General features: G+C 37.7%; 3 protein-coding genes across 4 annotated transcripts; 1 reads left to right on the top strand and 2 right to left on the bottom strand.

Annotated features, from left to right (window-relative positions):
• The first annotated feature begins 32,173 nt into the window (after positions 1-32,173).
• LOC113297553 (LRR receptor-like serine/threonine-protein kinase FEI 1) lies at positions 32,174-38,602 on the top strand. Of its 2 annotated transcripts, none has more exons than XM_026546059.1 (14): positions 32,174-32,324; positions 32,753-32,926; positions 33,117-33,252; positions 33,970-34,041; positions 34,135-34,206; positions 34,523-34,594; positions 34,779-34,850; positions 34,937-34,999; positions 35,592-35,686; positions 36,299-36,469; positions 36,553-36,885; positions 37,190-37,435; positions 37,607-37,740; positions 37,958-38,602. In XM_026546059.1, exons 2-14 carry the CDS (start codon positions 32,845-32,847, stop codon positions 38,174-38,176), a joined length of 1,767 nt encoding a protein of 588 aa, XP_026401844.1. In that variant the 5' UTR covers positions 32,174-32,324; positions 32,753-32,844; the 3' UTR covers positions 38,177-38,602. The 2 variants fall into 2 exon arrangements, with proteins under 2 accessions (XP_026401844.1, XP_026401843.1); XM_026546058.1 differs by having other exon boundaries at positions 37,187-37,435.
• Positions 38,603-38,706: 104 nt separating this feature from the next.
• On the bottom strand, positions 38,707-42,134 carry LOC113297554 (spermidine-binding periplasmic protein SpuE-like). The gene is made up of 7 exons (XM_026546060.1): positions 41,667-42,134; positions 41,048-41,193; positions 40,653-40,901; positions 40,421-40,555; positions 39,943-40,125; positions 39,387-39,548; positions 38,707-39,281 (listed from the first exon to the last, which is right to left on the bottom strand). Exons 1-7 carry the CDS (start codon positions 42,046-42,048, stop codon positions 38,853-38,855), a joined length of 1,686 nt encoding a protein of 561 aa, XP_026401845.1. The 5' UTR covers positions 42,049-42,134; the 3' UTR covers positions 38,707-38,852.
• A 9,950-nt stretch (positions 42,135-52,084) lies between these two features.
• Positions 52,085-62,349, bottom strand: LOC113297552 (protein EXPORTIN 1A-like). The gene is made up of 32 exons (XM_026546057.1): positions 62,134-62,349; positions 61,823-61,925; positions 60,745-60,861; positions 60,478-60,570; positions 60,309-60,380; positions 59,699-59,806; positions 59,498-59,580; positions 59,125-59,263; positions 58,682-58,750; positions 58,517-58,594; positions 58,336-58,398; positions 58,192-58,236; positions 57,854-57,961; positions 57,680-57,778; positions 57,320-57,523; positions 57,003-57,062; positions 56,642-56,752; positions 55,915-56,012; positions 55,723-55,831; positions 55,495-55,560; positions 55,313-55,411; positions 55,144-55,224; positions 54,917-55,006; positions 54,709-54,794; positions 54,519-54,599; positions 54,220-54,402; positions 53,960-54,026; positions 53,763-53,873; positions 53,388-53,633; positions 53,170-53,301; positions 52,983-53,087; positions 52,085-52,807 (listed from the first exon to the last, which is right to left on the bottom strand). The coding sequence occupies exons 2-32, from the start codon at positions 61,919-61,921 to the stop codon at positions 52,685-52,687; spliced, it is 3,225 nt and encodes a 1,074-aa protein (XP_026401842.1). The 5' UTR covers positions 61,922-61,925; positions 62,134-62,349; the 3' UTR covers positions 52,085-52,684.
• Positions 62,350-72,089: the final 9,740 nt, after the last annotated feature.

The raw sequence follows: 72,089 nt of genomic DNA, 5'->3' as shown, positions 1-72,089 counted from the left end.
AGGCCGTGGATTCGACCATGGAATATGAGCAATAGTTATTGCCATTCCATGGGATTAGGTCGTGGATTCGACCATGGAAAAGGAGCAATAATAGATCATTCTGGGAATTCAGTGGTAAATGTCATGGCAGAATTAATCTATTACAGAAGGGATATTAGCCAGTTAAAGCGTCAAACCCATTCCGAAGGTGTATAGTCAGAAGAGTGTGAGTTTCTGAAGTCCTGAAGACGTTGTTGCTCTCAATCTAAGGAGAACCGCCTGGATCTATACACGGTCTCTCTACATAGTCAGGGAACAGTGAGTGTCACCGACGTCCTGAAGGCGTTGTTGCTCTCAATCTACGGAGAACCGCCCAATCGTTCTTCTATGTAGAGGCGGGTCTCTCTCATGTAGTCAGGGAACAGTGAGTGTCACCGACTTCCTGAAGGCGTTGTTGCTCTCAATCTTACGGAGAACCGCCCAATTACGTTATTCTACATAGAGGACATGATGAAATGCGTGGCACTGAACGCTCAGCTAGTGGAGGCCTTTCAGGAAACATATTCATCATGGCTTCGTAAAATATGAATCGTCACATGCCTGAAGCCAACTCAGAAACATGCAGTATCATGATTTTACGGTTTTGTCCTTTGTTGAAAATCCACCATCAACACCACTAAGACTGACTTCTAATGCTTCTTCTAGCATGTTTAGCAAGCTTATCAGCTGCCTGGTTGCAATCCCTTCTTTTAAAATACACCACACACTGACTCAAGACACTAAGAACTTGTTGACACTCTAGAATAAGACCAATATCTTCCCATGGAAGACCATTAATGTTACTATTACAATCATTAATAACAGACAAGTTATCACCTTCTACTATGACCCTTTGGATATTCTGATCTTTAATCCATTGCAGAGCTTTCAAATGGATCATAACTTCAGCTTGCATCACATCTCTGGCTATTGATGAGAAGGCCATTGCCCCCACAAATCCTCATGTACAGTTTTTTGTGGGTGAAAATCGTTTCTGCTAATTTTGGTAATTTTGGGTGTGTGCATGAGAAACGAATCTAAACCTTAAACAATGTACTGCACGGGAGTACTTTTGATTCGAGAGATCAATCTGTACAATCCTGGCCTAAACCAAGAAATGGTCGTTCAGGCTTGCTTCGGTCACAAAGTGAAGGAGAAGGGTTGATCTTAGGGAGGAAAGCGAAGAGAGTGTTGAGACCAGAATATTTGATTCTGAAGGTGTGGTTGTTTATGACTTGTATCTGAAAGTAGAACTGGCTAGCAGAATGGAATGCTACCAGGTGATTTCTAGATACTGTGTTGTTGCCGACCAAAACTTGTTTTTTGGTGAAAATAGGTGAAGCCTATTTATACAAGTCATATTGAAACGTACCCTGGTCTCGTATGAAGTGGAAAAGATTGAGTTGTGGAAGAATATATTAACGTGTAACCGTCAGTCATTATGCTTCCATGATGAAGGAAATGAATTCGTTTACACCGTTACTTTTTACCACCACTAATTGTCCTGCTTCATAACACTTTCTTCTAACGGGCGCATTGCACGTCTCACGCTGTAAACCACCAGACCAATACCCTGATGAGCATCCCCCAGTTTGTGGCATGTTTGATGCCTCGAGTGTTTGCGTGGAAAACATGTAGCACTTTGCTACGTATGGCAAGTCAAAGTCGAGGGACTTACCGCAAGAAAATAACATGTAATGCTATTAGGATCATTTTGGCTGGCCGCCTAAAACTTGCCACAGGTTTGTCAGTTCAGTGGTGAACTTCGATGGCTGAGATCGCATCTCATGAAGGAGGGTAGCCGTTGATTATGGCTACCTTGTGTTGGCGCCTGATAATGGCGCGGTGGTGTTTTGGTGTACGCCAGTGGAAATGTGGCATGGCTGGCATGGCTCGTGCATGCCAGCGGCATAGTGATGCAAGTGGCGCCTGGCGTAACTATGGCCACTAGATTTAGGGAGCTGGTCGTCTGAAACTTGCCATAAGTTTGTCAGTTCGGTGGCGAACTTGGATGGCCGAGATTGCATCTCATGAGGAAGGATAGCCATTGATTATGGACGCATCTTGTTGTATAGCGAAGTGGCGCCATTGGCATAGTGGCGCCTGGCGGAGCCATGGTATAGCGGCATGCCAGTGGCAATGTCGTGGCAACTGTTTTTGGCATACTGGTGTTAGGGTTTCTATTTTGGTAGATCGATTTGAGGTGTGTTTGTTTAATTGCACTCCAAATATACTGTTTTTCTTTTCTTTTTTTGAACTTTTATTCAAGATCATAAAAATGCTGATAATTTTGATCAATTTCATATGAATCTTGTAGTTTTTGGTTGGATTTTAAGAATCTGTAGTGTTTTTAGTTTTTTAAAAGTGATATGATACCTGAAGTATCTTTGGCATGATTTAGAAATTTTGGTAATTTTGTTTTTGATTTTGTATTCTTGAGCTATTTTAGGGTTATAGTGCATTTTGGGGTAAATATAGGAATGATATTTTCTTGAGACAACTTCGCACAGGTAGTAATTGTAATGGACATATTCAAGTTAAGGGAGGCCACACATATACAGTACTATTGAATATGAGCATCCAACTGTTTGTGTTAGTTATAAATTGATTATGTTCATTCCTCTCGTGCAGGACATTATTTTATTTATGGTCAAGAAAAGGGGACGGACAAACATAAGGCGCGACCACACCTCTAGTGCTCGTGGCGCATTTTAAAGTGACCTGATTGGTCGGTCGGAAGGAGAGGGGCCGGACAAGCATGGGCGTGGCTACATTTCTGGTGTGAGTGTGGCGGCTTTAGAGCGACCTGATTTGTCGATGGAAAGTAAGGCCGGTTTAGGATGGGGCGTGGCCAATGGCAAGTGGCGCCAGCTGGACTAAGGCATGGCCACGCATCCCTTTGCTGCTGCGGCTCCCTGTTTTGTGATTCTGGGCAAGGTTTTGCACCTATTAATCCATGGCGGATTAATTACCTAGTTTCCCTAGGCTTACTTTCGACAAGCAAGGTCTGGTATAATGCACAAGGCGCAAAAGTAATTGATTGAATTCTATGTGTTGACACAGAGTTCTTTAAGCTCATATCCAGAGAACAACATGCTTTCTGATTGAATACCTTATGCAAAGACCTTATCCTTGATATTTGGAAATTCGTGCTACTCTGCTGCAAGTGAACGCAAATTTTCATGCCATATCAACATTAAGGGTTCAGCCAGGGAACATAGCATAGAAAGCAGTCAAAGAAACTTATATTAAGTGAATATAGGCAAGGTGCCGAAATTTACAGAAAATGGGATGGTTGCTACATGCGCCAGTCTGGATAAATTTCATGTAAATATATTGAATTGCTCAATAAATATGTCAGCGGAGAGGTTAACACTCATGGCTTCGTTTCCTTACAGAGTGACGTCACATCAGATGTAAGGTTTTACAATTTTAACCCTAAGCTAAAAACCACCATCAACAACAGTTACAAATGATTAGAGCAAATCCTGCTTTAGAAAAATCAGAATTCATGGAAGCATCAATGTTAATTTTAAGCCAGTCTCTAGGGGGTTTCTGCCAATTTTCTTTTTCCCTAACATTTCTATGGTTTGAACTAATGTTTATGCACATGGTAGTGTTAATGTAAGACCTAATTTTCAGTATTACTTCCCTAGGATGACAGTTTTTGTTTTGAAAGAGTTTATCACATCTAAATTTCCACATATTCCAAAGGATGCAAGCAGCTATATTGGCTAGGTTAGGGTTATTTGCTTCTAAAGAATTTTTATCAGAGAACCAAGACTTAATCCATCGCTGAAGAAAGCTTCTTCTGTTTTTATAGTTATGGAGAGTTGTAGACATTCCGAACCAAACCACATCTGCATAATTACAGTTCAGAAGGAGAAGAGAACTTGTTTCTTCTTCTTTGTTGTACATTAGGCAGACAATGTTGATATTTTTGATGCAAGAGAAAATTTTCTTGTTAACTGGAAGAACATCAAGGCTGCATTTCCACAAGAACTGCTGTAATTTTTAAGGAATGCTCATGTGCCAAAGTTTCAGCCAATCTTGTTCCTTCATGATGCTTGGAGAAAGCAACTGATTTTTACTCTTGCTCAATTCCTTATAGACAGAGTTAGCTGTGAATTTTCCACATTTAGTAAGATAGCATCTCATCTTGTCTTGACTGTTTCCAGGGATTCTAATAGACCTTATCTTCTGAATCAAATTTTGATCAAAATATATTTTGAGATTATTGATATTCAAGCTCCTTGAGTTTTCCTCCAGTAGATCAGCTACTTTAAGATCTCCATTTCCCTGAGAGTGAACACCACTGAGTTTAGAAGCATTCTCAGTTTTACTTATCCAATTATACTAAGACTCTAACAGATTTGTCATCACCAATTTCCCATATATAGTGCTCTTTGACCACCTTAAGTCCTTGCTGAATGCTATTCCAAACCCAAGAATTTGAGCTTTTTGTAATTTCATCCACTAGAGGATCTTTCTTTGCTTTTGGTTTCTTGTCTTAATAAGAAGTATAATAACTTCAAAAAAACAAAATTTAAAATGAAAGGAAACGAACGACTGAGATGCTTAAATAGACGAAGGACGGTGGATGTGGAAAAATTATATCGGTATAATAGATAGCCGAGTGAGTGAGGGAGGGGATCAGAACATGAGAGAGGAGGACTAATGTCGTCCGCGCGTGTGTAAATCCAGCCTTTCTTTAATATATCTAGCGTCGGTTACATGTGCGAAATGTCAACTCACTCACGTGTGAAAGTAGGGCCGGTTTAGGATGGGGCTTGGCTACACTTCTGGTGTGAGTGTGGCGGCTTTAGAGAGACCTGATTGGTCGATGGAAAGTAGGGCAGGTTTAGGATGGGGCGTGGCCAATGGCAAGTGGCGATAGCTGTCCTAAGGCATGGCCACACCTCCCTTTGCTGTTGTGGCTCCCTGTTTTGTGATTCCGGGCAAGGTTTTGCACCTAATAATCCATGTAGGATTAATTACCTAGTTTGCCTAGGCTTACTTTCGACAAGCAAGGTCTGGTATAATGCATAAGGCACAAAAGTAATTGATTGAATTCTATGTGTTGACACAGAATTCTTTAAGTTCATATCCAGAGAGCAACATGCTTTCTGATTGAATACCTTATGCAAAGACCTTATCCTTGATATTTGGAAATTCGTGCTACTCTGCTGCAAGTGAACGCAAATTTTCATGCCATATCAACATTAATGGTTCAGCCGGGGAACATAGCATAGAAAGCATTCAAAGAAACTTATATTAAGTGAATATAGGCAAGGTGCCGAAATTTACAGAAAATGGGATGGTTGCTACATGCGCCCGTCTGGATAAATTTCATGTAAATATATTGAATGGCTCAATAAATATGTCAGCAGAGAGGTTAACACTCATGGCTTCGTTTCCTTACAGAATGACGTCACATCAGATGTAAGGTTTTACAATTTTAACCCTAAGCTAAAAACCACCATCAACATTAAGTCCCCTGCTTAGCGCGTAACAGTGGCATTGTTGCGGGGTAAGCATGAGATGGTGACAGACAAGAGTAAAATCGAAAGAAAAAGATGTGAAGAGATTGCCAAGGAAGTTCGACTAACCTTTGGGGGAAGGCATGAGGAATCCGTGATCCTTGATTTGGCGGCTTTGCATAAATTCTGCCTGGCCGTGGGGTGGTGGCATCAGCGCTGCAACTTTGGCTACTGACCGACAGAGATGGCACTGCAACTTGGTATGCGGAATGGGCGCTGGCCGGTTAGGAAAGGTAGATGGCGTTGTTGGCTTTGAATGATGGATGGCGCTGCTTGCTCGGCTACATCCATGGAATGGTGCTGCTGGCTAGGTCCACGGAGAAGCAGAGATGGCACGGCTGGCTCCTGATTTGTGGAACGGTGGATGGCGCTGCTTTGAACGGCTAAGATGGCGCCGCTTCGGCTAGCTAGGTCAGTGGCGCTGCTGGCTATGGAAAGGTGAATGGCGCCTGGTTTCAGTCCATGGAGCGATGGAAAATGGCTTCAGTCCGCGGAATGGTGGGAACATCACTTGGAACTTTGGCTACCAAACAGTGAGGATGAAGCCGGCTAGGTCACAGGATGAACAGAGATAACACGGCTTTGATCACGGAGTGCTGGAGTCATGGCGCTGCTTGCTAGGCTGTGGAGTGAGTGGAAATAGCGCTGCTTGTCTGGTGGAGCGCGCGGAGATTACGCTGCTTTGAGCGGTGAAGAAGGCGCTCCTTTGGATAGGTCACGGAATGGCAGGGAGAGCGCCTGGCTGGCATTGCGGGTCTGGTTGCCTTTTGTGCACGACCCGAAAGAAGAAACCTTCTTCTACTCAAACTTCAAAATAAAAAGGCGTTGTCCACCCTTTTATTTTCGTATCTTTTGGCTTTATCTCTGTAGTGGCAAGCCTCTTTCCATCAGCAGTCCAGGTGAGCCAATTATCCTTTCTTTCATATAGATCATCATAGAATTGCATCCGTCCTCTTCACATGTATCGTCTCGCGTCTTTTCTCATAGTTCTCCATTTTGTGTTCTTCATCATGTAGATTGTCGATGCAGACATAATGTAATTTTTTTTAGTGCACAATAAGATCTTCCGGTGATGATCATACCTCTGACTCTTCGGAGAAATTTTTTGAAGTCGACGAACCCAAGTTTTCTTCACTTGAGGAGATATTAAACCAAATCAACCCTTTGTTCCATGCACCCGGCCAGATTATACAAGGCATGTCCTTCACCCATCTACGCATCGTGCGGGTGCGTGCTCAGGCTTTCATGGCTTTGATGGACATGGAGGATAAATGGAGACATGATAAGGCATCCCAGCAAGTCAGGAAATATCAACGTGACGAAGCTTCTCCACATCCCAATATCAGAGCTGGGCGATTCGCTTCTCGTTTGAACTGCGAAGGACTGAGCCTGAGAAACTTCTGGGCGAGAGCCAGTTTGATTACCTTGTCTATAATGGTATCGTAATCCTTGATTTTGACGTGAATGAACTGGAGCATCCTCAAGAGGTTGTTGGAAAAGTTCCGGAGGAAGATGCTGCCACGGCTTGTGAGACTGAGGAAGCTTCCGGAGTGGGCGTCGTAACTGCTGCTGGTGAAGTTGAAGCAATAACTGAGGATATTGTCAAGGCAGATGGGGAGGCGGTGGAAGCATATATTGGTGTCGTTGGAGAAGCTGTGGGGACATATGATGAAACTGCTGTCGAAACGGATTCCGGATGGGATGTTGAAGCTGCTGCTGAAACGACTTCTGGATGGAATGTTGAAGCTGAAACAGCTTCTGGCTCGGATGTTGAAGTTGCTGCTGAGATAGCTTTTGGATAGAATGTTTGCTGTCGGAGAAGGTGCTGGGGAAAGTGCTTAAAAAAGCTCTGATGGAGGCGTCATTGACCAAGGTGTTTGTCATTGACAACTGGTTTTCGATTTTGCGATTTCCTTCCGTAGAGAAAAATAATCTTTTCGTAGCTTGTAGATGTTTTTGATACTTCAGTTTTTTCTTTTGTTCATGCGACTGAAGCCATGTTTCACCAAGTAATATTCTTTCATTTATGCTGCTTTGATAATTTCACATCTTTGATTGAATGAACAAAATCTCCCGGAAGAGACCTAAAAACCACTTTTGCGAAAACAAGTTCTTCCACCCTTCCAAAGCGATTCGACGGATGGGAATTCAAATCGCATAAATGACGCAGCAATAATGCTACTAGGCATGTCACATTCTCTCCATTTAGCTACTTCCATGGGAACGCCTCGCATGACGTTGGAAACAGTAACTCAAAACAGGGAAAAATAGTAGCAACAATTAAGGATTTTGACCAACCTTTATTGGATTTTCCCTCGCAAATTACACAGGACGTCTGTGACATGCCGTCTGGGTATGTAGAAGCGTGAGCCATCACAAGCTAGGAAGTACATCGTGAGAAGTAGAGAATCCTCGTCGGGCAAAAGTTGAAGCCAAATGTTCTTGAAGAAAGGTATATGTGCCGCCACTCGATGATCTTCTTCCTTGTACATTCCCTTTGTTTATGGGTGAAAACTATTTTTGCCGGTTTTAGTAATTTGGGGTGTGTGGATGAGAAATGAATCTAAACCCTAAACAAATGCACTGCACGGGAGTGCTTGTGATTCGAGAAATCAATCTGTACAACTCTGGCCTAAACCAAGAAATGGTCGTTCCAGACTTGCTTCGGTCACAAAGTGAAGGAGATGGGGTTGATCTTAGGGAGGGAAGTGAAGAAGGTGTTGAGATTGTGAAGGTGTTGGATGTGTATGACTTTTATCAGAAAGCTGAACTGGCTTACAGAATGTAAGCTATCAGTTCTGGTGTTTGAATACGATTCTATCAACACTCGGTTTCTGTTGTCTTGTGTTGTTTTGAAATAGGGAGGAGAACCTATTTATACAAGTCATTGAGCCTTACCCACGTCTCTCATGGGAAGTGGAGAAAGTGGAGTGATGGAGTAGTGGAGTTGCGTGTGTTAGTGTCACACGATTAGTCTTGCCCACTTCTCCCATCATCACTAACCGTCCATATCTTCCTGACACATTCTTGTGATGGCGCGTTGTGCGTTGCACGATGTAAACTGACAGACCAATACCCCAGTATGTATCCCCCAGTTTGTGACATGATTAATGTCTCGAGCGTGTGGATCGTGGGACCCACAAAAGGTAGCATGTGATGCTAGATTAAATAACTAAGTTATTTAGGAAGTCGATATTTGTGAAATATCGTGTGTATTCTATGCAGGTAATGCATCGAATATAATCAGCATGTGTGAATCATCGTTGTTTTAAGGCTTAACGGAGTAAGTCACGACTAAGCGTCTTAAAATAAATGCATGTATAGCCATCTTAGAGTGATCGTTTGGAGGCTGTACAGGTAAGTCCTGACTTGGCCGATCACTTTGTGCGGAAGAGTAGTGGACGGTGATTGTGGTGATGCCTCACTGGTCGCCTAATTCCTGTCTTAGGTTTTCCGTCCAAGATGGTGAAGTTGGAAGAACAAGATGGATTGCGACCCACATCTGCGACCGTTGGATTAGGGTTTAGGAGGTGTTCAAACACCAACCTTTAGCTTGGTCGAATCCAAGCGTGGGAGACATATTTGGCAGGGCCGATAGGGCATGTGTGTAGACAGCATGCTGGCGTAGGCGCATATACCTCACTGTCTCATGAAGGTGCAATCTAGACCACTGAATTTGTCAGGCAAAGAGGAATGGCTGAGATTTATTTGCGACAGAAATCTCATGCCGCAAAGGCCGCGCGTCATGCCTACTTCGTGCGCTTGTTTCGTGACGACCAAGCTTGGTCGGTCTTGGCCAATCAGTCAGGCGTGCAGACGGCGGGCTGGTGTACACGTCTATACCTTATTGTCCCACATAAACATGATCTAATCCACTCAATTTGTTCGGCGAAGTTGAGTGGTCGAGATTGGTTTGCAATTGGGAAGTGTGACCACGCCTAGTTTGGGCGTGCGAATCGAGGCAACCAGTCATGGTATGCCTTGGTCGATCGGGTGTGGAGATATATGGGCCCACAGTGATCGTGTTGATACTCACCGGACCTGCTTAGTCTATTCCTGGACCCTTCATTCGAGCAGGAGAAAATGGACGCTCGTGATCGATTTAAGACACAAACCCAAATTAAGGTTTTTGGCCGACCGCGTGTTAGCTAGTTTGGCTAACCGAAAATCCGTGTTATATACTTCATCTGGAGAGGTCGATTGTGTGGGGCTCTTATTAGGCCGGTGCTGAGTGCGGTGGTATGTGTCTGACCATCTCAGGGTTAATCTAAGCCATCCAACCATGCTGGTGAAGTTGGATGGTCGTGATCAATTTTAGGTTTTTATTGAACTTTTCTTCGACCCTCAATTCTCCACGCTGACCCAACTTCGGACAATCGTATATTGCAATCTGGTCAGGTTAGGGAAGATTCGGTCATGCAGGTGGGAAGAAGGTCCTCCGGTGTACAGGACAAGCTTTTCCTAACCGGTCATGGGATAATCTACACCATCCAACCATGCTGGTGAAGTTGGACGGTCGTGATGAATTCGAGACTTCCGTGGGCGGTCTTGTGCGCACAAACTTTTCCAAGCTGCTCCACACCAGTCTGGATATCCATTCTGGACTGGCGTTTGGTGATTATTTTGTCAGGCGTGACTTTGCACCTATGTGTCCGACTTGCGTGGTCGTGATTATTTCCAAGACTGACGTAGACAGTCCAGATGCTCGATCGGGTTAGTATAACACTCCGAGAATTGCAGCCTGTACGGGTATTTCGTATATGCTTCATTATTAACGCTTGGAGATTCGTGTTGCTCTGCTGAGAGCAACACTCAGTCGTCATGCCGCACCAATAATGAGAGTGGAGCAGTACAGAAAATACAAGGTTGTTCATGCATTAATTGATAATGCTATAAGTTTATAGTGAGGAAGTATTCAACATTTTATCAGTGGCTTTATCCTTTGCAGGATGTTAGCGCATAATTTCGGCCTTTACAATTTTAGCCTTTAATGAAAATCCACCATCAACACTAGGTAAATTAGCGAAGTGAAGAAGTATTCATCAATTATCAGTGGATTTATCCTTTACAGGATGTCAGTGCATAAATTTGGTTTTACAATTTTAGCCCTGAACTAAAATCCACCATCAACACCCTTCTTCAATATTTTTTTTCCGAATAAGATACTTCTTGTAGGGTTTGATTTTTTCTTGTTTTTAATTAATGGGTAATGACTTTGTGGGTTTGCTAGATACTTTTCCCTTGAGATGATTTTGGAAAACCTATTTTGAAATAAAGATGCTTTTAATTAAAATCGAAATCCTAATTATGAATGCAAGCAGTGCAACCATTTTGGAGGGATTACAAATATTGCAGGGAAAAGGGAAATTACTGAAGGAAATACTTAAAAGGAAAACGTTGGAGGAAAAGCTAGCACAACGTTTTAGGTATTGAAGGGCTTGAGCCATCGTGAATGAATTGTCACTCCTTCCAGTTTGTAGGCATTGATGAGTTTGCAGTAACCACCCAAGATAACATCTGCCACCAGGTATGGCTCGTCTTCCCTTTCTTTAGGCGAATCAGGTTGAGCATCTAGCTTCACTGTTACATCTCCAACTTGAAACGCGGTCTCCTTGATTACCATATCTCCAATTTGAAACGAGTTTGGGTGTTGTGCAACCACTTGATTTTTGATCTCGTTATCTTTGACTGAGGAGGCTTCTAAATTTTTGACAAAGCATTTGAAAGGCCCAGCATCCCATACACATCTCTTAATGACGCCCGAGTTGATAACTGGACCGAGTCCCCATGCATGGCCGAGAGGAGAAGTGACTGGGTGCAGAAAGGGTTGTTCAATAAGACTTACTTGTGTTCGGAATCTTCGGATGAACGTCGACGGGGATTCTCCAGGTAATTTAGTTACTTTGGTAAGTCGTTGACACGGCAACATGTGATCTTCAGGGTTGGATGGCTTGTTGGAAATTCTTTCGGGTATCGACACCGGTAGAGGGGATACTCTTAATTTTTCTTTATCGCCATGTACCCATGAACGCCCCCGAATCATGTCGTAAATTGAGAGTTCTTTGACAATGTGGAATTTGCCATGTGTTAGAGCGTCTCCCACCTTAATTTCAAGGTTGATGTAGCCATATGCGTCTATTGCTTCTCCTTCCAAGTTTTTGACCACAATTGGGGAAAGAGTAGCCTCCTGCTTCGAAATTTTCGCAGCTCACAGAGTCTTGATGGTAACGATGTTGAAGTCAGAGGCCGCGTCGATCAATGTGCTATCAAGCTCGGCGCCCCTCAGATAAACCGTGGTCAGCAGTCCCCAGTCGGATCTTCCAATACTGCTTCCTGAGAGAGCTTGGGATTCTGGCGCGGTTTCTTCAATAGGAAAAAGTCGCTTGCCCGACACAACGCAATTAAGGGCTGCAAATATATCTTGACGCTGTGCCTTGGAGAAATAGAGAATTTCGCATACATGCCGCATCATGGATTGCACGGTTTTGTGAACAGAGTCCCTAGAGAGCATGCAACTCCTGACTGGAAGAGGATCTCTGTGAACTCCCTCATTGCCAGTTGAAGTTTTCCTGCCTCCACCTTTTCTTTGAAGATACGCTTTAATCTATTGTAGTCACTGGTCGGGTGATGGAAAAATCTGTGGTAACGACAATACTTAGGATTTTCCATTTCCTCTCCAGTTGGTGGGCGCCTGATAGGAGGCAGCTTGATGGCATCGTCCTGGATCCATGCTTCCAAGAGTTCAATTACTTCTTCGATTGGGAACGGGAAATCTAAGGCCTTTTCTCCGGCTTCTGGATGCTGCGCAAGAGCCTTAACTGCGGTCTTTCGTGGTGGAGCCGCCTGATGTGCTGGAAATGTGCGCTTGGATTGTTGTTCCGTCGCTGGATCCTACCTTTTTCCTCTTTCACTTACCACGCTCACAGAGGGGCCAGTGTTATATTGCTTTTTAATGAGGCGTTTTTTTCCTTGAGTTTCGCGTGCGTCTTCAACCTTAGCTGGCCTGGTTCTTTCCAGCAATGCTGGTGCTGTTGTGGCCGACCATTTAGCAGCCTCATGAAGTTCAGAGAATGTCTGGAATCGCAGATTCTCCAGTAAGGCACGGTATATGGTAACCATGCCATTGATGCAAGAATCTACTAATTGTTGTTCGGTCACATTTGGGTCGTGACAATCCAACGTTTGAATTCTGAATCTTTTGACATGATCATTTGGATGCTCATTGTTTTGTTGAAACATCCTTCCTAAATCCGAGAAAGTAATTTGCTCAGACACAAAAAAGTACTTCTTAAAGAAAGGCGTTGAAAAAGCGGGGGTCTAACAACACCACCCAATATTTCGATTAGCAATCTGTATGGACTGACTCTGAAATACTTTACTAGAGAATCAACTAGACAGTCAGACAAAATCTAGATAAAAGTATCTCAAGGAGTTAATATCTCTCTCTTGATTTGATCTTTACTCAAGCTAAAAACAATAGGGAGTCTTTATCAAATACAAGGAATAACTTGGACGGTACCAAAGACCAATGTCCAAGGATCAATCAATGTCAATCAACAACCAAAGGTTGGATTTCCAATTGATGATCACGAACGCACAACCTGTATTATTTCAATTATATAAAATATAATGCGAAAAAGAAATAACACAGACACCAGAAATTTTGTTAACGAGGAAATCGCAAATGCAGAAAAACCCCGGGACCTAGTCCAGATTGAATACACATTGTATTAAGCCGCTATAGACACTAGCCTACTCCAAGCTAACTTCGGACTGGACTATAGTTGAACCCCAATCAGTCTCCCACCGATCCAAGGTACAATTGTACTCCTACGCCTCTGATCCCAGCAGGATACTGCGCACTTGATTCCCTTAGATGATCTCACCCACAACCAAGAGTTGCTGCAACCCAAAATCACAGACTTGATAATTAACAGATCTGTCTCACACAGAAAAGTCTATCAAAGGATAAATCTGTCTCCCACAGATAAACCCTAGGTTTTGTTACGTATTTTGATATAAAATCAAGGTGAACAGGAACCAATTGATAATTCGGTCTTATATCCCCGAAGAACAGCCTAGATTAATCAATCACCTCTTTACAATTCTTCCTGACTACACAAGCGGATTTTCGAGGAATCACAAACAGTGAGACAAAGATGTTTGTGACTTATTTATCTTGCCTATCGGAGAACTCTCACGATCTCAAGTCAATCAATCGATTGTACTTGTACGATAAAAGATGCAAGATCAGATCACACAACTACGATAAAGTAGTATCGGTCTGGCTTCACAATTCTAATGAAGTATTTAAGTCGTTAACCTGATTTTAGAGAAGAAAATCAAAGTTTAATGGAGATCTAATCTAGCGGGGGCACTAGTAGCACACAGACGTGTGGGGATTAGTTTTGCACAATGCTAGATGTCTCCTTTATATAGCCTTCAAATCAGGGTTTTGCCTTAGGTACAAAGCAATCCTTATTCACCGTTAGATGAAAACCTGATTTAGATTCAAGCTAATATTTCTCAACCGTTAGATCGAAAACTTAGCTTGTCACACACACTTTGGTAAACTTTTACTGGGTTCGTGAAAACCATGCCCAAACGTGGACGTGTATGTTGGTTCAACATAGTAAACCAAAAAGGTTAACCATATGAGCATTTTATATTAACCTTGTTCTTCTTCACCATAACTAGTTCAATTGACTCAAATAAACTAGTTAAAGAGTTGTTCAATTGCTATGAGATCTTATGTAACTACACAAGACACAATTGAAACAAAGATGATCTGATTCGATTGAATCGTCTCATGAACATTATATCCATGGTTTACATAAAGCATTCCTTAGTAATTTAATGTTTCATGTTCAGAGCACATCTTTAGATCATAACCTCTTAAGTTCACAAACAAGTTCGCAGACTTAAGTTAATCGGTTGAGTTTTCCAAACTCAGCAGAAATTCTCGGAAAGAGAACTCCGCCAGTTTGCGGACTGGGTTCCCGGACTGAGTTCGCGGACTTAGCACACAAACGAGTTTTGGAAAATCCAGCAGAAATTCTCGGTCGAAAACTTCCGACAGTTCGCGGACTGAGTCTGCGGACTGGGTTCGCGGACTTGGAGAGCCAATTCCACAATCCTCCTGATTTCTCTTGATCAACAAAGTTCGAAAACTTCGGTTCAAGGAATACATGGTTATGTAATCTAAACTCTCATTTCAATCATTGAGACATTCTCAGAGGACGCTATGTAGTCGTTATTCACATACTGATTCACGTCAGAGCAATTCTCAAAGTGATTGAAACTTTTCATGACTTTCGTCACTAGGTGAAGATAAACTTGATCAAAGCGAAACGCTTTACCAGCACACGATTTCGAGATAAAAGATAAGCAATGAATGCTCAACTCGAAATGTCAAATGTGTATGATCTAGTCTATATAGCATACGACTTTTGTCTCATAAAAAGTAGGAGATAGAATATATAGACTTTTGAGTGATAGATAAGTTCAAGTCTCCACATACCTTTTTGTTGATGAAGTTCCACGGTTCCTTGTATAGATATTCGTCGTTGTATGATGAATCACCATGAAGTCCTTGAGCTCAACTACACTTTTCTATTCTAGTCCGAGACTTAGCTATGTAGTCTAGAAATCAAGACTCATAGTTTTGATCACTAACATTGACAAACATGCTTGAGATAGCAACGCATGCGAGGTTGACCGATCTATGCTCTAACAATCTCCCCCTTTGTCAATTTTAGTGACAAACTATTAATACATATGGAATACAAAAAAGATAAACTTTTGTGGCTCCTATTCCATAGTGTAATCTTCAACGTTTCCTGAAATCTTCGTCCTTCCAAGTACTCCAATGATCCCAAAGGTCGTAAGTTTAGCATCACCGTTGTTGAAGATCCGTAGCTATAACAATGAGAGAAATCGAGATTCTCGATCATTATTATACAGTGTCATAGTATTATTATGTAATATTAAAGTCCAATTGTATCACGACTTTAACAATAATACTACGGTGATATGTATCACTCCCCCTTAGTCAATACTCCATCTCCATCATGGAAACCACTCCCCCTTACACAATGATCCGAAAACCATAAGTATTTGTAGTGTGAACTACATTATTTCTCCCCCTTTTTGTCAATAAAATTGGCAAAGGTACAAGAACGGGATCATAATGAAATTTCCACAAGAGACATTTCATAGACTAAAAGAAAAATACATACCAACTTAATTTAGATGCAATCATGAATCCGAAGCTAAATGCATTCATCAAGGAGTTTTAAGACACAAGATAACCCCTATAAAATTCCACAGCCACACACCCCGCAAGATATTACCATTAAGCACAAGTTCGAAAGAACTCTCCCCCATTTGATGTCATTCCCGAAAGAACAACAAGAGCGACCTTAATTTCGAAAGAAAAGAAGGATTTTTTAATTGGACACCAAAAACCATAGGAATGATTTCCTATATCCAAAGCTCAACCAAATTAATCACAAGTAAACCCATGATTAATTCAATTGAAAATGCAACTAAATCAAACCACAAAAGTGATCAATTTAATTGAAAGTGCTCAACATAAGTAAACTTACGGAGTTACGACTAAGGTAATCATACGGAGATGACTAACTTAATCGTTCACATACTCAACATAAGGAAAACCTTACGGAATATACGACTACATTAACCAATAGAACATGATTAGTATAGCCATTCATATACTCAACACAAGAATTTGTGGAATATATGAAAACTCAACTAGATTAATTGCAAGAGAACCTATAATTAATCTAATTGGAATACAAACAACCAAACTAATCACCGAAGTAATCAATTTAATTATTTTGGGCTCAACATAAGAGAACTTATGGAACCCCGACCAAGTTCATCATAGAATATGACAACCTTAACCGTACATGTACTCGATATAAGAAAGAAAACTTATGGAGTACAAACTAAATAACCAAACTGGTTGATTAATTTAGTTCCTAATGCTCGACATATAGCATCTTATGGAACAACCAACAAAGCCAAGGTAAATCGACTAAGTTGTAAGGTGCTCAACATAAGACACACAATGGAGCCTTCACGGTAAAACATAATAAAATGGATCAATGAATATCAATACCGTGGATAACATACAGGGATCTATTTTATTTTCCATCATAACGATATAATAGACTTTATCCTTATCAAACAAAAGATTTTATCCTATTTTCCATCAAATACATGATTGCATAGGCATAACTTTTGTAATTGTCAAAAGTCCATTCGTCCTTTCATCAATACGAATACCGATTCATAAACGACTTTACTTTTGACCGCAATATGGGATCTTCAAGTTCACGGACGTAAACAATACATATCCCATAAAAATATTGCGATATCACAAACCATTAAAATACTGCAATAAACATCATCCTCCAAATATTTTTAGAATTTAATAACCAATAAACCTAAAAAATAACATAAGAAGATGAAAACAAAAATAGCTATGTGTAGTCACAATCATCGCTATTCAAATCACTAGTTATTCTTCCAACTAATCCAAAAAGAAGACATCCTAGGCGACAATGCCTTTGAGAAATTCAGCATCATTCCCGAACTCCTTATTGTCAACGGCCATTGGAACATACGATTCACGAAGATAGGAGTTTATATCAACGAACTGTCTTGGCTGATTATGTCGCACCAGGGCTCTCTGAATTTCTAAGGACTTTGACACAAAAGCCTTTATTTCACGAATCTCCTTTCTTACTTCCTTCAACTCATCAAGAACATCGGAAAACTTCTGAGAGTTAGAAGGCACAACCCTGGATTTCTTGTATTCCTTCTTTTTCTTTTCAGGGACTTAGAAACAGGAGATTTTCTTTTCCCTTGATTGAAGATTTAACAATCATGTTGACATCCTTTCCATCTGACATGGTGCTTTGAGAACAATTATAAACATTTGGATTTGTGTGATTGAATCACTTAACTCAACAAGCAATCTTATATAGGATGTCAAAAAGGAAAAAGGAATGTAGGGTTCGAAACCTATTGACAGGTTCGTATACGCCCAAATCTAAAACCCTATAAAGAGTAGAATTGTCGATATTAACCCTTTATTTTATTTGATAGACAGAAAATAAAAAATCTAAGAAAAGAAGGGAAAACTTTACTGAAGCCTGAATCATCACTCAATCTTGTCTCTTTTCGATCAGGCACATGAGACAAGATTTTCCCAAAAACACAATCAAGTTGTGCTGCGATGAACAACGATTTGTCCATCTTTTTCCTCAAGGGAGGAATCTTCAGACTTCTGTCTATCAAAACGATTCGACCATACTTTCTTTTCAAATGGTCTTACTCTATCCCTGGAAACCAACTTCTTAGACGAAGATAAGATCCTACTGATAGACACATTTTTGTGTCTAAATTGTCCTCAATTTTCTCTATGTTGATACTCCATTTTGTACTTATTTTGGTGTTTTGTGTGTTTGTAGGTATTTTTGGAAAATAAACGTTTTTGGAAGAATCGGCTCGAAAAACTTCTAAAGGCACCCCCGGAGGACATTTGCTAAGCGGACCTCATATTTGGCTAAGAGGAACCCGCGGTTATGTGCAGCCCAAATTTGTTCTCAGCACCCAAATTACGATCGGCACCCCAACAAAAGGATAAGAGGCACCCTTCATCCTCAACATTCAAAAAGAATATTTGCGGGAAATTTGGTTCCACCAGTAAAGGATTTATTATCTTTAAGATAAGAAAATCTTCTTGCCTTATAAACAGGAAGAATTTGAAGAAAAAGGAAGTTATCTTGTATTAAACAAGAGAGATATTCTTGGAAGATTTTATCTTGGATTTTATTCTGCGAATTAAAGAAGATATGAGTTTAGTAAAGAAATATGGAGAATAAAGAGAAGGAAAAATTCCTGAAGATATTTTTAATTAAAAAGAAGAAGATTTTGGAGTTATGGAAGAATATATTTGAGTAATGTGTATTTGTGTGTATAAATAGAGAGCTAGAGAGCACATTTAAGGATGGAGAGTTTGGGGATCGTTTAGAGCAAACCCGGTTTAATCATTATTTTCTCTCATTTCATCACTTGTAAACACTTTTGAGCAATGAAAAATTATTCTGAGTGTGTTTCCAATATGCGGAGCTAGACCCCAATCCTTGGAGCTATGGAGGAAGCCGTTATTTCGGTAAAAGTGATACATTTCTATTTTTAATTAATTATAACAACTCTATTATGATTTTTGCTTTGAATTAAAACTTGATTATATGATTTTAATTAGTTAGGTGTATTTTCTCTTGATAGAATATGCTTGCTTTAGGGTTTTGATATTCTATGCTTGGATTAACATCTATTCTTTTAAAAATCTATATGTCTACGCAATACTATTAGAATCAATTTGAATGTTGAGTTGCATAATTATTGTTTTATTAAATCATTAATATCGACCAATGGTGGAATCCTAGCCCCGGTCTCTCCATAATTTTTACAACACTTTTTAATTGAGTTTGTTATTTTTATTTATAAAAATTAAGTCTAAAAAAGTCTTCCTTCACAAGTCTCAACGAACCTTTTACTACAACATCATTGAAAATAACCATCACCTACATACCTCGGAGGTCTTCTGAGCAAGTTTCAGCTTCCTTGCTAATCGATCTGCTCTTCGTTGAAGTTTGCTGGCGTGCCTTATTTGGTGCTTGTACTTGTAACACCTTGATAGTTTGTGTCCCTTCATCGAACAAAACGAGCACGTCAAACTTGGATAGTATTCAGGCATCTGAGATGTGCAAGTAGCTAGACATACAGTAGATCCTGAAACATTACTGATAGGGTTTACAGATAGAGAATATTCCAGCTTGATTGGGTTTCCTTCTTCTCTGAACCCATTGAGGTTGATATATGTATTGCTACAAGTATCAAAATCGATGTTTTCACCAAAGAACCCTACACTTGATTTCCTATCTTCATCAGAATCATAGGTTTCAGACATTTCATCAAGTGTTACAGCTAGACCTTTGTTCCCAGTGTATTTTCTACGATTTGGGCATTCATTAGCAAAATGGCCAAAACCCTTACACTTAAAGCACTGAGGCATGTCCTCGTCATCAGCCTCGTCAGCATCCCTGTTTTTAGGAGGTACGCGACCGTGAGGTTTGTCTGATGACCTAGGTTTGTCTCTTGAAAACCGTTTACTTCTCTTCAACAGAAGATCCCTAAACTGTCTTGTGATCAAGGAGACCGACTTGTCAAGGTCTTCATCTGAAAAATCATTCTCAGACTGATCATCCTCAGAGGCATGAACTCTTTTACCTTTGGAAAGTAATTTAGCGCTCTTCCGTACTTTAAAGGCAACATCCTTAACGACTTTGGATGTATGCTCATGGTCAAAGATATTTAGATTCCCAACCAAGGTGTTTCTGGAAAGATTATTGAGGTTATTCCCCTCAACGATGGCATGCTTCTTAGACTCGTATCTAGATGGCAGCAATCTGAGAATTTTCATCACATTGTCCTTTTCAGGAATAGTCTTACCCAATGCAAAATATGCATTAACAATTTCAGACACTTTGTGATTAAATTCATCAAATGTTTCTTCATCTGCCATACGAAGGTTCTCCCAATCGGAATTAAGGTTTTGAAGCCTAGCTTCCTTTTCACTTGAGTTTCCTTCAAATACGGTTTCTAAGATATCCCAAGCATCTTTAGACCTAGTGCAATTAGACACATGGTGTTGAATACTTGGGGCAATGGCATGTATGATAGCATTTAACCCTTCAGAATTCTTCTTTGCAGCAAGAATCTCGGCAGCATTATATTCACCAATATTCTTGGGAACAGTTTCGTCTTCAGCTGCAACGACGGGCGCATCATAACCATTCACCACATATACCCATGATTGAAAATCACGCGATTGAAGAAAAGCTCGCATAGCAATTTTCTACCATAAGTAATTGGAGCCATCGAAGACTGGTGGTCTGTTAATAGAGATAGAACTTCTGTCCATAGAGTCAGATCGCTACAAACACGGAATTGTTAGGTCTTAAACGTGTTTGCCTGATCTGATACCAATTGAAAAAGCGGGGGTCTAACAACACCACCCAATATTTCGATTAGAAATATGTATGGACTGACTCCGAAATACTTTACTAGAGAATCAACTAGACAGTCAGAATCAATCTAGATAAAAGTATCTCAAGGAGTTAATATCTCTCTCTTGATTTTATTTTTACTCAAGCTAAAAACAATAGCGAGTCTTTATCAAATACAAGGAATAACTAGGACAGTACCAAATACCAATGTCCAAGGATCAATCAATATCAATCAACAACCAAAGGTTGGATTTCAAATTGATGATCACGAATGCACAACCTGTATTATTTCAATTATATAAAATATAATGCGGAAAAGAAATAACAAAGACACCAGAAATTTTGTTAACGAGGAAACCGCAAATGCAGAAAAACCCCGAGACCTAGTCCAGATTGAATACACACTGTATTAAGCCGCTACAGATACTAGCCTACTCCAAGCTAACTTTGGACTGGACTATAGTTGAACCCCAATCAGTCTCCCACCGATCCAAGGTACAGTTGTACTCCTACGCCTCTGATCCCAGCAGGATACTGCGCACTTGATTCCCTTAGCTGATCTCACCCACAACCAAGAGTTGCTGCAACCCAAAATCACAGACTTGATAATTAACAGATCTGTCTCACACAGAAAAGTCTATCAAAGGATAAATCTGTCTCCCACAGATAAACCCTAGGTTTTGTTCCGTCTTTTGATATAAAATCAAGGTGAACATGAACCAATTGATAATTCGGTCTTATATTCCCGAAGAATAGCCTAGATTAATCAATCACCTCTTTACAATTCTTCTTGACTACACAAGCGGATTTTCGAGGAATCACAAACAGTGAGACAAAGATGTTTGTGACTTATTTATCTTGCCTATCGGAGAACTCTCACGATCTCAAGTCAATCAATCGATTGTACTTGTACGATAAAAGATGCAAGATCAGATCACACAACTACGATAAAGTAGTATCGGTCTGGCTTCACAATCCTAATGAAGTCTTTAAGTCGTTAACCTGATTTTAGAGAAGAAAATCAAAGGTTAATGGAGATCGAATCTATCGGGGGCACTAGTAGCACACAGACGTGTGGGGATTAGTTTTGCACAATGCTAGATGCCTCCTTTATATATCCTTCAAATCAGGGTTTTGACTTAGGTACAAAGCAATCCTTATTCACCGTTAGATGAAAACCTGATTTATATTCAACCTAATATTTCTCAACCGTTAGATTGAAAACTTAGCTTGTCACACACACTTTGGTAAAAGTTTACTGGGTTCGTGAAAACCATGCCCAAACGTGTACGTGTATGTTGGTTCAACATAGTAACCCAAAAAGGTTAACCATATGAGCATTTCATATTAACCTTGTTCTTCTTCACCATAACTAGTTCAATTGACTCAAATAAACTAGTTAAAGAGTTGTTCAATTGCTATGAGATCTTATGTAACTACACAAGACACAATTGAAACAAAAATGATTCGATTCGATTGAATCGGCTCATGAACATTATAGCCACGGTTTACATAAAGCATTCCTTAGTAATTTAATGTTTCATGTTCAGAGCACATTTTTAGATCATAACCTCTTAAGTTCACAAACAAGTTCGCGGACTTAAGTTAATCGGTTGAATTTTCCAAACTCAGCAGAAATTCTCGGAAAGAGAACTTCCTCCAGTTCGCGGACTGGGTTCCCGGACTGAGTTCGCGGACTTAGCACATAAACGAGTTTTGGAAAATCCAGCAGAAATTCTCGGCCGAGAACTTCCGACAGTTCGCGGACTGAGTCTGCGTACTGGGTTCGCGGACTTGGCAAGCCAATTCCACAATCATTGATCAACAAAGTTTGAAAACTTCGGTTCAAGGAATACATGGTTATGTAATCTAAACTCTCATTTCAATCATTGAGACATTCTCAGAGGATGCCATGTATCCGTTATTCACAGACTGATTCACGTCAGAGCAATTCTCAAAGTGATTGAAACTTTTCATGACTTTCGTCACTAGGTGAAGATAAACTTGATCAAAGCGAAACGATTTACCAACACACGATTTCGAGATAAAATATATGCAATGAATGCTCAACTCGAAATGTCAGATGTGTACGATCTAGTCTATATAGCATACGACTTTTGTCTCATAAGAAGTAGGAGATAGAATAGATAGACTTTTGAGTGATAGATATGTTCAAGTCTCCACATACCTTTTTGTTGATGAAGTTCCACGGTTCCTTGTATAGATCTTCGTTGTTGTATGATGAATCACCGTGAATTTCTTGAGCTCAACTACACTTTTCTATCCTAGTCCGAGACTTAGCTATGTAGGCTAGAAATCAAGACTCATAGTTTTGATCACTAACATTGACAAACATGCTTGAGATAGCAACGCATTTGAGGTCGACGAAGCTATGCTCTAACCGCCATAACCATGTCACCCCAGTTGGATATGATATTTGGTGCAATGTTGTTGTACCATGTGTATGCTCTTCTGGTAAGAGACTTCGAAAACTCCTTCAAATGGAGAACATGATTGTATTCATGCTCGCCCAAGGATTCCAAAAATCGAGAGACATGTTCACGTGCATTACCGGTGCCGTCATACAAGGAGAATTGAGGATAAGAGTACCCTCTCGGAAGAGTAATTCTTTGTACTTCAGGAGGATATGGGGGTTGATGTTGATGTATGTCAGCGGAATCACTTTTGTCTCGGTTTAGAAGAAGTCGTTCCAAATCTTCTCGTGTGACAAAATTGGATGTTTGATTTCTCTCCGCCGGAGCTCCTGAACGAGTCTCTTCATCTACAAAGGTGCGCCCCGTTGAGTTATCGACGCCAGGAGTATTGAAGGTGTTCCTTGTTGGCTCTGGTTGGCGTGATGCCTGTGGTAGCCGCTTTGTCAGTGTCTTGAGGAAAATAAGCACTTCTTTCTGAGTCGAAGCCATGTCTGTCTGAGCTCTAGCGAGAACCTCCTGTCTTTCCATCAAATCAGCAATGGTAATATGGGATCGGCTTCCTCTGGCTCCCCTAGTTTCTCGTCCTGATGGTGGAGCAGCAACGGCTCTGGTGACGGTTGGAGGTGTCACACTTGAAGAAACGTTGGGGGTGGCGGCAGCGGCCTTGGCTCTAGTGACCGGAGGTGCAGCGCCTGAAGGAACGCTTTCCGCGCCGCTGGTGTTGATAGGTGGCGTATTAATTCCACTGGAAGGAATGTTAATACCGATTGTATTTTCAGTGCTCGTGTTTTCAGGGTTTGTTGCTGATCCGGACCTGAGTTCTACCATCTTGAGATCGGAATTGAAAAATGAAATTGGATATGAGAAGTTGATAGTACAACCGAGAGATTAATCTCCCACTGTGGTCGCCAATTGTTTGTGGGTAAAAACCGTTTCTGCTGATTTGGGTAATTTTGGGTGTGTGGATGAGAAACGAATCTAAACCCTAAACAATGTACTGCACGGGAGTACTTTTGATTCGAGAGATCAATCTGTACAATCCTGGCCTAAACCAAGAAATGGTTGTTCCAGGCTTGCTTCAGTCACAAAGTGAAGGAGAAGGATTAGTCTTAGGGAGGGAAGCGAAGAGAGTGTTGAGACCAGAATAGTTGATTCTGAAGGTGTGGTTGTTTATGACTTGTATTTGAAAGTAGAACTGGCTAGCAGAATGGAAAGATACCAGGTGATTTCTAGATACTGTGTTGTTGCGGACCAAAACTTGTTTTTTGGTGAAAATGGGTGAAGCCTATTTGTACAAGTCATATTGAAATGTCCCCTGGTCTCGTAGGAAGTGGAAACGATTGAGTGGTGGAAGAATAGAGTAACGTGTAATCGTCATTCATTATGCTTCCATGATGAAGGAAATGAATTTGTTTACACCGTTACTTTTTACCACCATAATTGTCCTTATATGACACTTTCTTGTAACGGGCGCATTGTACGTCGCACGCTGTAAACCACCAGACCAATACCTTGATGAGCATCCCCCAGTTTGTGACATGTTTGATGTCTCGAGTGTTTTCGTGGAAAACACGTAACACTTTGCTACGTATGGCAAGTCAAAGTCGAGGGACTTACGGCAGGAAAATAGCATGCAATGTTATTAGGCTCGTTTTGGCTGGCCGCCTAAAACTTGCCACAAGTTTGTCAGTTCGGTGGTGAACTTCGATGGATGAGATCGCATCTCATGAAGGAGGGTAGTCGTTGATTGTGGCTACCTTGTGTTGGCGCCTGATAATGGCGCGGTGGTGTTTTGGTGTACGCCAGTGGAAATGTGGCATGGCTCGTGCATGCCAGTGGCACAGTGATGCAAGTGGCGCCTGGCGTAGCCATGACCACTAGATTTAGGCAGCTGGTCGTCTGAAACTTGCCACAAGTTTGTTAGTTCGGTGGCGAACTTGGATGGCTGAGATTGCATCTCATGAGGAAGGATGGGCATTGATTATGGCCGCATCTTGTTGTATAGCGAAGTGGCGCCATTGGCATAGTGGCGCCTGGCGGAGCCATGGCAGCTGTTTTGGCATACTGATGTTAGACCCAAATATGGCTTCTGGCAACATTGGCCTTGTTGTTAAGTTAATCTTGAGGCCTTAGGAGAGTCATTGGACTCATTTAGCATGGCAACTTTTAGCCAAATTGGGGTTTAGCGCATCGCAACTCTATTTAGCACGTGCGGCATGGAGGCGTGGCCGGCATAGTTAGCACTTGTCAGTGGCACGAAATAGCGTCTGGCATAGCCATGGCCGCTAGACTTTGGTACCTCGGTGTCGGACCCACATATGGCGTGGGAACATTGGCCATGTTGCCACATCAATCCCAACGCTTTGGGAAACGTTACTTGGCTTGGTTGGCGTAGCAACTTTTCCTAAATTAGGGTTTGGCATGTCGAAAGCCTAATTGGTGCGTGTGGCATGCGGCCGCGGCATGGCGACACTTTTTTTGTGCAAACGGTGCCATAGCTATGCCAAAGGAACTATGGCAAGGCCGTAGTGTGGAAACGGCCACAGGAGTAAGGATTGTCGTGGGTGGCTATGATATGATGCCATTCCTAGGGCTTCCTGGGCCCTACACGGCTCGTGGCATGTTATGGGGCCGAAGTGGCATAATTTGTGTTGCGAAAATGAGGGTTTTGGTTAATGTAGGGTCGTGCTTCTGACTAGAAAACCCTAATTTGAGCTTATCATGGTGTTGGCCCCGAACATGAGGTAGGTTATCACGTAGGGTGCTATTTATGGCATGTTGTCACGAAGTGGCATGTTGGTGCGGCGGTGTGGCATGTTGGCGTGCCGCTCAACTTATTGGCGCAACATGGCACGTTCGGAATGTTGGTGTGGCTTTTGGAAAGCCAATTAATATGTTGTTGTGGCATGGCGCGTTTGGCTTGCCAATTAGTATGGTGGCGCGGCAGGGTGTGTTTGGCCTTTAATGTATGGTGACGAGTTTAGAGCGACTTGATTGGTCAAGAAAAAGGGTCGGCCAAACATAAGGCGCGGCCACACCTCTAGTGCTCGTGGCGTATTTTAAAGTGACCTGATTGGTCAGTAGGAAGGAGAGGGGTCGGCCAAGTATGGGAGTGGCTACACTTCTGGTGTGAGTGTGGCGGCTTTAGAGCGACCTGATTGGTCGATGGAAAGTAAGATGGGGCGTGGCCAATGGCAAGTGGCGCCAGCTTGCCCAAGGCATGGCCACGCCTCCCTTTGCTATTGCGGCTCCCTTTTTTGTGATTCCGGGCAAGGTTTTGCACCTACTAATCCATGGCGGATTAATTACCTAGTTTGCCTAGGCTTACTTTCGACAAGTAAGGTCTGGTATACTGCGCAAGGTGCAAAAGTAATTGATTGAATTCTATGTATTGATACAGAGTTCTTTAAGTTCATAGCCAGAGAGCAACATGCTTTTTGATTGAATACCTTATGCAACGACCTTATCCTTGATATTTGGAAATTCGTGCTACTCTGCTGCGAGTGAACGCAAATTGTCGTGCCATATCAACATTAAGGGTTCAGCCGGGGAATATAGCATAGAAAACATTCAAAGAAACTTATATTAATTGAATATAGGCAAGGTGCCGAAATTTACAGAAAATGAGATGGTTGTTATATGCGCCAGTTTGGATAAATTTCATGTAAATATATTGAATGGCTCAATAAATATGTCAGCGGAGAGGTTAACACTCATGGCTCTGTTTCCTTACAGAGTGACGTCACATCAGATGTAAGGTTTTACAATTTTAACCCTAAGCTAAAAACCTGTAGCGCCCCCTAAGCTGACAGCTGACTAATCCAAGAGATTAACTAAAGAAAGGGTACTAAGGATTTAAATCATAAACTTACACATTCAATTAAGAAATCTGCTATAAAACTTATCCCAAAGCTAACCCCGCTCAGAAATATAAATATACAAAAACTTCTCTCAAATGATACATATACAATAGTTATTTTGTTTGCGAATAGAATAAACAAACATAATAGACATAGCTGAAGTTAACAAATTAACGGAGTCAACTCCTCGAGCTTTCGCTGCGCAATTCTGATCTGTCTCTGAAACTGAAAGTGGGAATGGGTGAGCACATCATCCCTAAAAGGGGTGCCCAACAGGAATAACATTTAACTTTAAAGAAATCATGAGCAAGATTTGGAAAACAATTCATGTTTTCCCAAACATCAAAGTGACCAAGTCACTGGAAATGCACAAACAATGTATATGGACAAACTCCTTCTTCAAACAATATATATTTAGTGATGTCGGGTTTTTCCACGCCTACATAGCTATATTGATGTCGGGTTGTTCCACACCTAATAAGCATAAAAGCTGAATTCATGTAGATATAAATGAAGGAGCGTATCCTATATACCACACGTGGAAATTCTCATTTCCCATAACAATTCATATTGACAACCAAACATTACAGGTCCTTTCCAATTCATGGAAAGATTCAAATAATCAACATAACAATCATAACACAAACTAAACAATGCATGAAATGCACGAACAGACAATGCATGAGTTTGTTAAACATAAACTTTTGTAAAAGAAACAACAATGGTTTCAAGAGTTAAAAGTATTCCCACCTCTTTTGATGACAAGCCACGCCTACCTCGAGATCCACGATCCACTGGTTCGTCCTTTGAATCGATCGTTGTTAATACATACTAACTGTTCATCACACAAGAAGTCTAAGAAACTAGCCAAAATGGCTCATACAAGAATCATATAGTTCTATCTAATGGTTCTAGGCCCATATATGGTTCTATATCTTTTATTATCCATCCTTAACATATTTAAGAGTTATTAATTCAATTGCGGTGATTCTATAGTCCACTAAATAAGTCTCATGAACATATACACTTTGTAAAAGAACCCAAATGCTAATTCGGACCATAAGGGTCCACCCCAAATTCTATAGGAGAACTAGGGATGAGCATAAAAATCGGAACCGCGGATTTAACCCGTATCCGTCCGCAAAATTGCGGATTTCACCCAAACCGCAAGACGTATGGGCCGGACACGGGTGGGATTCTCAAATCCGCATGCGGTGCGGATGCGGTTGCGGTTGTCATTTGAAAATCGCGGATTACCGCAACCGTAGAAAAAAACAAAGTTTTCTTACCTGAGTATGAACCTAGGCCCAAAGAGAAAGAAGTGAAGTTCTTTGATCACTTAGTTAACTAAATGAATTTAGGCCCAAAAAGAAAGAAGTAAAGTCCTTAAAACAGTAACTGAATTTAGGCCCAACAAATAGAATCAAAACTAAGTTAACTAACTGAATACAATCAAAACTAAGTTAAGACACTAACTGAATTTAGGCCCAACAAGTACAATCAAAACTAGGTCAAATCCGCGGTTAATCCGCAACCGGCCCGTACAATCCGCGGATCCGCAAAGGTTAAATCCGCGGGTGATTGGGCCGGTCACGGTTCAATTTTGCAAATCCGCAACTTTGACGGTTTGGTCAAGCGTCACCCCTAATCAGCAACCGTCCGTTACACACCCCTAAGGAGAACTAATTCTAACTCAAGTCCATTAAACAGGCCCATTAAAATAAAGCCTGATCCTCATGAGTCAATTAACAGTCACTAATGGTCATGGTCAGTGGAATCACCTAACGGTCAACATCCAAAGTCAGGTCAAAGTCAAAGGATTTAAGGTCAACGAGTCAGTTCAATGAGTTGAATCAACGTTTACTGAGTTAACTCAAATCAGTCAGACAACCTGAGTCAGGTAAGTCAGCTAGACCGACTGGGATGATTAACAAGCCTAAAACTCAAGAACGGAAGTCTAAACAATCACTAAACATTCATTCATACAAATAGAAATTAATAATCCAATACAACTGTAATTTAAGCCTACCTGCAATTGCAGTTCCAAGCTTCCACAACAATCTAATTGTTCTTTAACCTACCAACTCACTCTCAGTTCATCTTGACACACAAACGTTCATCTCAAGTAACATTGTACCTCATTTCAACACACCACCACTAGTTCAACTCTTCCATATAACTTAATAACTTTGTACTAACTCAACAACATCACTTCTCCATCAGATTAATACCACCACCATTTCAGTTTATCACTACCAACTGTGGTTCAACTCCAAGCTTTCCCAGTTCCAGCACACATACATTCAATTCAAGAAGAACTTCACATTTCAGTCACATATAAAAACCTATTCTACAACAACAGTTTCATTTCAACCACACCAACTATCCAGTAAACACATTAAAACCCTATACTCATCTCAAACAATAATCCAAACTCAATAACTCCAACAATGTCAATCTTTAACTCAGTAATACCACTCTTTACAATCAATTTGTAATCACACAACCAGATATAACCCATCTTTACTTGCAATACAACACAAAATCAGCAAGAGAAACTCACACTTCATCTCAAACTACTACATCAAATTACTAATCCCATAACCTTCATTCTCTGTGTAATATCCTAATACACATCTAATCCAACAACACACCACCAGAACCTCCATTAGATCAATTGAGCTCATCCAATATCAATTCTTATTCAATAACAACTCATCAACTCAATAACTAAATCAGTTCAGATCAAAATACTAAAATTAAGATTATGTAGAAGCTTACCCAAAAACAGCATCCTCAGAACTGCTATAACACTAACCACTTCCACTGAAACATTAGAATAATCAATCACCACCATCAATTCCTTCATCTGAAACTTGACGTCACTTGTAATTCTATTATAACCCATCAAATCACTGAAAACCCACCTCAATCCTTCTCATAGAATAATCAATTCCGTCTTCTAATTCTTCCCTGAGCTTTCTCGTGAAACCCCAACTATTCATTTCCTCATGAACAACTCTATAACATCTAATTAACCCCATATCGATCCTCAATCAATTAAACCCACTCACTAATTCTTATTATTCATCACAAATCGACTTCCAGTTCATCTTGAGAAACCCTAATTCTTCGATTCACCACCGAATCAACTTCAAAAACTCAATTAAACGGTTATCCACGCTTCCGTATCTAGCAGCAGCTCTATACATGATCTTCAAAACCTCCAGAACATCATTCATAATTCAAAACCCTAAATTGGACTCTCTGAGATTCCCTTTTCTGACGAGCCTGAATCACATCTACGACTCAACACCACCACCGCTATATTCTTTGATGTTTCCTTACCCTTTTCGATCTCAAAACCTCAAAACTTCTCACAGAAACACCAGCGGAGAAAAGAACAGGAGAAGAAACAGGGAAAGAAGAAAGATGAAGAAGAAAGAAGAAAGAAAGAGAAAGAAAGAAAAGAAATGAATCCCTCTTCTCGATAAGGTGTAGATAAGGCCGACAAGGTTGTTAAATGCACCAAGAATCTGATAAAGGAAATCCCCAACGTGTTCTTGTTGCGTCAAAAGTGTTTTTCCGGAAATGACGATTTTACCCTTTATAATAATTTAATGATATCTTCTTTGTCCGGTGTCCGAATGACACGTTCGAGTAGTTCATTTCGCAAAATTTTTCGAGACCTATTCGATGATACTAGTTTCGTTACTATATCGTTGTTAGATTAATCCCTATTAATTAACGTTCGTGTTAAACTAATCGAGTAATTAGCGGCTAAGACATCTCTTGACTAGTCTAATAGCGTTGACGACCTTGAGGGTCCTTACAAAACCACCATCAACAACAATTACGAATGATTAGAGCAAATCCTGCTTTAGAAAAATCAGAATTCATGGAAGCATCAATGTTAATTTTAAGCCAATCTCTAGGGGGTTTCTGCCAATTTTCTTTTTCTCTAACATTTATATGGTTTGAACTAGTGTTTATGCACATGTTAGTGTTAATGTAAGACCTAATTTTCAGTATTACTTCCCTTGGATGACAGTTTTTGTTTTGAAAGACTTTATCACATCTAACTTTCCACATATGCCAAAGGATGCAAGCAGCTATATTGGCTAGGTTAGGGTTATTTGCTTCTAAAGAATTTTTATCAGAGAACCAAGACTTAATCCATTGCTGAAGAGAGCTGCTTCTGTTTTTAGAGTTATGGAGAGTTGTAGACATTCCAAACCAAACCACATCTGCATAATTACAGTTCAGAAGGAGATGATAACTTGTTTCTTCTTCTTTGTTGCACATTAGGCAGACACTGTTGATATTTTTGATGCATGAGCAAATTTTCTTGTTAACTGGCAGAAAATCAAGGCTGCATTTCCACAAGAACTGATGTAATTTGTAAGGAATGCTCATGTGCCAAAGTTTCAACCAATCTTGTTCCTTCATGATGTTTGGAGAAGGCAACTGATTTTTACTCTTGCTCAATTCCTTGTAGACAGAGTTAACTGTGAATTTTCCACATTTAGTAAGATAGCATCTCAGCTTGTCTTGACTGTTTCCAGGGATTCTAATAGACCTTATCTTCTGAATCAAATTCTGATCAAAATATATTTTGAGATTATTGATACTCCAGTTATCTTCTGAATCAAATTTTGATCAAAATATATTTTGAGATTATTGATACTCCAGCTCCTTGAGTTTTCCTCCAGTAGATCAGCTACTTTAAGATCTTCATTGCCCTGATAGTGAACACCACTGAGTTTAGAAGCATTCTCAGTTTTACTTATTCAATTATGCTAAGACTCTAACAGATTTGGCATCACAAATTTCCCATATATAGTGCTCTTTGACCACCTTAAGTCCTTGCTAATGCTATTCCAAACCCAAGAATTTGAGCTTTTTGTAATTTCATCCATCAGAGGATCTTTTTTTGCTTTTGGTTTCTTGTGTTCATAAGAAGTATAACAACTTCAAAAAAAAAACAAAATTTAAAATGAAAGGAAACGAACGACTGAGATGCTTAAATAGACGAAGGACGGTGGATGTGGCAAAATTATATCGGTATAATAGATAGCCGAGTGAGGGAGGGAGGGGATCAGAACATGAGAGAGGAGGACTAATGTCGTCCGCGCGTGTGTAAATCCAGCCTTTCTTTAATATATTTAGCGTCGGTTACATGTGCGAAATGTCAACTCACTCACGTGCGAAAACTGTAAACCCCTTTCTCTTTGATTGGTTGGATGAAGTTCTCACTTCCACACTCAGTCACTCTCTCTCTTACACTAAGTAAGATCATTCAATCACTTTTGGTGTACTGAGAAAGTTTCCGAAATTAGGGTTTCTATTTTGGTAGATCGATTTGAGGTGCGTTTGTTTAATTGCACTCCAAATCTACTGTTTTTCTTTTCTTTTTTTGAACTTTAATTCAAGATCATAAAAATGCTGATAATTTTGATCAATTTCATATGAATCTTGTAGTTTTTGGTTGGATTTGAAGAATCTGTAGTGTTTTTAGTTTTGTAAAAGTGACATGATACCTGAAGTATCTTTGGCATGATTTAGAAATTTTGGTAATTTTGTTTTTGTTTTTGTATTCTTGAGCTATTTTAGGGTTATAGTGCATTTTGGGGTAAATATAGGAATGATATTTTCTTGAGACAACTTCACACAGGTAGTAATTGTAATGGACATATTCAAGTTAAGGGAGGCCACACATATACAGTACTATTGAATATGAGCATCCAACTGTTTGTGTTAGTTATAAATTGATTATGTTCATTCCTCTCCTGCAGGACATTATTTTATTTCTGGTGCACTGTTTGCTAACTGTCTGATTATGCCATATCATTTATCGCCGGCTTAAACATCAGCAGGCATTCCTCTGATGGAACATCTAAGGCCAATTCTACTTTCCATTCTGCTGTTTCATATATTACTGGGAGAAAACAATGCTCTCAGTCCAGATGGTATGATTTTATGATTCCTTTTCTTTTGCTTCATTTTTTCTTGTATGGTGGAAGAAGAAAATGGCTGCCTAACTTGGGCACCAACTATTGGTCTGCCATGGGAGTGAAGTGTTAGAGACCTACCATGTGACAAACCTCATACTTCTAAACCATCCATCTTCTGATAAATATTGTTGATGTCTTGTTGTAGGTGAGGCATTGTTAATTTTTAAGACAGCAATTCTTGGTTCAGATGGTATCCTTCTTCAATGGAAACAAGAGGATGCAGATCCTTGTGGTTGGAAAGGAGTGAAATGTGATGCTCATACCAAGCGGGTGATTTACTTGTGAGTTCCTGGAATCACCGTTAAGAGGTTTTGAATCCTTATAGATGGAACTGCTTGTTTTGATGAAAGTTTACTCAGCAGCATAAGTTGAATCAGAGTTCTTTTTGCATGGAAAGAAAAAAAAAATCCTTTTGGTTGTTAGGTTTCACCCCTGATAGAGTTACAATTATTGATGATCATGTGCATTTATTTGGAGATGGAAAACGGGTTTTAGGCGATTAGTTGTTCTATCTGATTTTACGAGTGTCCAAATGTAAAGCAGTGTGCCATAGTCTTGGTAAAAAAATAAGATAAATGCAAAAACTCTACAAATTTGTCACTGCATTCTCAAGTTTTTGCTGTAAAAAGATTGCAATATGGGTTATGATATTTTGGACAACTTCCAGTCACTTTGTTATTGCTGCATATCTGGAAAATAATGCTTCTTACTTGAGCCATCCCATTATTATAAACAGGATATGGCCATTTGTATCAATTACTTGTCTAATGTTCGATTTCCTGGAAGTTTCATCCCCAGTCTTTTTTTCTCATATATGTTGATATCATCACAGCTGCTATCTGTGTTAGATATGTCTTGTTTCTGCTATCTTCCGAGTTTCTTAACCATAGTACTCAGGAGAAGCTACCCTATGGCTATATGCATCGGCACATATACATGCATTATAGAAAATATTCATGCCTTTTATGATTCTAATTTTCTATATTCTTGTCTATTAGGAGTCTTCCGCAACACAAACTGAGTGGATCCATATCACCTGAGATCGGAAAGCTTAATCACTTGAAAGTTCTGTATGTAATTCCCGTGAATGTTCTTTAAAATTGGTTCTTCTAATTGTGTTATAAGTGTTGTTTGTGCCATTTCTATATTGTCACATGTTTCAGAGCGCTTCATAACAACAACTTATTTGGAACAATCCCTTCGGAGTTGGCCAATTGCACAGAATTGCGAGCAATGTGAGTTCACTAGAATCACTACTACTTTTTACTGAAACTGGTATGTCTTGTTCAGTGCGTTTTTCAAACCTTAGAATAATGAAAGGTGTGAGTGTAGAAGAAGGCAATAGAAGTCCTAAGCCTATGACAAGCTTTAACTGTAAATGTTGTCTATCTAGAGAATACAGAACCGTATTGGCTAAGTCGATTGTGATCCCTGTTTTATTAAGCACTTACAGGAATTGCCTCGAGTTTTGACAGTATTAAATGTTATCTATCGTGTGCTGGAGACTGTTCTAATGTTCAAAGTATTGTTTGCTTATATGTATCTTCACAGATATTTGCAGGGTAACTACTTGAGTGGGTCAATTCCTTCCGACTTTGGGGACCTTCCAGATCTTGAGTTCTTGTTAGTTGCACTTCTCACTTTAGATTCTTTAATTAACTGAACCATTCATAAAGTCTTTTGAGTTATATTGCTAGGTTCTCTGCTTATTCAATGGTTCTTGATAGATACATCAACTTGTTTTTAATGGTTTTGCTGTTCTTCATGGATTACTCATTTTTCCAACATCTTCTTGTTGCTTTCTTAGGGATGTCTCCAGTAACTCTTTAAGTGGTTCAATCCCTTCATCACTTGGGAAGTTGAGCAAGCTTTCAATATTGTGAGTATACCCACTGCACATGCTAAGTTTATCCAATTACCTTGACCGTGCTTCTGATTGGCTAATTCCTCCTCGTTGTTTTGAAGAAATGTCTCAACAAACTTTCTGTCTGGGCAAATACCACCCAACATCAAATTTACTGAAAATTCGTAAGTACTACATACTCTTTAACAATTATATATATGTCTGCATGATATGTTTATTCATCTGGATTGCTTAGCTGAAAACTTGTGAGCACAATTTTTTTTTTAACGGTGATGTACAAAAAGTGAGATTTTTCTTTAAACAAAATAAAAATTATTAGATGTTTATGACGTTGTATAGTAAGTTCTAAGATACTCAATTGGTCCAACTAACTATATGTTTTCATTTGGATAACTTCTAAAGCATTGACAAGTGTAATGAGCTATTATAAATTTGATAAAGAAATGTCCCACTTGAAAGTAATGCACAGTGATTATAACTAGGGCAGATCTGAGGATACTCCTTTTGTTGAACACATATCTTCAAAATGGTTTTGTGAAATGTTGATCTTTGAGTAAGCTAAGTTATTTGCAAAGTAGATTATATAATCATATCATTCATAGCGTCGTTAGTTGATAGCAATGCATATGTGCTGATCTTCATTGGGATGGCCAGAAACTATGAAATTTTAATGCGAACATTCATTGGTAGAACATATTCTTTAGGATATTAATTTAACTTTCACTTTATAAATATGGTAATTTAATTTATATGCAGCTTTGTTGGAAATCGTGGCTTGTGTGGGACACCGATCACTGTAACATGCAAAGATGAGCATGGAGGAGCTTCTTTGGGGTCTCAGCCTAATATAGGTAAATATCATGTCCTCCTTGCTGCATTTTGATGTTAAATTTTCCATGTTTGTAATATCATTTAGGAAGCACGTGTTTGCTATTCTCTCAAGATGACAGGTTTCTCAGCAGTTCTTAGATTCTGAAGTTGCTTCTTTGTTATAACAATTTTTCGGTTAATTGTAATAAGCATATGATCACTCGGTTTCTTTCTATTATTGCATTCTCTAAAGTTGTACTCTATACAGAGTTATCGCTTCATCTATATCAATCTAGAATATGAAATATTATATATGTGATGTACATCCTGCATCCATGTTATTTGTTTGAAAGGTTTGTTTTCAAAAAATCCTCCAGTAGAATCTTGAAAGGAAGATTTTGTATTTAAAATCCCTTTGCAGAACGATTTAGAGAAAAATTGCTACAAATCAATTTTTTCGTGCTTTAAGAAGAGTCCACTTCTTCCCCATACTACTACACATGAAAGGGAAAATGTAAAGACGTCCATTAAAGCAACCCAAGCAAGACTAACTATATCTGTGTGAATTTATCCCCTATCTGTATGAATAAGAAGGGATTCGTCCAATAAGAAGGTACAGTTTGTGTTTCTTATAAGTTACTTATGAAATGCAGATGCAGATACTATAAATGGGAAAAAAAGATCAGGGACGAGACTCCTTATAAGCGCTTTGGCAACTGTTGGTGCTTTACTCTTGGTAGCATTGATGTGCTTCTGGGGCTGTTTTCTGTATAAGAAATTTGGCAAAAATGATACCAGAAGCCTTGCCATGGATGTTATTGGAGGTATAGGTCCCAGTTAAACAACATCAACAGTTGCTTTTTGTGTTTTATATACTTCACTTCGATCTCACCAGGTAGTCTTTCAGGTGCATCAATTGTAATGTTCCACGGAGATTTGCCCTACTCTTCAAAAGACATCATCAAGAAGTTAGAGAATTTGGGTGAGGAACATATTATCGGTTCGGGTGGATTTGGGAAAGTATACAAGCTTGCCATGGATGATGGGAGTGTATTTGCTTTGAAAAGAATAATGAAAACAAATGAAGGCTTAGATCGGTTTTTTGAAAGGGAACTTGAAATACTTGGTAGCATAAAGCACCGATATCTGGTGAACTTGCGAGGATATTGCAACTCCCCTTCTTCGAAGTTGTTAATATATGATTATCTACCAGGTGGAAGCCTAGATGAGGCGCTTCATGGTGAGCTTCCCTCACTCTAATGGTCTGTTTTACTATTACTTCTAGACGAAAATAATCAGACGATTAATCCTCCAGTGAAGGAGACAAAACTTTCTAAATTACATTTTCTAGAACACTTTCATCCATGTCCTGCAGCCCTGTAAATTTACAAATCCTTAAGCTTAAAATCCTCTCATGAATGATTTAGAATTTGATTACCTGTATAGTCTTTCTAACTACTTACGTTTGAAGGAACATATAATTTGTTACTCATGTTAAATTTTTGTAATTGTGTGACTGATGGAGAATGCTATGCACGTAGCAGAACGATCCGAGCTACTAGATTGGGATGCACGTCTTAATATAATTATGGGAGCTGCGAAAGGTTTGGCATACTTGCATCATGATTGCTCCCCTCGTATCATACATCGAGATATAAAGTCGAGCAACATTTTACTTGATGGTAATATGGAGGCTCGTGTATCTGACTTTGGACTTGCCAAACTACTTGAGGATGAGGAATCCCACATAACTACCATCGTTGCTGGAACATTTGGTTATCTTGCTCCAGGTGTGCACAAAACAGACTTTTGGTTGTATGTTTGGAGGCTAAGCGTGCAGTTGTAGAAATTCTATGTGATCACAAGCTTTATATTGATTCTTACACATTTGTCGATTTTTCTTAGATTTTGTTTGTTTGTTTGTGTTTTGAAGAACTAACACGTCTGCATTGTTTGTGCAGAGTACATGCTAAGTGGTAGAGCAACAGAAAAAAGTGATGTTTACAGCTTCGGGGTTCTAGTCCTTGAAATATTGAGTGGGAAGCGACCCACGGACGCATCTTTCATCGAAAAAGGGCTAAATATTGTTGGTTGGGTACATTTTTAACTTTCCATGCCTATTAATGTTGTTTTAGCATTTGATGTTCTAATTGTCTTCATAGGATGGTACTTGGTGACTCTCTTCAACACCGATATCTAAATCGTCGTTGCTCCCTAAACCCTGAATCGCTGAATATTTACCCTTTTTCCGTTGAATAAAACCATTTTTTTGCTCAGTGGTTTATTCGTTGAATATTTACCTTTCTGTGCAGTTGAACTTTCTAGTTGCTGAAAATAGGCCGAGGGAGATTGTGGACCAACACTGTGAGGGTATTCAGACCGAGAGTCTTGACACCCTGCTCTTGATATCTATCCAGTGTGTATCGTCCAGTCCAGAGGACAGGCCTACCATGCATAGGGTGGTCCAGATACTTGAAGCTGAAATAAATACTCCCTGCCCAAGCGATTTCTATGATTCCAGCTCTGATTGAAGAACCCTTCAAAGCAAAAGAGAAACCAAGCTCGTTATTCACATGGAACATGATTCAGTTCATTCAGCAGAATGAAGAAACGTCAGCAAGCTACAGAAGGTTTCAGAAACTTTGGGCTCCAATTAAGTTATTCATTCTTTTTTTCGATCAGAAAATGGCAAATTTTGGGTGTTATTCATCCATTTAAGGTGTCAGAGCAGGTTGCGGTCAAGAAATTTGAGGGTGCTTTTGGTGTTTCTGTTTCACGCAGGTGCATGTGAGAAGAGGTTCTAAAGATGCCCCTCTTTGTTTTCGCCATTCAATCCCTTGAGAAATTACATGTATATGGAATTTATAAATTTCTGTGTCTTCGGCAGAAGGTTCTTTGTTATTAATGCCATTTTTGTAAAATAAGTTCCGTTGAAAATTACCAGTTCTCATTCCTCACATTGTTCGCATTCCTTTAGTTACATTTTAGGCACAGGTCTCTTAGTCGCACAATAGTTAGTAAAAACTTATGTAATGGCAATGTATGAATAACCAGTTGAATATTCTTGTGGCTTCATGATTATGAATGTTTTATTAATTTTTACAAAAAAATAGAACATGCAAGGCATAAGATCCCAAACCTTATTATACACTCTCATCTGTTTACGACAAGGATTAAAAGATACATCCAAGACTATGAACTGAAATATCAGGGTTCTCTCAGACTGGGTTTCAACCAAAAACTCTGAACAATTGATAAGATAGAACATTGCAAGTTGTCCATCATACGGTGACTAGGTTTCCTCTGCATACTGTTGATTAGCACTTGATAATCCGTTAATGTAGTATCAGTTAATGGCTCTAAAAACTCACACTTCGCTAAAATTTCAGATGGGGGTACTCCAGAAATGAGGTTAGTGTCCAACTTCGGCTTCCCATTTTCGGTATCTTGAAACCCGTCAATTGGAGGATTTTGTTCAAGAGCAACGGGAGATGATCCAGGAATAACTTCTTGTTGAAATGGTAGAGCTCTTGCAGCTTGTAAACAGAATTCCATCCATTGGTGAATTAATGGAGATGGACCCCTTATTCTCCCACCAATCCGTTCTGAAGCAAATTTTGAGGCAGCGGGGATCGCCTGCAAAACAGAAATATAACTCTTAATTGCAAAACACTCTGGAAGCCAACTTAGACAAGAAATTTCATTTCATGTACTCCAGGATAGATGTCTCCCAGAACATACCCATAAGTCTGCCCATAGACTAGCTCCGGACTTGGGAACCACCACAGCAACATTTGACATGCGCTTCGCAGCAGGAAGAACATCGCTGCTCCATCCAACAGCAACCCACACATCTCCAACTACAAAGGCCTTTAGATAGTGTACACTATCGAATAGCCGAACCTGCAAGAGAGCAGGTTGAATACACATGCATCACATTTATGAAGAACAAATCCTAATCTTGTAAATGGGAAAATGTTGAACTAAGAAAAAACCTGAGGTTATGACAGATATGTAATATTCACAATTTAAGAACTCCACAGAATGAATGACATGCATGCTCATTAATTTGGACTTGCTGCAACAATGGAGTTCAACTTTTGTTCCCTACATTAAAAAAGGAGCAAGATGGATGGTGGTATTTATTTGAAGTCCCCAAATCACATCATATGGGGTCTCTTAACCTTGTTTCATGTAGCTGAAAGTGATCTTTAACCTAATGCTACTCCCAAAAATTGCACCAATATACAGACAAGCAGAGAGAAGCTGAAAATAATTTCCAAGTTCCAACCAATACCTGTTTTTGAAGTGACAGCAGATTCTGCAAGACAGCATCCCTTCCACCAGGAACTTGCGAGTTAAAGTCCAAGGTATTGTATGAAGCTCCCATATACTTCAAAACTGCACCAATCACTTCTCTAGGAGAATCAACCATTGAAATCTTCCCAGCAAGCTCAGGTCTCCACAAATCCTTCCAGTCCTGCAATTTTGGTTTACATAAATTCATAGTAAAATTGAGTAATTGGATACGGGGTACAGTCCGGGTCATACATTTAAAAGGATTCACCAACTGCTAGATTTTAATACCGATAATCTTCCTTAGATGACTTAAGGGTGGAAAAGAGTCTCAAGGAACTTCCATAGTCACTATTCAAGGTCTTGTAATGTTTTCCTTGACAGCATAAGCCCACGTCATGAAGTTCAAACTATAGAAAACCCCATTTGGTAAAAACTCCAATCACAAGGAAAAAATTCCAGGTTTTCACGTAAGTTACCTCTATTGGGGCAATATTATGCTTCCTAAATTTGTTCTTCTTGTATACGATCACCATGCTTCCCCATCGGTATGGTGCTGCCCAAATCTTGCCGTCAACATTTAACTGTCCATCACTGTTCCTGCGTAAATAAACCTGAGCTAGTCTTAGCAAAAAGTAAGCCGATGAGTAATTCCTCTTTCACTTCAAACTACGTCGGAAAACTGAATAGAACATGAATGTGAAAGCATACCTTCCATTTATCGCTTAAACCCTTAAACCAATCATGCCCTTCCACATCTTGCATGGATTCAATCATACCCTTGCTAATTCCCAAACTAAGCCATGAATCACCCACTGAAACAATATCAGCTGCCACAGCAGACTTTGCGCCAAGTTTGCTTTTGCTAAAGGATGTTGACAAATCATTGAATACATCATCAAGACTTCCACGGAACTCCGTGCTCAGTTTCAATCTCCTTCCTTGTGATTGCAGAAAATCCTACTAGTCATAAAAAAGTAATCCGGATTCCGGGGATCTCTTCAATAATAATATATTACATGTAAACGAAACATAAGCTAATCAAAGTTGCTGGGGGAAAAAAACTTCTAAATACCAAAGAAAATATGTAAAATGTTAAATCAAACCTTAATCCATAATGGAGGTATGGAACCACGAAGTGCAACAATTCGTAAGGGAACGGTCAAAGCAAATGTCTTAGACTTCCAACTATCAAACTTGGCCTTCAATTCCTTATCTTCTACTTCAATATTTTCCATTGCATCAGATTTCCCTGTAAAAACACTTTCTCTAAGTTACTGTATTACTAATTAGTAATTACTTGTATAACAGAATTTAACGTCTTGTATGGCACTACTTCTACGCCTTCAACCTTGATCAAAATGCTTGTCGGACGAGTACCGTATGCACAAGCTAACTAAATTTCTAAAATTTGGTGACAGTGTCAAGGTGTGAAACTCCGGTATATTTTAGATCAGAGTGCCAAAACACACCTCAGTAACCAGGTTACCACCAGAGTGCAAATTTGTGAAGCCATTCAATTTTTCCTTTTTATTATTTTACGTTACAAAACTGAACTTCGATAGTTGGCTACAACAGAGTATGTCTAACCCATTAATGACAGCTATCTAATAGAAAAAAACTTATGTATGGCTATGTATTCTGCTTTGCCAATGGTGAGACATGCTGTATGTTTATATAAACAATCAAAAATAAAAAAAAAAAAAACTGAATTTGGATTAACACCGTTAATTCGATCATCATCTTCATTCAATATTTGACTCGAGGTGGGTGGAAGAAGAGGGATATTTCTAATATCAGCAGCGCGTGCGCCAAGGCAAACGAATAGTATCGAAGAAGCAGCAAACTGAAGGAACAGAGAATGGAAAGTTTTAAGGGGTTTCAAATGTGACGCCGAGGTATTGCCATCGTTGGTATGTGCTAATTTCGGTGAAAATGTTGTTAGACTCTGGGAATTGGACATGGCAAAAACCTTGATTTTTGCAGATCTGAAGGTTCTAATTCGTTGCAAGTAACGAAGTGGGTTTGGGGAATTGAAAGGAAATGGTGAATTCGGGCTTTGTAGATGAGAGGATGATGATAACAAAGACGATAATGATATCGCCATTTTTTATCGAAAGAGCTTCTCAGTCTATGACTGACTCTGTGAGAATGTAAAGAGGTTTCAGCATTAAGGGTGTGTTTGCTTGGGTGAAATCTGAAATTTAGAGGACCTAATAATAATAATAATAATTAACTTAAATTGGGAAAGGATCCCATCACATGTTGGAAAAATAAGCAACGTGCGGTGGTTTTACCTAAATACCACCCACTCTATGAAAACACAATTATTGTCGACCTAATTAAAGTGAGTGAAAAGAACGCACCTTCTTCTCTAACAATCACCGAGCACCATTGTAGCTGCTGCCGTCGTCGCCACCACCACCGTCAATGGGACATCATTAGATCTCAATCGTATCAATATATTAATTTTAATCTTAATTAGGAATTTCAGTTAGAACAATATTAAGATCATAATCCTGTTAACATTAATTTTGATTTTAGTTTCAGAGAATAAATGAGTTCTTTATTTGATGTTCTATAGATCGATTGTGTTTCAATTTTTAGTAGTGACAAATTCAGTTCCGACGATAATAATTTCGTAGAACTGTCATCTATATCTGTTCAAATCCATGATAAGATCCAATTTGATGTTTTACAGTATCGAAAGTTTATAACTAAGATCCATGCAAATTTATATGCAGTATTATAGTGTGGGGTGGTGATGGTGAGGTGGTGATGGTGCGGTGGTGATGGTGTGGTGGCTGTTTTTAATTTTTAATCTTGTCTGCTTCTTTTTTTTTGTTCTGTTGCTTAATGATTATATGACTCTTTAGAATTCAATGATAAGTCATCATCTCTGTTTAATGCGAATGTTAATTCATTTTTGGATCAAGTTGCCCCACATTGATTCACCAATCAGTATTTACGATAATGATGTGTATTTCTGTATCTGGGGTACCAAAGAAGAAGAAGGTAAGTTACCTTTACCTACTCTTGATTAGGTTCACAATTATCACGAGTTTTGACTATGGGTGGTACTTAGGGAAAGTGTGGGTGGCATTTAGGTAAAACCACGTGCGATTGGGGGATGCTTGAACTAATTGGAAGATATAAATTACTTCCCCCAACCAATAGTGTTTGTTAAGAGGTGTTTTTGGAAGCGAAAATACTAAAATACCCTTTGGTTGAACATTATCAAAAGACTATACTACCCTTCCCACAAGATAAAAATCTAAAACTTAAAATCAAAACACAAAATCAGTTATCCCCCATTTCTTTCATTTGTGCCGGCACACTCGTAGGTTAGGGTTTCAAAAAAAAAAAATTCTTCATCGTCGATTCAAAAATATCTTCGTCGATTACCCCAATCTATCTATAATCATGCCTCCACGAAAGAAACTTAATCCCAATCCGCAATCAAAATCAAAATCACTTGCTCAACAAAAACAAGAAGAAAGAATCAATCGGATTGCCGAAGAAGAAGAAGAAGAAGAAAAAGAAGAGAACTCGGACAATCAACCTCTCGTAAACATGGCTTTTGTGAGAAAGTAAGTGATTTTTGAACTGTGTTATATGTGTTTGAGTCGATTTACAACAGTGGGTTTAGGTTAGAATCGCGAACCCTAACTCAAACAATTAAGTTTCAGTGAGTTCCGGCATTGAAATTAATATGAATACAATGTCGGTAGTGAGTTCCGGAACTGAATTTAGTTTGAATACTATGCCGGTACTGTGTTACGACGTTGATCTTAGATTGAATACTATGCCGATTATATAACTAAAATCATCTGAAAGTGAATGTTTAATCCCGACATTGATTTTAGGTTGAATACTGCGCCGGAAATAGGTCACGGCATTGTTTTAAATTTATTCGAATATGTCGGAAGTGCACTTTTAATATACAGGAAAACCCTAGGAATTTGTCATCAGTACCTGAAATTGCGGGGGTCTAACAACCACACCCAACAATTCGTTTGGAAATCTGAGAGGACTTACTCCAATATACTTTCTAGAGAATCAACTAGACAGTCAGACTCAATCTAGAGAAAAGTATATCAAAGAGTTTATATCTCTAACTCTTAATTCAATCTGCAATCAGCAAAGTAAAATCTGCAAGCCCGATTGAATATAAGAGGAGTAACTTGAACAGTACCAAAGACCAATGTTCAAGTGTCAATCAATTTAAATCAACAACCAAATATTGGATATTCTAATTGATTGATCTTAACGCACAACCTGTGATATTTCAATTATGTAACAAAATATAATGCGCAAAAGAAATAACACAGACACTAAAATTTTGTTAACGAGGAAACCACAAATGCAAAGAAACCCCAGGACCTAGTCCAGATTGAACACCACACTGTATTAAGCCGCTACAGACTCTAGCCTACTACCAATTAACTTCGGACTGGACTGTAGTTGAACCCTAATCAATCTCACACTGATTCAAGGTACAGTTGCGTTCCTTATGTCTTTGATCCCAGCAGAATACTACGCACTTGATTCCCTTAGTTGATCTCACCCACAACCAAAATTTGTTACGACCCAAAGTCGAAGACTTTATAAACAAATCTGTCTCACACAGAAAAGTCTATAGATTGAATAAATCTGTCTCCTACAGAAATACCCAAGAGATTTTGTTATGTCTTTTGATAAATCAAGGTGAACAAGAACCAATTGATAAATTGGTCTTATATTCCCGAAGAACAGACTAATATTATCAATTACCTCACAATAATCTTAATAGACTAGCGAAACAAGATATTGTGGAATCACAAACGATGAGACAGAGATGTTTGTGATTACTTTTTCTTGCCTATCGGATAAATTAATCTCGAGTCAATTATTTCAATTGTACTCAATATGATAGAATCGGGCAAGATCAAAACACGCAACTACAAAGAGAATAGTTGGATCTGGCTTCACAATCCCAATGAAGTCTTTAAAGTCGTTAACCTACAGGGTCTCGAAGAAACCTAAGGTTAGAGGAGAATCGACTCTAGTTATGCAATTAGTAACACACATAAGAGTGGGTATTAGGTTTCCCAGTTGCTAGAGTTCTCCTTTATATAGTTTTCAAATCAGGGTTTGCAATCCAAGTTACCTTGGTAGCAAAGCATTCAATATTCACCGTTAGATGAAAAACCTGATTCAACCAAGATAATATCTTTCAACCGTTAGATCGAACTTAGCTTGTTACACACAAATGAAATGTACCCTCATTTAGGTTTATGTAACCGTACCCAAACGTGTACACCATGTTGGCTCACAAATAGTTAACCGAGGTTAACCATATGATTACTCTCATATCAACCTTATTCATCTTAACCATAACTAGTTCAAATGACTCAAATGAAACTAGTTAAAGAGTTGTTCAATTGCTATATTCTCATAGACTTATACAAGAACACAATTGAAGCAAAATCGGTTTGATTCACTCGAATCAATCATGAACATTATAACCACGGTTTGCAAAGATTGCATTCCTTATTATATAAATGTTTAAGTTCATGTACACAACCGACTTTAGAACTTTAACCTTCAAGTATGCAAACGGGTACGCATACTTGAAATACCCGGACCAAGATTGGGTTTCGCCAGTACGCAAACGGGTACGTGAACTTTCAATCCCAGCAAAAATTCTCGGACATGAACCTGTACGCCAGTACGCAAACGGGTATGCATACTTAGGTTCCCGGATTTCTCAAACCAACAGGTACGCAAACGGGTGCGCATACTATGGTTCCCGGACATGGATTACATATGTGCAAGAGTGCACAACATGACATATCCAATAATGGTTAAGTGTTCTAAACTCTTATTTAAATTATTGAAACTTTTTTAGAGGATGACAACATCCGTTTTCACACACTATTGAAATAATCATAACGAAACATTCCAAGACTACACCAAATGATTGTATCACACAAACCATGTAAGATGTTACACGGCAATTTTCAAATGATATAAGATGAACTTGGTCGAAGCGAAAGCTTGCCAACACATATTTCGAGAAATATGTAAGCGAGATAAACTCAGCTTGAAATCTCAAATGTGTATATAGAAAACTATATCGTAATACGACTTATGTCTCAATATAGGAGATAGAGTAGAAATAGACTTTCCAAGTGATAGATGAGTTTTAGTCTCCACATACCTTTTGTCGATGAAGTTCCACAAGCTCCCTTTAGTAGTTTTTCGTCTTCAAATGATGAACGCCGTGAAGTCTAAGCTCAACTACACAATCTATGTCCTAGTCTGAGACATCTATAAATAGGCTAGAAATCAAGACTTATAGTTTTGATCACTAACATTGACAAACATGCTTGATATAGCAACGCATGCGAGTTCGACCGAGCAGTGCTCTAACAATCTCCCTCTTTGTCAATTTTAATGACAAAACTATCAATACATATGGATTACAAAATAAATAAAAATTGTAGCTTCTCATCCAAATGCTTGATTTCCTTGGCATCTTCAACACGACTCGAAAACTCCGTCACTTCCAGTACTCCATGATTCTAAACGTGTTCAACTCAGCATCATAGTTGTTGAAGATCCGTAGCGATAACAATGAGAAAAAAAATGCTCTCAATCATTGTTATACAGTGTCATCGTATTATTACACAACATCAAAGTTCAATTGTATCACAACTTTGACAACAATACTATGGTGATATGTATCACTCCCCCTTAGTCAATACTTCATCTCGACATGAAAACCACTCACCCTTACATAATGATTCGTAAACCATATGTATTTGTAGTATGAAACTACACCTCAATTCTCCCCCTTTTTGTCAATATAAATTGGAAAAGATACGAAAACTAGTGGGATCCTCATGAAATTTTCATAGAGATACTTCATGACCAAAAGAGAATAACATACCAACTTACTTAGATGCAATCATAAAGCCGAAGCTAAATACATTCATCAAGGAGTTTATAAAGATACAAGATAACCCCTATAATATTCCACAGCCGCACTCCCCACAAAGATATGGAAATAAAGCACAAGTTTAAAAAGAACTCTCCCACATAATATGTCATTCTCGAAAGAACAACAAAGGCGACCTTGCTTTTGCTAGAAAATAAGGATTTCTTTGGATATAACCAAATCACATGAAAACATGGATTTGAATCCAAAAATCTCAATTGAATCAACCACAAAAATGATCAATTCAATTGGTCATGCTCGACATAAGAGAACTTACGGAGCAACACAGTACATGCACAAAAGTGTGGATCGGAGATCGAGCAATACTGCGAAATATACAAGGATTCATTGTATTTTTCATCACTATTTGCACAATGACATATAATAGACTTAATCCTTGTAAATAAAAGTTTTATCCTTTCTTTCATCAAAATTTGCATAATGACATAAAAGGCTTTAACTTTTGTTTGTCAAAAGTTCATTTTATCTTTTATCAATACTTTCATGCCAACATAATAGAGATAACTTTTGAACAAGTATGGGACAATCACAGGTTCACGGACGTAAACAACATATCCCATAACAGTTTGCAATATATAAAATCATAAAGATTAAAATTGCAAAAATCATCTTCCAAAACCTTAGAATTTAAATAAATAAATCTAAAAACATTTCGCTTAGCAATCTGTATGGACTAACTCTAATATACTTTTAAGAAAATCAACTAGACAGTCAGACTCAATCTTAATAAAAAGTATATCAAAGAGTTATATCTCAATTTCTCGATTCAATCCTTGCTCAAACAAATAGAAATTTGCGAGCCTGGTTGAATACAAGAGAAATTAACTTGAACGGTACCAAAGACCAATGTTCAAGGATCAATCAATTTCAATCAACAACCAAAGGTTGGATCAATTGATCGATTCAACGCACAACCTGTGATATTTCAATTATATAACAAAATATAATGCGGAAAAGAAATAACACAGACACCAGAAGTTTTGTTAACGAGGAAACCGCAAATGCAGAAAAACCCTGGGACCTAGTCCAGATTGAACACACACTGTATTAAGATGCTACAGACACTAGCCTACTACAAACTAACTTTGGTCTGGACTGTAGTTGAACCCCAATCAATCTCACACTGATCCAAGGTATAGTTGCGCTCCTTACATATCTGATCCCAGCAGGATACTACGCACTTGATTCCCTTAGCTTATCTCACCCACAACTAAGAGTTGCTACGACCCAAAGTCGTAGACTTTAATAAACAAATCTGCATCACACAGAAAAGTCTACCGTAATAGATAAATCTGTCTCCCACATAAATGCCTATGAGTTATTGTTCCGTCTTTTGATAAATCAAGGTGAACATGAACCAATTGAAAACCCGGACTTATATTCCCGAAGAACAACCTAGAATTATCAATCACCTCACAATAATCTTAATCGACTAGCGAAAGAAGATATTGCAGAATCACAAACGATGAGACGAAGGTGTTTGTGACTTCTTTTATATCTTGCCTATCGGAGAAATCAATCTCAAGCCAATCTTACGATTGTACTCAAATACGATAGAAACAACAAGATCAGATCACACAACTACAAAGAGAATAGTTGGGTCTGGCTTCACAATCCAAATGAAGTCTTCAAGTCGTTAACCTACAGGGTCTCGAGAAGAAACCTAAGGTTAAAGGAGAATCGACTCTAGCTAATACAACTAGTATCACACAGAAGGTGTGAGGATTTGGTTTCCCAGTTGCTAGAGTTCTCCTTTATATAAACTTTCAAATCAGGGTTTGCAATCAATGTTAGCTTAGTAACAAAGCATTAAATATTCACCGTTAGACGAAAACCTGATTAGATTCAAGCTAATATCTTTCAACCGTTAGATCGAACTTAGCTTTTTATACACAAATGAAATGCACGTTCATTTAGGTTTGTGTAACCGTACCTAAACGTGTTCACCTAGTTGGTTCAACAGTAGTTAACCAATGGTTAGCCATATGAGCACTTTCATATCAACCTTATTCATCTTCACCATAACTAGTTCAAATGACTCAAAAGAACTAGTTAGAGAGTTATTCAATTGCTTAGATCTCATAGAAGTATATAAGACACATTCGAAACAAAAACGATTTTGATTCACTCGAATCGAATGATGAACATTATAGCCACGGTTTGCAAAGACTGGATTCCTTAGTTTATTTATATCTTAGTTCACGAATAACCCTTTTTTAGAAAATAACCTACTCAAGTATGCATACCGGTACACATACTTAAGTACCCAGATTGAGTTTATTTTCAGTTCACAAACTCCAGCAGAAATTCACGGGATGTGAACTTCTGGCAGTATGCGTACGGGTACGCGAACTTAGCTTCTGGACATCCTAACCAGTAAAGTACGCATACTTTGGTTCAAGGATTTTTGACTTACACAAGTATGAGTTCACATACAATGTTTATATCCATTCAAGGTTATTATTCTAAATTCTCACTTCAATCATTGAGTTCACATACAATAGTGAAAACCGTGGAGTCTAGAGCTCAACTACACTTTCTATCCTAATCCGAGACTTAGATATAAGTAAATTAGAAATCAAGACTTATAGTTTTGGCAACTAAACTTGACAAACAAGCTTGAGATATCAACGCTTGCGAGTTCGACCGAGCAGTGCTCTAACAGAGACTCATGGATTTGGAAAGGCATTCTTGAAGGCATTCATAACATTCAACAACACTGTGTTTGGAGAATTGGTAATGGGAGGAAAATCAAAATCTGGGAAGATCTTTGGATCCCAAATTCCACAGCTAGACTCATCAAACCTACTCACTGCTCCAAACACATTGAGATTGTTGAACATCTTCTGCAACCCAATGGGAACTAGAATTATACTCTGGTTCAACACATCTTCAACCCCAATATACCTCGGGCCATTTTGGTTCTGACTACTCATCCAGGGGAGGAAGACAATATTCATAGGACCTTAAATGACTCTGGCAAGTTGTCTGTCAAAGCCCTCTACAAGGCCAAGATAGATAATCTGTATCGAAATGATCCTTTAACAAGAAACTGGGTAGCTATCTGGAAAATGGACATTGCTCCAGTTATAAATATTTTTATTTTGAAGTGTGCTCATGAAATCCTACCCACCAATGCTAAAACTGCCACCATTCTGCATTACATAGATCTTATTTGCCAAGTTTGCAACAGTGGGGAGGAAACCATGACACATTTATTCCTAAATTGCCCTACAACTACTTCTGTATGGCATGAAATTATTGTCCCATCCCATGACCAGTTTGATAATACTATAAACTTCATGGATTGGTCCAATTCTTGGTATATGTCTGGAGCTACAAATGAAAACAGTAATATCTATGCCGCTACATGCTGCCAAATGCCAGGCAAACCTCTCTGTGCATCAAACAACATTTATGTGATCATAACATAATACACAACCTACCAGATCATATATTGAATACTTTCCCCCTTACTGGTGGAGAGTCTGACACAGAGGAAAACATTATTGCTCCTTATGATCTAAACCATTATCCTAAACAGGACTTTGGTGTTATCATAAAAATATGCACGCTACAAGGCCCTGAAAGTTCCATATATTTCTCTGCTCTGACTATTTTGGATTTTGCAGGAAACCACATTGGTACCAGAGGACACCCAGGCCCCTCTGGAAATTGGGGAGCAACAGGAGGACCAGACTTAGCTTTCAGCGGGGCCAAAGAAATGCAGCATACCAATATAGAAATACAAGCTGAATCCAGGGAAATTCTGATCAGATTTAAAATTCTATACAATCAGGCAGTCAAAGGAAGATTTAACCTCAGTTACCATGAATCCTCAAGAAGTGAAGAAGAAGAAGACACTGTGAAGACACTGTCACAAGAACAAATCCAATTTATTTTGTTTTAACTAGTCTTAAAATTATCCATAGACTTTAAAATTTGGATACTCTTAATCTTGCTATCTTTTGTAAAAACAATGTAGGCAGGCTAAGTGGCAGCCTTGCCAACACTATGTTTGGTTCTTAGACTTCGGTCTAAGTTTTTTTCTATAAAAAAAAGCTCTTTTTTGTCGTTCTTTACTACAATTACTTAGTAAAGATAAAACTTTTTATCTAAAATTATCTCCAATCACAAAATCCTATTTAATAAATTTTATTTAAAAATAATTTAGAAACAAATGATGAAGCAGAATAAGCCCCAAAGGTTGTAGACTTTCTCTTTTACCCATATTTAGACTAAGACCCAATGTTATAGAGTCTAATCTAGACTTTCTCTTTTATCCACACTTAGATGTCATTTTTCTTTATGACCTTAACCCTAATAAGAGATGCTCTTGTTATCACTAAATCAATCAAACAATCAAAAATGTAGTGTGAAATAACGCAAAAGAGTACGATCTTTTTGATTTATTTGTGGAACCATATATATATTTAACAACATTTACTTGTTTTTTTCATACAGAAGATCAACAAAAGAGCAAGATCCATTTCATATCCAAAGGATTTCTTGGTTGGACCGAAGCAGCAATGTCATCAAACTAACTACAATCTTTTCTTGTACGTGAGGATCCCGCCAGAGCACCTTGAGTCCGTAAGAAGTGATCCATTTATTAACGATAAGAAGTGATCCAATTTTTCCGTAAGAAGTGATCCAATTTTTCTTTAATTTTCTTCATGCCTGTTCCAAGCTCGAAGTACCATTTATACAAGGAAGAAACCCCTTACATGATTTCTTCTTCATATATAACATATTGGCAATTACTTGGAAGTATATATATTTATTTTTATTTTGCTCCTTCCAAGCTCGAAGTACCATTTTTACAAAAAAGAATCCCCTTGCATGATTTCTTCCTCGTTACTACCAAATAAATGAAATGTAATTGTCCGGTTGACCAATAACGAGGACTACCTTTTATTTGCAAATATTTGAAAAAGCAATAATGAGGAGTTGAGGACTTCAATTGGCTTAAACTTTATTCCACCCTAAAGATTTAGGGGACCGGATAGGAAGGATTGAATGTAGACAATCTATAACATAACTGATAGGGTTGAGCTAACATCAGGTTTAAACTTTAAACCAATAAAATAAACAATCCCATGTAGGCTCTCTGAAGGAAGAAAAGCTAGGAAATACTAGATGAAACTAAAAGAAAAACATAGGCACATATCTTTTTAGAGTCGGTATACAAAATATCGATTTCACTGGCCAACAATCAATTCTAAAGAGGCATGCTCCAAAACATCACTAATCAATACATGCCCCTTCATAAGCAACAAGCAAGAAAAACACAAACCTCTGGAAGTGGCCAGAAAATTGTTACTAATACTTTCTTTCTCTACATTAGCATTGAATATAATATTTAAACCCTATAAAACAAAACCCAACAAACCAAGAGCTACCCCTACCTACTTCAACCAACAAGCTCCGGCATCCTGCAAGTATCACCAGCAGTCCAAAGAAAGCCCTTGTTGTTCCCTAGAGGTGGCGCTCCCACCCCCCAAACAATCAGCCTACCCAACCACAACCACCACCACTAATCTAAAAGAACAAGATCAGGGAGAAATGAACAAAATATAAAAATAAAAATAACAAGAGAGGTGATTTTGGATCGACACCGCAGAGAAGCCTGTGATCAGTCATTCTAAAGCTCCCCTTGAGAAAATCTTTAGAGTGAAAGCGAGGAGAAGGGCTACAGTTAGCAAAATGAACAAACCCATTTGGGATTGATCCAAATTCACTATGAATCAACCATCTCATCTTGTAGCTCACTGGGAGCAATAAGTCCTGGGATTGTAAGCATCCTCTGACGCTCCTTTTCTCTCCGAGTAGCTGCCTCCTCAGCATAAAGATCCTTGTTATCCTGCAAATAAGCACAACCAACCACAGCTACTAATTAAGCCCATATACCAATTGGGTGCCAAAATTATTCATAGCCCAATCTCATACAAAGTAGTGGACTTCACAAACAATTACAGAGCTGACTGTCAACTCTTAAGGTATTGTCTCATGCAGATTAAGTGTTTAAATGCAATTACCTGAGCTGAGAATTCTTTGGACTGCACAAGGAAGTCTCGGATATGATTCTTGAAACTGGCAGGGTCATTTCTTGAGTCAAACAGCCCACTTACAAACTGTGTGACCTGTAAAGAGAAGTACTTTTATTCATTATCTTAACCAAAAAGAAATTAAATACTAACAATTTGGTCCAGTAGTAATCCCTACCTCTGCAGTAGTCATGTTGGGAAATGATGAACCCAGAAGCTTAATAGTGTATTCACGAACAAACACTGTGTTGTTAGGGTAAGGCACAGATGTCGCATCCCACAGAGGCTCTGTTAATGAGCCAGAGTCCACCTGCAAATGAATTACATACTATGTTTAAATCATGTTTCCAATACATTTGATTTCTGATCAGGAAGGACATGATACGAATTATATACCAGGCAAAATAAGTGCTGCAGGACTAGAACATGTAGCTTGAAACCAGGTTTATGAAATGTATCAGTTAAGACAGCAAAAATCTCTTGCTCGATTGTCACGAAGTAAGTCCGGTGGAACTGATTGCAAAACTCGGAAACCTGAAAATTTTTCAGCATCTCCAACAGGAGGTTGAGCCCAGTTTCAGCAATATTTCTTTCTGTGTGTCTGAAAGCCCATATAATGGAATCCATGACGAGCTTCAATTGCTGATGTGCACAGAGAACGAAGCAAACATAAAGGGTCATAACACTGAATAAATGAATTTTAAGGAAGAAAAAAACAAAAAAGATGGACAAAATTGCAAAAACAAAAGGTGACAACGGTTCGTGACCAACCTGGCTCGACAAAATAATTAAAGCTGGGAAACAATGTGTAGCAATCGCTCGCAGTAACGAAAAGAATTTAAGACGGTGCTCGGGATAGTCTTCGAAGTTCTTTGTAATCATCTGGAATGATAAGAAAAAAGGCAACTTGAACATCAGTTACAAAACCGAGACGGATGAATAGTTCAACAAAAAAAGAGTTTCCTCACCCCAAGAGTACATTCAAAAACAGCTTCGAATATGTGAGGAACATCCTCTGTCATCACACCTTTGTACCTACAACATGGAAACAAATTCATCAGGAAATTGAGGTACTATGAAAGCTAAGACAGACTGTCAAACTTAATCCTGCTATGAAGTCGAATTGCTAGTTCAAAAACCATGAACATCAAGAAAATTCCCTACTACACTTGACAATGATCTAAATGAAAAAAAGAATAAAATTGAATCAATAAGAGGGAACGCTAACTTGTTTATGATTGTTGCAAATAGTGAAAGAACTTCGGACTCCCTCGCATCAGGCAAATTTCTCGCATAATCACCAAGAACAGGATCCATCATTGGCGGCACAAACTGCTTTCCAATTTGGGGTTGATCTTCAGCCTTGTCCAGAAATGTCTCAATGAGCTTGAGAGTCTCCCTTTTTACTGATCTGCTAGGCCAAATCGTGTCAGTTGAGTGTCAGTTGAATTATGAGAAAATTAACAAAAATAGTGTTAAATAAATGAGAGAGTTTGATGTTAATATCCGGGTCTATCTTGCACTTACCGCAGAAGTTTTACGCAGGAAGTTTTTGACGCGAAGGGCCCACCCTCAGCGATACTACTTGAAATAAGCTCGCTGTACATTCTGTTCAACAGTCACACAGAAAATAAGACTGGCTTAGTTACACAACTAAGTGTCAGATATTATAATCAATGAGTATGTTGTTCACAAGATATAAGTAGACAAGAAATACCTGTACACATTCAGCATGTCCAAAAAGATCAAAGATATTTGTGGTAAGAAAAATGTTCCTAGTGCAGTAGCAACACTTGTATTTGTCTGTCAAGTAGCAATGCCAAGTAAAATCAATATCACGACGTGGAACTAAACAGCCCCTCGAAACTACAAAGCATGATGACAGTTGAAGCTAGTAGCCACTAGCTTGACAACAGATAAAATACCTGCAATATGTTCAATACAGTCCGAATCACATCTTGATCCTTCAGAAAGTCAACGCTCTGGCGTGCTTGTCCAATAATTTCAGCCCATTTCTGCACAATAAAAGGTGCTCATAAATCCCCAAGCTATAAGAACGTACTGAATCAGAACCCGGAAAAAGAAAGGCATACAAAAAGATGCAGGTAAGCAGTAGGCACACCAATTACACGATAACAGCCTAAAATCTCACCTGATTTGGCAATTCCATCAATCTCTGGAGATACTCATCCCTTTTTGGGGGGTCAGACTCTGCTTGCACCATGGTACCAACCTTCAAAGAAGAACAGAAGTCTGCTTGAACCATAGTATATAAATGTACATATAAAACTAGCCATCTTAACTAAGAGCAGAAAACTTACTGATTCATAAAATGTATGAATCTGATGAGGCTCAAGATCCACAATTGTAGTTGGAAGGCCTGTTAGAAGCTCGGATACGAAAGGCTCACTCTCTCCAACCTGCAAATCAGAAGCAAATCGTCAGTCCTGACTACCAATGAATACATACATCATCAACATATGATACATATCTGACAACTTACCTGTACAAGGACAAATTTGCGCTTGCACTTTTGGACTATCTTTAAGAACGTATCACAGGCCATATCCTGAAAGAAAAAAAGGTCAGTTTTGTATGTTAAAGAATTTTTTTTTATTTTTGATGCATGTGGAAGAAGAAGATAAATGCTAAAGCATCTGCATCTATACATCTAAACATGCAGTAGAAACATCTTGATACAGATTTTGCGACGGAGCCCAAAACAACTAACCTGCACTCCAGGATGTGTTTCATGCATGAATTCAAACAGCTTATTCACAACAGTTTTCAAGAATTTCCAGTGAGCTCTCAAAAACTTCGGGTACTGTCCGACAACATACCTAATGAAACAGCAACAGCAGATTGTAAATAACAAGTCAAAACTATAAACCAAGTTCAACGTTTCATTGATAAGGACTCTTACATGATGTTACTCGCAATTACAGCTTTGTTGTCTTTCCCTTTTGTGATTTCACATAAGTTTAGTAAATCTCGAATCACCATTACAAGAAACCTGTTTTCCTGGGAAAAAATATACAAGACAAGGAAGTGTAAAACAGCATAAAGATGAAAAAAGATACAGCAAGTACTAAGCATTCTACAGGAGGAAAAACATTCTACAGGAGGAAAAACAATTGATAGACAGAATTGTGAAACACAAAACAGTTTGGGCAACAATTGAATCTACTATCAACAGATACCAATTAAATGAATGAGAATGTAAAACGTATGAGCAATCAAAACGCCTTTCCAGGAAGACCAAAAACAACTTTGGTACCATACAATCGGACTAATCATCTCTGAGAAAAATGGCTCCTGCTTGAAGAAAAAGAACTGTATAACGAGTTCTTGTTTTAAAAATATCCAATGTTGATACATAATGGCACCCGAGTCGGACAGCTCTAACTAGCCAGTAAACTCAAAATTTGTACCAGTCGGATATGTAAAGCCTTCAGGTAGCCAGTTAATTTCCTGAAGAGCATGGATACCATAAACCTAAGCCTAACTTAGTTTTCTAAGGTCATTGAGTCAGTCACTTTAGACCGGGTGTCGTACACCGACAACTGTACCCACGGCATTGCTCAATAGAGAACATGTAAAAGGTGCACACTTTGCTCATACATTTCCACAGAACCTAGGAGAGAAGGTACCTGCTCTTCCATCATGGACCCGGATATAGACCCTATTGCCCAGCACAATGTGTTTAAGTTGTTCCATGACCAATCCTCGCCATTTAACTGTTTACTCAGCTTTTTCAACATCTAGAGCAACCACACAAAAAGAAAATCAATACTGTTCACCCCACAAACATATTAGCACATAACCATAAGTTCCATGAGATACAGTGGTTAAGAAATATCAAGGGATCAAAAAGGACAGAAAATACAGAACTCGTGGACCCGTCAAAGGAAACCGAAAGCCAAAGAAAAGCAGGTGAACAATGGAAATGTGAATGCATAGGCTAATTCAATATTTCAGTAAGATGCCAGAGAGAGAGAGAGAGTTATCTACCTGATGTTCGGTATCCTCATGATCAAGGTGCGACAAGTATATCAGTGTCTCCCTCATTATCTGAAAGTAAAGAGCAATGGTCATAAGCAAGAAGAAAAAACCATAGAACTAATATTAGGAATGAAGGATTGAACACAATTATCTCTAGAACTCAGTATTTAAATGCAAAAGTAACCAACTTTTTATATGCCTTGTGAGAACTGAAATAAAAAGAATAAGAACATAATAGTTGTGAGTACACATTGATATCCGTGAATCTAATAGTAGGATTGGATATATACAAAGCAGACAGACATTTTCAAAGAGAGAGAACAAACCTTATACTGAACAAGGACATCGTTGTCCTTCATGGTTTCACGCACAATATTGCCATTTTCATCTTCAACGATCAAAACCTCTTCAGGCTTGGCCATACGACAGATCATAAGCAGTCTCAACTTAGACATAGGAGCTGCATAGAGTTGACGTCGCTGTACAATTTGAGATCCCACACCATCAACTATGCCGGAATGCATTGGCATCTGTAGAATCAAGACAAAAATTGAGTCATTAAAACATGTTAGTGCTGCACTCAAACTCTCAAACTCGAATTGAAAACATACAGGACAGTCATTTTTTAAGCACTTTGATCTGTCTACTTGCGGATTTGTTTAAGAATACGACTTAAGATGCCAAACCTGAAGACCCATAGCATTTGCGGTCGCAGCAGGGCTATCCAACGCATTATGTGCCTCAAACAGCTCCAAGACTAAAGAGTTCCAATAATCCAAACAGACCTGTTCCGTTGCAGCTAATTAGTACAGAACAAACAAGATTTAATTTCACAGAGACTCATTAGCAAGAAAGTCAACCTTGAAAACCTCAGTATCATCTACATATGAGATTCCAATCAGATACTCAAGACCCATTAGAAGTGCAGCTATATTCTCCGGGGTGACTTCAAGTACTCGAATATGAGACTGCATAAACAGCAAAAAAATTAAAAAAATGTTAAAACAGAACCATACAAAGGGACAGACAGCGCGAGTTAACAGCAACAGATACTCCAGTTTGAGGACTAAAACACAGCAAAGCACTGAAGTATCACTATATAGCTGATAAATCAAAGCAGCTTTTATTTTCCAATTTGATCAAGCTCCTTAGTTAACATTCATTTCCACAACATTGTATATGTTGTTGCGAAACTTGCCTTGAAAAATGCAGTAAAAAACATTGCCAAATTCTGAATAAATGCCTGACAAAATCATAAGAAATATAACAATTAGAAAAGATCAAAAAATATTCATGCCTCAAAGATGTCAAGAAAACAATACTACAGGAAAAAGTATTCTACCTGCTCATCAGTAGAACCCTGTGCATATGCATCAGGAAGGTTTGTTCCGGGCAGAAGAATATTCTGCAAAACCAGATCAACAAATACAAAGACAAGGAAATCATCAGAACTCAAGTTACAAAGTGCACTGGACATAGACACTTATCAGTTAGGCAATTGGGTCCTTTGTGATCTGAAATACCTGCAATTGTGCAATGAAAACAGTGTACATTTTCACATACTGCATGTTATAGAAGTCTCCAAACTGAAGGGCAGCAACCTGTGAACATAGAGGGGTTATCAGTACATCGAAGAAAGAACAAAGAGGAACTCTAGTAGGGGGAGGGGAGAGAAAGTTTAGTAGTACCTCTGACAAACATTGGAGAGTAAGATTCCTATATGCCGCCACAGGAAAGAAATTCAAAAGTGTCTCTAGCTATAATATATATATATAAAAAAGAAAAAAGGAAAAGAAATATGCATTAGTCGATTAGCCTACAGAAGATCGGAAGGAAGAGACACCAGGATTGACTAAAAGATCGTGTTCTCCTAAACATTGGAGAGTAAGATTCTATATGCCGCCACAGGAAAGAAATTCAAAAATGTCTCTAGCTATAATATACAAAAACTAAAAAAAAAAAAGGAAAAGAAATATGCATTAGTCAATTAGCCTACAGAAGATCAGAAGGAAGAGACACCAGGATTGACTAAAAGATCGTGTTCTCCTAAACATGAGTTTATTTCCGACCGTTCTAGACTTTCTTTATTTGAAATAAAAAATGAAAACAGTCTAGTAATTAGTGCACAAACCAGTGGGGATTCAAAGATGTAGCCCAGAGGAATCCATGAAAGGAAAGCGTGCAACGTAGCCAGTGTTGCCCTTATAAGCTCAGTTCTTTGAGATGCAGATAGTACATATAAGCATAGCTCGTGAATAAGTTGAAACTCACTGCAAGAAAAACTTGTGTGTAAGCTACAGTAAGAGAAAAACAAACCATCCGACGAAGACCAACTACAGATGATACAAGGGTTGACTAACAGTTACGAAGCAGATTCCGTGTCCAAGGAATTTTTCTAACTTCTAACATATGTACAATCACAATTTTTCTACTCGATAAGTAACCCCGTAGACACATGATAATGTAACAGAACAATGAGATTAGCAAGGCCATTAAAACAATACCTATTCAATGATTGTTTTAGCTCTTTGATCTTCTGCTGAGTCATTTCACCACGTGAAAAGTCAAACACCTCTTCACTGAGAAGCTGAGAAAAAGATAACACGTATTAAATATTTTTTCACCATGTCAAAAAACTTGTAGTCATTGACATGCTAAAACAGATACGATCACAGAAAAAATGAATCTCAAATCCAATATATTACCTTTAATATAGCCATGCAATTCTCACATATTGTTTCACTTGTCTTCGCTGCTGAAACAAGATCCGGAATAAAGCTTCGCCACCTAGCTGGCCACTCATGTTTCAAGATCTGTGGTTTTAAAAGCAAACAGCATTGAGTTCAAGCATTAGAAGAAAAAAAAATACATAAACCGTTCAATCCTAGCATACCCTAACCTAAAGTTTATGATCATTTGCATCATCCCTTATAACACTCTAAAATTGGGTGGATTTGAGCCACAACAAAAATTCCTCACAAAAATATTCTGACTTAACTAGCAGAAGAAGATGGTGCTGATGGGTAAAAACTCTTTCATGATGATGAATAGCAGTAAAAAAAAAATCCTTGCTCTGAGGATGGTGATAATTGCTCTATAGGTTTAAACAGATCCAACAAAGAAGCAAGTAAGCAAGTAAAAGGAACAACTACACTAGATCCAAAGCATAACATGATTCTCAAGCAGTATATTTCACAAATGAAAATATGCAGAACGAAAAGTTTTCCTTTAATTCCTTAGGAAACAAGGTGTGATTCAACATATTTGCAACAGGAGTTCATAAATGAATATTTAAGTATATGCCGTGATTTTTACCTGAACTAAGATAATATTGAGTTTGTTAACATACAGCCTTTCCCGACGAAAAGAAGCATCGTTGCTTGAAAGCTACGGGAGACGAAAGATAAATTGTCATTAAGAAAATGTTTCATGTTGGAACTATATCAACTTTACACAACATAATTTAGTAACCTAATTCATTTACCTGTACAATCACTTCTGATATGTAATTTTTCATTCCATCCCTTTGTTCAACGGGCAATGCATTCCACCTATACTTAATCACACCTTCGAGAACCTGTATGCAAGAAATGACAATGTGTAACTGAATGAAGAAAAACTAAACTCTAAACCCCACTACCTAGTTATCTCCTGGTATTTAGAAAGACAACCCCAACTTTGAAAGATGCACCCTAAGAAGTGTAGATGCAACATGAATTCACAGCCTTCCACAACATGGAGCAGAACTAACCTGCAATGCAAAGAACTTAGTATTCAAGTTCTGAGAGTTCTGTAGAATGTGAACCACTTGCAACCACATATCTGGGTTGTTCTGCAACTCCCGCAAAATTTGATCTGCTGCTGTTCTCTGCCAACCAAAAGGAAAATTAATACTACGAATCATGTAACAGAACCATGGAAAAGACAACGCAGGAATCTCTCCAAATTATATCACACAACGCAACAAAGAGACTGATGTCAGTTGCAATCTTCTAGGAATAGTAGCAACCAGTTCCAGAAATGGAAATGATTGAGATTCGCAGTTACAACAACCAGACTAATATTTAAAGGCAAAAGAGACCAGACTAATATTTAAAGGCAAAAGAGAGTTAGACCCTGTACATGCTCTGGATTTTCGTATTTTTACTTCTGGTGGCTTAAAAGTCTTCAACTTGACAACAAAACAATTAATGTCCTTCATAATCCTTGCACATATTCTCATACTTCCCTAATGTGGTTATCTCAAATTGATATCCCCAAAACAGAAAAATAATAATCCTGGCGACGGTATGTCTTTACTGCCATTTCATTGTGGCTATAGATAACTTATAATCTCCTCAAAACTCAAAAAATCAAAATGCAGAAAGTTGTACAACAACCAAGGGTTTCTGGGAACTGACTCAGTCGTCAGAGATGTTTTAAAACGTCTCCATGAAAAAGAACTGTACTAGGTTTAGGAGATTATGATTTCCAATTACATTTTCACCTGCTAGAAAGAAACACCAAAACATTTGGACCAGACAGATGAAGGAAGCTCAATTGAGTCTCACTGAGATACAAGCTGGACAAGTGTCGGCCTAAGTGGGCAATGCAGGCAACCCTGGTATAGTTATTTGCTTTGCTATTTTAATCTCCAATCATACTTTGTAAAATACACATTGTCATTGATAGAACCCTAGCATAGTATAACTTCTAAAGCAGGTAAGATTCAACATTACATACGGATCAAATAAGTAAGTAATCACCCTAATCAACCATTACAAAAAACAGGGAAAAAAAGGTTACGAAACACACAAATATTCAGAAAACAGTAACTCCAAGAAATTCACCTCTTCTTTAGATCCCGTTCCATAAAAAGCAGCAACCGTAGCATCCAGTCCGGGAACATCAATCGGTTGACTTAAATCCCTAAGTTTCTCAGCCGCCATGACTCTACAACAACAAAAATCAAATCTTCTATCACTTCGCGAACTCTTCTTCTCACACACTAAATCAAACTTTCAAATCAAAACCCTAAACACTTAATAAACCCTAAAAATAACAATTGAAAAACACCAAATCGAGCTCTTAAACTCCAAAAACGAGCAACCACGCACTAAGAAATTGAAAATATTAAGTTAGGGTTTTGTTTTGTATTCACCTCTGCAGTGACGATTGAAATCTTCAACTAATCTTCTCGTCCACTACAACTACTGAGGGAGTATTCAATAATGAAACCCTAAAATTCACTAGTAGTATAAAGAGAGAGAGTACTCAAGTTTGAAAACAAAAAAGGGGGAAGATGAAGAAGAAGAAAGAAGGATTTGGGGTTTTAGGTTTCGTCTCGATTTTTTTTTTTTTTTTTTATGTTTTAAACTGAAAGTTTATGTAGAGAGAGATATAGAGATTATAAGGAGAGAGAGAAGGTGTGAATTGTACGCAATTAAAAATATACCGCGTATATATTACGACGACGTTCATATATAAGCTGGCCTGTCTTCTTATTAAGCTACATACATGTAATTAAGTAGTTCCATTCAGGGGTTTTCTGTCATCATCCTTCTGAAACGATGGAGTACGGATACCCGTTTAAAAAATAGGACACGGCCCGTTTAGACGGTGTGAGCACTTTTTAGAGGAGATAACCCGCTTTTTAGAAGGAAATGAGGGTTTTAAAGTTTAAAATAACGCGTGTTCTGGCGGTCGGATAATTTAGTAAATTGTAATTTTTTTTTTTACTAATAAACTAAATTATTATTGAAAAATAATGAGTAAAAATTTACATAGGAATGGGTGGGAGTCTAGCAACAATCTGCGCTCCCACGCCGTTTTGAATAATAATGTCGAGCCTATGAAAGAGATCCACCAATCTTATGGTTGGCATCATGACTAACTAAGCAATTTCTTTCTATTTTTATTCTTAAAACACTAAAGTGTGGTTGTAGAGGACATATAAAAATTTGGGTTGGGTTGAAAAGAGTTAGTCTAATATGCCATTTGTGTTTCCCTCTCAAAAAAGATGCATATTTGTATTGCCCCTTCTTCAACTCATTCGTCAATAGATGAAACCCACCTATGTGATACTTATCGTTATCATTCAGTTAATTGTGCACCTACAAGATGCGCGTGTGTCATAAATAAATAATTATTTTTAAGAACCTCAAAATTCTCTTCAAGTAATCAATAAATTCCTAGCCTAATCAAACCACAAGCAGATTAACGAAATCTGAAATCGATAGTTTCATCGAATAAACACAACAAATCAAAGACAAAATCGTAAGTGTCATCTTAATCCAAACCATAAAAAACCGCCAACAAAATCAAAGACAGAATCAAAAGTTTCACCTGAATCTAAACCGCAAGGAATCGAAAACAAAAGGGGGATTTGATTTTCTCTTACAACATTATCATAGTTCATTGTTCGTGAAGAAGATTCCATAATCGAAGAATTCACCAAATAATTCGGATCAAAAAAAAGTTGTGTTTTCTTTCTATTTGGCTGATTTTGATGTTATTTCTTCAAATTTTGTCGTTTCAAAAAAAAAAAATGAGAAAAACTCCATAACAGTAAGGATTTGTTGTTCATTGAAATCCGATTTCCCTTATGAATTTGTAATAATATAAATTGAATCTGACCTCTGATTTATAATCAATAAGTTATATGCTTCATACCCATTTAAATCTTCCTTAAAACAATGAGTTTCTAAATTTTAACCAATTTAGGGTTTTTCGTAAATCTTTGTGTCAATATCAAACGAAAGGTCGGTACTAGGTGTTTTTTCTTATATCATACTGGACTTCAATCTTGTAGAATCCCAATCAAACTAATCAACCATATTGTTAGTTTGATACAGAGATAATCAATTGTATTTGTGCATTTTTTGGTAGCATATATACAGAGATAATCAACTGTGCTACTAGCTAGTCACTAAGAAAACCATATCATTAAAACTTTTTTTTTCTACTGCTTACTTTCGGTATTTAATTTTTTCGAAGATGGGAGACATCAATTTGACTAATACTACTGCAATTAAGAACCAACAATCTCAATATGAACATTCACTTGATGTACGTAATGTTGCACCAACGTTATCCAAATATTTTGATGGTGGTGGTGGTAAAGAATAAGAAATGATCTCTGCAATTGGGATAACCTTCACCAAATCCAATTTCATTTATATTTCATCTTGGAAGAAAATTAGTAGCATAGAAATTTGGTCGAAGACGACGATGATGAAGAAGAAAGGATCTTTGATCTATTCTTGACTTCAGATTCATTTCTAACATGTCAATTTGTCAATCTAACCGTTAATTTGTTTCAGTTGTTTCTGACCGTAAGATCAATTACGACACCTGTCCAGTTTCTCATTTGGTCTAAAGGGTACTTTTGGCTTTTACAAATTTATTATTTTATTATAGCCCACGCACATAATACACACGTACAATTAACTAGGTGATAACGGCAGTTATAATATATGTGGGTTTCACTTATTAATGATCTTAAAAGGGGTAATGCAAACTAGGTATCTCTTTTGAGGGGAAACACACAATACCCCTTACTTTATCTTTTTTTTGTGCTATTTATTTTTTTCTATCCGATTTAAAATTAACCCCGAGAAAGTCATAACTTCCAAGATATAAGTCGTTTTTTAATAAAATTTATATTTTTTTGAATGGGATCAAAAAGATCGATAAAACAGGATCCATTTTTGATATTTCAAAAAGAAAAAATTGACACAAGACCAAAGATTCATTATGCACTCAGATGCAACCTGAACAAAACCTATTTCCTATAAAAATATGCAGTATGCCCTCAGGTGCACCTGGTCAAAGCCTATTTCCTATAAGAATATGCATTATGCACTCAGGTGCACCTGGCCAAGTCCGCGGAATTCAGACTGACTTCGTGATGCATACAAGTATACGTACCTTGCGCAAAGCAGTTCTAATTTCTCACAATTAAATTTGAAACATTCTCAATGGCTATGTACAATATGCATTGTTGCTTGGGAAATTCCCAAATGATCAACTTGAAACAAAAATATTTTATAAACAATAAATTGTTATAACTAAGATTGTTAAGGATCCATTAACATTCATTGCTTGAATCATATTTTGAGAGTTTCTTTTCTGCAATATTAAATCTACTAAAATCATACGATATAGTTTCATAAGATAAAATATTATATGCCATGAGTAAATAGGATAGGTCAGTCTTCACACACCTATTTGTTAATGAAGTTATCGCAAATGTCCTCGTTTGTTCTTCAGTCTTCAATTCTCTAGGTTTATTCAGTGATGTATGATACTCAACTACCATACCTAATCCTAGTTTGAGACATGACTTTAGCAGACTAGAAATCAAGATATAGTTTTGTATATCTAACATTGACAACAAGCTTGAGATAGCAAAACTATCGAGTTTGATCGAGCAGTGGTCTAACAGCTCTCCCCTAATATATTCTTCTATTCATTATGCCTTTGGCTAACATATCAACATCATTATACGTTTTATTTTAGAATTAAGACGTAATGGAGATTAAATTTATATTTTCTTTTAAATATGAAATAAAGTTTGTTAATTATGTTGTTATCTCAAAATTGTTTGAATATTCGACGTATGTTTTATATGAGAGCCTTAGTAATCCATATGATATGTTATCATTATATTGTAAGCTTCATTAATATTTTTTATTGCGAAAACTCGTAATGATATATGCATAAAGCCAAAATCATTATTCGTAAGTAGTATGTCTTAACATACAAGACCAAGAGTATGGACTTCTCCAACTGATCTTGAGGTATATGCACAGATTTATAGTAATTTCATTGAAAACCAAAAACATTTATGGTTTTTTAAAAATTTGGATATGTCATTTTTGGGAGACTTGATTAATTTCATATATACTTTGATTTCTTATGTTTGCAGACTACGTGTTCCTTTATTTATGCATGGCCTTCGGGTTATCACGTGTATATTTATAATAAAGTAATTTTTTTTCACATTTACTTGATGCAAGTCTAAGTCGTAGTGAGCTACTAATATTGTTATAATAATTATGAATAAATTTTTATTTGACACGAAAAAAAACTTATTTATAATCAATGCCTCGTATCTGGGTAAAATCTTTGGTTACAAATTTATCTTTTTATTGTTAATTAACATTGCAATTACAGTCACACCAAGTATGAAACACCCATTTTCATACAACTCATTTGTGTCGCTCGAGAAATTAAACAATATCCGACACTTGACTTCAACCATTGATTTTAGCTAACATAGCATCAATCCATTAACCAAAATTATTACTCGTAACTAATAGCTTGTGAATCGAATATGGAATGTTTACTGTCTCATATCAAAATCAAATTCTTGAGAACAAACCACTGAAACATCATGAATAACTTTCTTTCGATCTATTTGAAATCTATTTAATGTTAGTTAGTTTGGTTATTATCAATATTTCTTTATTGACAAAAACTATGAAGTGGTGGATCAATAATTTTTGGTTTTTCATTATTTACTGTTTGACCGTGAAAAGATTCACAATATTTATAGAGGTGCTAGATAAAAGGATCATCATCCTGAATTCTTAAGAAGATATATCCATGTACTCTCTTAGACCATGCCATCACTAACATAGATACGTTTTGGTTCCAAAAAATCTCATAATATATATGGTCAGGGTAACATAACCTTTGGATTATTCAGGAGAACCAATGAGCCAATAATAATTTTCAAATCCAAATTATATTATCTTGGAATGCAAGCCCTCGCCTTCAAATGAACAACCAAACTTCTAGGTGGTTAGCTGGATTTCTAGCCTTTCTGTAGTCAAAAATGTGTCTTTGGAACTGTTTTACTCGAAAATCTATTTAAACTGCATAGTTGTACAAAGAATACACATTCACAAAGCATGGGTAATTATGCATGATTTATCATGCTTTTAACCATTTTCATAAGATATGATCTCTCGTTTTGTTATACATGTAACACCCCGAGTTCCGGACCATGGTCAAACCCATATAGAGATCTGGATTTCAAAGCGTTATGGGTCGGGATGAAATTGATGCATAAATTTATTTTCTTTCTTTATTTTATATCACCCACAACTGAATTTAAAATCAAAAGTGAAAGATATCATATATATATATATATATATAGTCACAATTTTTGTTAAGATTACGAATCATTCTAACATCATTAAGATTGCCTAAACACATCAAAACCACAACAAAGTGAAACTGTCCATAATTTGAGACATGATTTTAGCAGACTAAAAATCAAGATATAGTTTTGTATATCTAACATTGACAACAATCTTGAGATACCAAAACTAGCGAGTTTGGCCGAGCAGTGCTCTAACAGCTCTCCCATTATATGTTCTTCTATTCATTATGCCTTTGGCTAACATATCAACATTTATTATACATTTTATTTTAGAATTAAGACGTCATGAAGATTAAATTTATATCTTCTTTTAACTATGACATAAATTTTGCTAATTATGTTGTTATCTCAAAGTTGTTCGAATATTCAGTATATGTTTTATATGAGAGCCTTAGTGATGCACATGATATGTTACTATTACATTGTGAGCTTCATTAATATCTTTTATTTCGAAAAACCATAATGATATACGCATAAAGCCAAAATAATTATTCATAAGTAGTATGTCTTAACATACAAGACCAAGAGTATGGACTTCTCCAACAGATCTTGAGGTCTACGCACATATTTATAGTAATTTCATCAAAAACCAAAAACATTGATGGTTTTTTAAAAATTTAGATATATCATTTTTAGGAGACTTGCTTAATTTCATATATACTTTGATTCCTTAAGTTTAAAGACTAAGTGTTCCTTTATTTATGCATGGCCTTCAGGTTATCACATGTATATTTACAATAAAGGATCGTTTTTCACATTTACTTGATGCAAGTCTAAGTCGTAATGGCTACTAATAATGATATACTAATTATAAATAAATTAATTTTTATTTGACACGAAAGAAATTTAAAATCAATGCCTTATATCTGAGTAAAATCTTTAGCTACAAGTTTATCTTTATATAGTTTAACATTGCAATTACAGTCATACCAAGTATGAAACACCCATTTTCATACAAATCATTTGTGTTGCTCGAGAAATTAAATAATATCCGACACTTGACTTCAACCATTGATTTTAGCCCATATAGCATCAATCCATTAATCAAAATTATTACTTGTAACTAATAGGTTGTGAACCGAATACCGAATCTATACCGTCTCATACCAAAATCAAATTTTTTAAAATAAACCACTGAAGCATCACGAATAACTTTCTTTTGATTTATTTGAAATCTTCTTAATGTTAGTTAGTTTGGTTACCAACAATTTCTTTATTGACGGAAACTAGATCAATAATTTTTGGTTCATTATTTAATGTTTGACCGTGAAAAGATTCATAATATTTGTAGAAATCTTAGATAAAGGGATCATCATCCTGACTTCTTAAGAAGATATATCCATGTACTCTCGTAGACCATGCCATCACTGACGAAGTTATGTTTTTTGTTTCAATAAGTTTCATACTATATATGGTCAGGATATCATACCCTTTAGATTGTTCGGGAGAACCAATGAGCCAGTAATAATTTTAAAATCTAATTTATATTATTTTGGAATGTAAGCCCTCGTCTTCAACTGAACAACCAAACTTATAGGTGGTATAACTAGATTTATAGCCTTTTTGTAGTTCAAAATGTGTCTTTGGAACTGTTTTACTCAAAAATTTATTTAAACTACACAGTTGTACAACTAATACACATTCACAAAGCATGGGTAAATTATGCATGATTTATAATGCTTCTAACCATCTTCATAAGGATATGATCTCTCATTTTGTTATACATGTAACACCCCGAGTTCCGGACCATGGTCAAATCCAGATGCGAATTCAAAGCGTTACGGGTTAGAATGAAACTGATGCATATATTTATTTATTTTGTTTATTTATTTTACATCATCAAGCACAACTGAATTTTAAACTGAAAGATATCATATATATATATAAGGCTTTTGTTAATATTACGAATAATTCTAACATCATTAAAATTGCATAAACACATCAAAATCACAAAGCGAAACCGTCCATAATTTCAGAAACTATCATCCAAACTAAAACAAACATTCAACACTCAATTTATGGTGTGTAATTCTCAAAATTTAACCATATAACCTAATCGTTTTATCTATCAATAAGAAATGCATGATCATCAATAAGTGATACATATTTATGCGAATAAATTACCGAAACCTAACAATATATATTTATACGAAACAAACACCCAAAAAAAAACACCAATAGAAAAATGGTTTAGCATTGTACCTCAATTCCGTTGATCCTTCATTGATTTTCTATAGTCTTCTTCTCTAAAATAAACCCTAGATTCTTCTTCTTCTCCCTAGCTTATATTCACGACTATTAACCCTCTTTCTTTTTTATTTCCTCTTAAACAACATATTTATATTATATATTAGATCTCAGGAGAAAATACTTTGTTATGATTAAAAGTTGTATCAAGCTCGATTTCTAGAGATTCTAGTCCCACTTGGGAACATCTAGACCAATAAAAATACTTGGTTTTGAGATCTTTTTAGTGGTTTTAGCCGCACATAAAATAAGGTACGTGATTCAAGGTAAAACTTAATTTTGTCCTAACAGTCGTGCCCATCTTCCTAAATCTCATAAAGCAAGTCTCTTAAAAAAAAATTCCCAACAAGGTAAAACTCAATCAGTTTCCCTGTTATCCTTAGTTTTCTTGATCGAATACCTTTAATCATCACCTGGTGCAATCTACACGTATTAGTACCTTGATTTTCCTTTGTTTCATGTTTTCTCCAACTTAATTTGACAAATTAGGGATTGATTTATTAAGAGTTTTCTGACCTCTGGAGTTCATACTCTATTTCTTGTATACATTAATTTGTAGACGTATTGTCCCTTTTCACATATAAAACCTTTTTTTAAACCATATCTCTTTTGTTTTTTATATCTCTCTTCCTTTATACATAATTTTTCGTATTTATTTCATATTTTGATCTAATTGATATATGATCTTATGTTTGATGATTTCTCTTGCAGCAATACCATGAAGAGAGTATCTAATGAAATCACAAGGACTGTTATCGAATGCAATGGCTGTTATTTACTCTGCCATGGATTTGAGATCCTACCAATTAAGATTTTTCAGAGGTGAATCTTTATTTTGGTTGATAATGGAACTTTTAACCACAACATAGGATGTACGGATGAAGCGGTAGAACTATTATTTAATGCAACAGTTATTTCCTCCAAAAGTTCTCAGAGGTGGTTTTCTACCTATCATGCTTAAATCAATTAATTTTTTTTGTGTAGATTCTCTTTTATCTTGAATCTCTATTTTGGTTATAATAAAACTTTTGTGAAAATTGGTCTTCCGACTTTTGTTGTTCAAGGAGACAATCATGACCTCTCCATACAACATTAATTGATCATCCAACATAGTCTCAATTGATCACTTTTTTATAATTGATTTTAAAGTTAATTATGTGGAATTATATTTCTTTTTACACTTTTGTACATGTAGAATATTACTAGTGTTCAGATTCACCATATGCCAAATGAACCTAGTATAAGAACATTCAAAGAATAGGTAATCAATATGTTGTTTATATTTAGAGATTTTTTGTCTATTTAGGACAATGTTTTTGAAACGTTTGCAAACAAACAACTTACACCTACAAGGAAGTTCAGTTCTCCAGAGAGCTTTCCAGACACCTGCAGGAATTTGGTTAATACTGACATACAATCTAGAATTATTACTAAGAACATTATAGGCACTTTGTACCAAAAAAAAAAAATTATCTGAAAAAGCGGGGGTCTAACAACACCACCCAATATTTCGCTTAGCAATCTGTATGGACTAACTCCGAAATACTTTGCTAGAGAATCAACTAGACAGTCAGACTCAATCTAGATAAAAGTATCTCAAGGAGTTAATATCTCTCTCTTGATTTGATTTTTACTCAAGCTAAAAACAATAGCGAGTCTTTATCAAATACAAGGAATACTTGGACGGTACCAAAGACCAATGTCCAAGGATCAATCAATATCAATCAACAACCAAAGGTGGGATTTCCAATTGATGATCACGAACGCACAACCTGTATTATTTCAATTATATAAAATATAATGCGGAAAATAAATAACACAGACACCAGAAATTTTGTTAACGAAGAAACGCAAATGCAGAAAAACCCAGGGACCTAGTCCAGATTGAATACACACTGTATTAAGCCGCTACAGACACTAGCCTACTGCAAACTAACTTCGGACTGGACTATAGTTGAACCCCAATCAGTCTCGCACCGATCCAAGGTACAGTTGTACTCCTACGCATCTGATCTCAGCAGGATACTGCGCACTTGATTCCCTTAGCTGATCTCACCCACAACCAAGAGTTGCCGCAACCCAAAATCACAGACTTGATAATAAACAGATATGTCTCACACAGAAAAGTCTATCAAAGAATAAATCTATCTCCCACAAATAAACCCTAGGTTTTGTTTCGTCTTTTGATATAAAATCAAGGTGAACAGGAACCAATTGATAATCCGGTCTTATATTCCCGAAGAACATCCTAGATTAATCAATCACCTCTCTACAATGCTTCCTGACTACACAAGCGGATTGTCGAGGAATCACAAACAGTGAGATGAAGATGTTTGTGACTTCTTTATCTTGCCTATCGGAGAACTCTCACGATCTCAAGCCAATCAATCGATTGTACTTGTACGATAGAAGATGCAAGATCAGATCACACAACTACGATAAAGTAGTATCGGTCTGGCTTCACAATCCCAATGAAGTCTTTAAGTCGTTAACCTGATTTAAGAGAAGAAAATCAAAGGTTAATGGAGATCGACTCTAGCGGGCGCACTAGTAGCACGCAGACGTGTGGGGATTAGTTTTGCACAATGCTATATGTCTCCTTTATATAGCCTTCAAATCAGGGTTTTGCCTTAGTTACAAAGCAATCCTTATTCACCGTTCGATGAAAACCTGATTTAGATTCAAGCTAATATTTCTCA

This window comes from Papaver somniferum, chromosome 7, assembly GCF_003573695.1.
Source record: "Papaver somniferum cultivar HN1 chromosome 7, ASM357369v1, whole genome shotgun sequence".
In the NCBI taxonomy this organism is placed as follows: domain Eukaryota; kingdom Viridiplantae; phylum Streptophyta; class Magnoliopsida; order Ranunculales; family Papaveraceae; genus Papaver; species Papaver somniferum.
Note: the sequence above shows the minus strand (reverse complement) of the source record. Positions and strands in the feature narration are given on the sequence as shown.

What these genes read in the sequence shown, in the direction of transcription:
- LOC113297553 (XM_026546058.1), top strand. Translation starts at nt 32,845, where the DNA reads ATGGAACATCTAAGGCCAATTCTACTTTCCATTCTGCTGTTTCATATA. An exon ending in ACCAAGCGGGTGATTTACTT is followed by an intron (nt 33,253 to 33,969) that starts GTGAGTTCCTGG and finishes CTTGTCTATTAG; the next exon opens with GAGTCTTCCGCAACACAAAC. An exon ending in TGCCATGGATGTTATTGGAG is followed by an intron (nt 36,470 to 36,552) that starts GTATAGGTCCCA and finishes GTAGTCTTTCAG; the next exon opens with GTGCATCAATTGTAATGTTC.
- LOC113297552 (XM_026546057.1), bottom strand. Translation starts at nt 61,921, where the DNA reads ATGGCGGCTGAGAAACTTAGGGATTTAAGTCAACCGATTGATGTTCCC. An exon ending in CTAAGTTCTTTGCATTGCAG is followed by an intron (nt 60,571 to 60,744) that starts GTTAGTTCTGCT and finishes TCTTGCATACAG; the next exon opens with GTTCTCGAAGGTGTGATTAA. An exon ending in ATGAGGATACCGAACATCAG is followed by an intron (nt 56,753 to 57,002) that starts GTAGATAACTCT and finishes TGGTTGCTCTAG; the next exon opens with ATGTTGAAAAAGCTGAGTAA.
- LOC113297554 (XM_026546060.1), bottom strand. Translation starts at nt 42,048, where the DNA reads ATGGCGATATCATTATCGTCTTTGTTATCATCATCCTCTCATCTACAA. An exon ending in AGATGATGATCGAATTAACG is followed by an intron (nt 41,194 to 41,666) that starts GTGTTAATCCAA and finishes GTGTTTTTACAG; the next exon opens with GGAAATCTGATGCAATGGAA. An exon ending in TACCTCCATTATGGATTAAG is followed by an intron (nt 40,902 to 41,047) that starts GTTTGATTTAAC and finishes TATGACTAGTAG; the next exon opens with GATTTTCTGCAATCACAAGG.